At 39.8% G+C, this 72,089-nt stretch overlaps 1 long non-coding RNA gene across 3 annotated transcripts; it reads left to right on the top strand.

Annotated features, from left to right (window-relative positions):
• Positions 1–20,403: 20,403 nt before the first annotated feature.
• On the top strand, positions 20,404–52,834 carry LOC115029761 (uncharacterized). Of its 3 annotated transcripts, XR_015045945.1 has the most exons (4): positions 20,404–20,474; positions 26,673–26,759; positions 50,419–50,560; positions 52,673–52,834. It is a non-coding gene; the product is annotated as an uncharacterized LOC115029761 (long non-coding RNA). The 3 variants fall into 3 exon arrangements; XR_003835325.1 differs by lacking the exon at positions 50,419–50,560; XR_003835326.1 differs by lacking the exon at positions 50,419–50,560 and having other exon boundaries at positions 52,670–52,834.
• The last annotated feature ends 19,255 nt before the right edge of the window (positions 52,835–72,089 follow it).

Raw genomic sequence — 72,089 nt, 5'->3', positions numbered from 1 at the left:
ACACAAAAAGGTCTGGTGTTTAGGTTATATGTGCCTCTGGTAAGGAAGAAGGCTTCTTCTAGGATGCTTGGCTCTTTTTCATAGAGCATATATCTGGAGAAGGGAAATAGTAGGTGACACAGACTTTTTTGTTAGTCATTTCCCATTGACTGCTGGGCTCATAAAAGAAAACACACATCTTCACAGGGGAGGTAAGGGAATATTTGCCAGAGGATATTTGATGATGTGTAATTACATGTCTAGGAGGCTGTAATAGTTTGTGTGATAGCATTATTTACTTATCAGTGTCAAAAATGTGTTTCAATGACACAAAACACCAACATCTTTTAATAATAAATAAATTAGGTGCAATTAAGTTAGCTGCTATTGTTTCTTAAGTGTAGGACTAAAATCCACAAACTTAAGGTTCTTATTGTTTCCAGAAATAAAAAAGAACAAATGTGTTAGAAAAACAATTTCAAAACACTCATTAGTCCAGAGTTATCCCTAACCATTCACCTTCTAGACCTCTAATGGTCCATAAAATGTGAAGTAAATATAAAGTGACTTAAACGACAAGTGGGTGAACTAGATAGACTTCTGTTGTTTTACTTTCTCATTAAGGCATGTGTTTTTTGTGGAGTCATTGTGCAAATTCTACTTGTTTTACTAAAATTCAAGGAAACCTAAAATTGGAAATGGTATTTTACCTCCTTGGAAAAGCTGATATGAGTTGACCAATTGTCTTCTTTGTTTTTGTTTTTGTTTTTCTGTTCATCTTCTGTCCTGATCTTGCTACTCTTGAATTCTTCCTGGCTTCCTCATATCTCTTATACCTTATATACTGACTTACCACATGATATCCTCGAGTCTGAGTGCTTTCTAATCCATTGCCTTTGTTTTTCTAGGCCTGTTGGGAGTCCTGTTGCTACTTTTAAGGATAGCAAATTTCTGTGCATGCTTAGTCATTTAAGGTGGATGTTTGTAGGTGCTCTGATTCTACACATACAGCGCCACTGGACTGTGGTATGCATGTACACAGTGATGCAATTTTACAATAAATGCAGCAAAATCAGATGCATGCTTCCATTTACTATTGGATGTGTTCTCTTCCTGGGAGGTGTCCTGAGACATTCAGGTACCCCATTCAAATCTTCTCTTGGGAAGATTCAGTTTACCCTCTAAGGATAGGGCAACATGTCAGGAACTCTTACTTGGTCTTTGGCTGTTGTTCTGTTGGAAGACTGCTTCATTACTATGTACTGATCCTTAGGACTAATAAACCTGGACAAATCTTGCATGATGCTGCACACTTATAATCCTAGTATGAAGGAGATGTAGACTGAAAGATCAAAAGCTCAAGGTCATACTCAGTTACACAGTAATTTCAAGGCAAGTCTGGGATTCATGTGACCTTGTGTTAAAAAAGAAAATCCTTAACATTATACAGGAATATGAAGCATCTTTTGAGGACATAGTATTGTGACTTCTGTTGTTGTTGGTTTGGTTTGGTTTGGTTTCTGTACTACCTATTTCATATTGACCCAGCCTAAATTCTTAGAATCTTCTAGTAAGAGGGAGCCCCAACTGGAATTACCTTGAACAAATGGTCCTGTGGCCATGGCTGAGGGATGGCTTCATTGATGAATCATGTAATAAGACTGAGCCCACACTGGAAAGTACCATCTCCAGGCAGGTAAACCTGGTTGTATAATAAAACAGGCTGAGCATAAGCCAGTAAGCAGCATTCCTATGTGTTTATTTCAACTTCCTACAATACATAATTGTTTTATTACAGCAACAAAAAAGGCACTAATACACACCAATAGAGTTTTACACCTGAATGAGTTGTTTCATAGCCTTAAAGTGAACTGTGAATTCTAAACCTTAACAATGAAAGTCATAGGACATTTGTCCCTATGAGTGTACAGGTACAAACAAAATAGAGACATCATCATACTTGAGCAGATAGCTGATACTTTGCTGGAGTTTTTCTCAAGAATGAATAATTTTGTGTAATTTAATATAAGTGGGTTGGCTAAAGATAGTATCAAGTTCATCAGAGGCATAGATTGCCTGAAATATTTGTTCTTCTGTGTCCTGAAAGACTTCTGTGACTTGAAATCTTTTACAGATTTATCATATGCTAAAGCTTTTACTCGTGCATAAAGATACTGGGAAGTGCAAAATTTTACCATATTGCCTACATTTATAGGGCTGCCCCGCAGCATTGATTCAACTTCCTACCTTTAGTTTGGTGTCTTTCAATGATGGATTAACCTTTATGATGAAATAAACCTCTTCCTCTCATGAATTATTTTAATCAGATTATTTGAATCATAGTCACAGAAAATTAACTACTAGAGTTCGTATGGCTTAAATTTCAATGAAGACAAACAGTGGTTGACAGGGCTTTGCCTCTAGTGAAAGGATTGGAGTGGCTGATGGTAGTCACACCCAAGGCATACATGCCTATTGGAGCTGGGTACCAGCAGACTAGTTACTATGGAGAGATGAGCACTGGGCACAAAGTGAAGAGAACAGCTGGCAGGTCATGTTTCCTTCTCTGTGGCTCTGCAGGATCAGAATTTTGAGGCCTATAGTCATTTTCTTTTGATAGGGTGATTTCCCATTGGCACTTCTTCCCATTTGCATTGTTGTATCTTTTCTGTTCAGTGGTCTTCCCGGAGTTTGGGATATGCATTCAGAATTGGGCATCAAAGTCATGGAGAAGAAAAAAAAAAAAAAACTGTCCTGATATCTTTTAGCAGGGTAACATTTAGAAGATTCCTTAACATCTCTGAGCCCTTGTTCCCACATAAGGGAATAAGTAAATCTACCCCATTGATATTTTATAAATATTTCTTTAGTGGCAGCTAAAGAGAGCTCAGTTGGTAAAATGACTGCTGTGAAAGCTCGAGGACACGGGTTCTTTTTTAGTACTCATGGGAAAATCTTGGTATGGTAGCATGCAATTTTTATCTCAGAACAGGGGTACCAGAGACAGCCAAAATCCTGGTGTTTTCTGCCCATTCAGTCTAGCCTATTTGTCCAGCCCTAAACCAATGAGAGACCCTGTTTCAAAGTGGATGGTACCTGATAAGACATCTGTGGTTGTCCTCTGGCCTGCACATACACAACTCCATGTGTACCTACTTACATATGAACACAGAGGGGGTGGGCAGAGGGAGGAAGGGGGAGAGACAGAGAGAAAGACACACACAGATATATATATATATATATATATATATATATATATAATTTAATATTTTCTTTACTTACATTTCAAATATTATCCCCTTTCCCAGTCCCCCCACCCCGAGAAACCCCCTATCCCAGCCTCCCTTCCCTGCTTCTATGAGGGTGTTCCTCCACCCACCCACCCACCCACTCCAACCTCCCTGCCCTCAGTTCCCCTACACTGGGGCATCTATTGAGCCAGGGAATGCCAGGGCCAGGAAACTGGAGTGGGTAGGTTAGGGAGCAGAGGGAGGAGGGAGGGAATAGGGGATTTTAGTAGAGGAAACTACGAAAGGGCATAACATTTGAAATGTAAATAAAGAAAATATCTTTAAAAAACAAACAAACAAACAAAAAAGACACCACCAACACCAACAACAAAAACCTCCATAACCAAAAGCCAAGTTCATCATTACCTGGGGCTTTCTGATTTGGCTAAGCTGGATGGTTAGAGCCTCAGGAGTTCTCCATTTCAACCTTTGCAGGGATAAAATTACAAGCATGTGTTACCATGGCTTACTTTTAAAATGTAGGCTTTGGGGGCTTGAATTCATGTCCTCATGTTTGCATGCAAAGCACTGAGCAACCTCCCCACACATAAAAGTCATCTCCTTGTTCCCTGAAACTTCAAGTATTTTTTTCTTACAAATACAAACAAAAAAACAGAAAGTCTGGTAGGTAAAAATCCTTGAGAGGCAAATTATCCAGGTTCAAACTTGGGGTCTATTTTATAATTTGTTGTCTGTGTTCAGCCAGGAAAGTCACTCAATGTCTCTGAGTTTCAGTTTCTCTCTTTACAAAGTAGTGTGATATTTATGTATTAGCTTTTTGTCAAGGTAAAATGACACAATGAGTATAATGTGATACAAAATAGTCACTAGGATGAGCTGTGTTCATACTACTGTTGTATAAATACTTTAGAAGCAAATGGTATTCAATGAGTGTGAAAAAAGATGATTCAAGCTAAAAGATGATGAATTTGTTTAAGACCTGCATATGAAGCATTAGATGTTTGTCATTTGTCAAGAGCCTAACTCCTAAACGGCCTTAAAGAGATTACGAGGATGAGAAGAAGATAAGTCTAGACATCAGGAACTTCTGTTGTATTAAAGGGCATCCTACATGTATCAAAGTTTCATTCAGACAGAAGCCTGCCTTGTGGTGACATCACATTTCTACACTTCTCCTAGTTTGCTGTAATAAACACTATAACCAAACGAAACTTGGGTAGGAAAACATTTATATCAGATTACTGGTTTTATCCATTATTGAGGGAATCCAGGGAAGGAGCTCAAGGCATGAAGTCAAATGTAAACCAAAGAAGAATGCTACTGATTGTCTGGTTCCCTGAGCAGGAACTCTCATATCTTTCTTACATATTCCAGGCTCAGCTATCCAGCGTTTGCACTACCCACAGTGCACAGTGCCCTTCCACATCAATAATAATGAAAATTCATGACAGATATGTTCTTAGTTCAATCAGATTGAGCAATGTGCTGGTTAAGGTTCCCTCTGATAACTCTGGACTGTGTCAGGTTGATAATTATGATAGTACCTATACTAAATGACAATTTCCAGTTTCCACCAAGTGTGGAGATCTCTCTCACACACACACACACACACACACACACACACACACACACACACACACAAATGGAAAAAGGCATTCAACATCTCTCCAGTGACTAGTAGGGTCTAAGCAACATGTGGTGGTGGTCCTATGTGGTGCTGGCATCTCAGGGAAACAATGGATGGAGCTATTTATTTTGCACTGATTTAAAAAAAGTGAACAGTACTCATTATAGCAGCCGTGGCACTATATATGCAAGAGCCTTGATGGCCATATTAACTTAGAGATAGTACGTGGCAAGCGCCATATTGAACAACTCATTGGTTTTAAGCTATTTCATCCTTCTAGTCAGCCTGTGTCATTATCAGTCCCCCTTGGTCCTTAGAAATCAGGTCAGGGAGGACATGCAACCAGTACTGAACAAGGTAGATGCCACACCTTAAATTTGTCACTTTCTGATTCCTAAAGTCCTCCTTTAGGCTTTAGACTATTGAAACAATGGGCCCTAGTAACAGGAGTTTACCCGAGTCCAGTGTTATACGAAGGAAAGGCTGAGGTCCTAGGGACATCCAGAGAAGGAACTTGTCTCCTAGAGAAGATTTACAGCTTGTCAGACTATCACACAGGAGATCCTGGTACCTGGATAATGGTGAGTTATTTATTTATGGTGGTGTGACATTTTGACTGCTACTGCTTAAGTATATACACTTCTTGCCCTCTGTTTAAAAGCAGTACTGTTCCCTCTTGCTGGCAGCTGGGTAAGGTGCTGAGAGTCCTGGGCTTTAATTCACCAGGCTTCCATTCAGGGCTATTTAGGGCAGCATTTCCCATAGTCACCTTTTATCCTCTGATCTGGTAGTACCAGGGATTTGGCACTCATCAAGTGAGTGCTAAGCCAGAACACACAGTAGCTTCCTACAACTTCCCCAACAATCCCCATAATTCCCTGCCTGCAATGAGCCTGTTGTAATGCTAGAAAACTGAGAACTTTTGGAATATGGCATGATATATATATTTCAAGCGTTAGACATCTCAGTCAAGAACTTCTGCTGGTTGTTGTGTAAAATTTCCTGATCGGATGTGGGAAATGTCTAAGGGACAGGTTCCTGCATGGAGTCATTTGAGTGGCTCTTCTCCAAATTGCCTCTTCTCTGGTTGATTCTGGGGCTTTTCTGCTAGAACTCATAAGACCTCGAGTTTGGTGGTGGTGATGCTTCCCTCATTGCAACTATCTTCATCAAGCTCGGTGCTGGATACAGAGAAATTTCTCAATAAATGTGTAACCAATGAGTTAATACTACAGTCTGTCTACCATCAACTTTGGAAGAGTAAATGCATGCGTAGACTTTTCATATCGGTAGGCTCATAAGGGCAAGTCAAGTGGCCTGTATTTTCTATGGAGAAGGAAGACTGATGAAGATGTGACAGACAAGCGCTGTCATTAGTTATGAAGCAGTTTCACAATTGTCCTGTAATGCCCATGCCATTCTGGAAGCCAGACCCTTTCAGTACCCAGGGACCTCATATTTCATCCAGAAATTATCTCCATTCCTTGTCCTATTGTCCAAGCCTCTGTCTGAGTTGCCAACTTTTTGAGGAGTGTCTCTGAGAATGCCCTGACCTCCCATTTCTAACTCATTCCATTACCATTTCAATTATAAAACTCATTTGCCCCCTTGGACTGAAGTACTCAAATAAATTCTTGGTCTAGGTGCATTTTTTAAAGTGGCCATGGTGTTAGCTGATTTATTCTTTTCTTTAACATACAGATAGCCGCTAAAAGAAGGAGTTTAATTTTACAGCTCACTGGCCCATCCTGTGCATCAGGCATTTGGGTGGATGCAGCATGCTCTTTTCTGTCATTGTTGTCAGGACCAGGTCTGCCATTTGGCTTTCGGGAGCAGGATGGATGTGAATTGCAGACACTCCTCCATAGAAAGGAATATACTTAGATATGGTAGTTTATATAACAATTCATGATTATTGGCCCTGAATTTTGTTCTTAAAGGAATGATGGTTAAAATTAATTTCACATTAGAACTTTTTCTTTCAAGATAATTAGTGTAACTCAAAACCCAGGAAAAATGAGGCCATTTGCCATAGTTGGAACATTAGACTTTTTAAAAGTACCAGTTAAGAGCCCTTAGCAGAAGGGTGCTGAAGATTCTGCTGGCAACTCCAGTTTTTTTAGTGTCTTTTGAGAAATACAACTCCTGGCTATCAAGCTTGACAAAAAGACCATACTCACAAGGTTTTGGGGAAGAATCCATAACATTAGGGCTTCCTTCTCATATATAACTTATCTTACATTTATTTAAAAAACAATATATTTCATTTGAATTATGCTTATGTTTGTGATTGTCTGTGGTTATGTGCTAGAGATGGACTTACTACTGAGAACTCTGAACTTAGATTCTCTCAAAGAACAATATGTTGTCTTAACTACTAAGCCATGACTTGATTCTCTCTTACATTCAGATTTGATGAGAACTGGACAACAAAGACTTCCCCATGGTAGTTGCTAATGGAGATTTGGAGTATGGGCTTAGAAGTATCCTTGAGGATTAAAAAGTGCACTTGATCAACACTTTTCAGTGTCTTCTGTGATATCTGCCCTTAATAGATTACCCCACAAATTATAACCACTATTAGATCCTGCATTTTTTGGAGAAAGCCAGTGAACGATGGCAATTCAGAGAGCAAGAACTACAACCTCATTTTGACTCATAGTTTCTAAGTATCTTAAACTGTTCAAGTTCTTTCCTTTTGGTGTGCATTTTTTAATTCTGACAAGATTTTCTTTAGCTTGTCACAGAAGTCTGCATGTGACAGGACAACTGGCTATATTTCTAGACATTTTTACTTCCTGTCTGACGTAACTCAGATGATTTGGAGGTATCAGAAGCCTCCTGTGTTCACCATGGTCTTTCATATATTATAGTGGTTAATCTTGTTTGTCAGACTGATTAACTCTGGAATCTACTAAGGAACACAACTGTAAGGGCATTTCTAGTGAGGAATAACTGAGGGCAAACATCTTGCCTCCAAAGTGGGTGGAATAGTATAGAACATACCACATACAAAGTTCCCAGGGAAAGGAAATGCTGCTTGCTTGCCTGCCTTTACCCCTTGCTGGTCAATGCATCTACTCTGCTGTAACCATGCTGTCCCATCCTTCAGTGCCATCAGAATCCTGCTTCTTTAGCTATTCCATAAGGGCAACTCACTGGAAATCCTCCAGGGTTTTAATACAGAGTTGAATTACTGAGGCATGTAGATTCCTGTACTGAGCAGTTTCTGGTTTCTTGGACACTCCAGCACACAAATAGTCAATATTGGACTACCGAGCTTGTGTTGAGTAAAGCAATCTAATAAATCTCCCTTTGTAATATGCAACCATTCTATCTGTTCTGTTCCTCAAGAGAAACCTGATTAACACACGAAAGTTCAGAGAAAGGAAAAACAGACAAGGAACTGAGATTTCAAAAGCAGGAAAGGATTTTGTCTGATAACCCTACAGAAGTGAGTTTTCTAGGTTGAGAAACCAAAGTTAGATGTTGGCTCTCAGACAAGAGGTAGTTATAAGAAGGTGGGAAGGGCTAAAACCATCCTTTTATGGGACCAAGACTAGCTTTGTGTAGGTATTACCCAGGAATGATTGGCAGTGAGTAAAAGATCGTCAGGTGATTCAGAATCATGTCCGTATGGTGGGATCACATGGTAATAATCACAAAACAAATTGCTTTATTTCTAACTACTGGATCTTTGTGAAATTTTCACCACTTAATCAACATGGAAGTACTTTACAAAATAATGTAGCCTGATTAACAGTGAGCCTTAAATCAGACTAACTTCTCTGTATCTGGAATGTTTCCCATTCCTTTCTCAGTTTTCCTGTCAGAATTCAACCTGTCTTTTCTATCAGTCTTTGCTCATTATTTTGACAGCCTCCTTCCCCATTCCTTGCTTGGACAGAATCAGCTATGCCTGTCTCTCAATCAGACTATGAGGCCGGCCCTGTGGATCAAGAATCTTGCTCTGTTCCATATTTTTTTTTCTGTGTTAAGCACAGTATCTAGAGGACAGGATGTGTTTTACTGATATTTGAATAAAGGAAACTTCATGAGGTAAATTTTGGAAGAGTAGGACAAGAGTTAGCAATTGGTGACGTCATAAGTAAATGACTGTTTCTTGTTTCCATTTGGCTCATAACTTCTCTTGGATTTACTGTGTCTCTGTTTAGGTTCTGTTTAAATGACCTGTCCATTGGTGAGAGTGGGGTGCAATGTTATGACATGGGTCTGGCTTTCTCCTCACACTGAAAAGTGTTGTCATGAGCGACAGACTTATAATAATAGGTTGTAATGTATTCTTCTGAGTGGCACTGGCACTAAGAAATCTTATAGGCACTATCTATAGTTGTCTTTTTGAGATTTTAATCTTTGTGTCATGGTCAATTCATGCTATATCTACCTGTCTCTTCTTTATTGGCTTCTATCTGTTTATCTGTGTCTTCCTGTATTTCTTTAAGGTCATTATTTATGTCCTTCTTAAAGTCCTCTATCATCAGGACATGTAATTTTAAAATCAGAATCTTGTTTTTCCATTTTGTTGGAATATCCAGGGTTGGTTGTGGTAGAAGAACTAGGTTCTGATGATGACAAGTAGACTTTCTTTCTGTTAGTTATGTTCTTGCTCATGCCTGTCTCCATCTGGTTATCTCTGTTGTTAGCTGTTCTTGCTCTCTCTGGCTGGAGCTTTTCCCTCCTGTGAGCCTGTGATCTTAGGTATGTCAATACTCCTGGGAGACCAGCTCTCTCCGGGCAGTTTTTGGTTATGGAGAGCTCTGGCTCAGGTTCAACTCTGGGGTGAAGAAGGATCCTGTCCATGGTTCCTGTGTCTAGTGGGCTTTAGGCAATTCCCACTTGTTCCAGGTATTGGAGCAGTAGCAGTGGTCTCACCTGTGATCTTCAGTTTGTCAGCACTCCTTGGATACCAGCTCTCTCTAGGCAGAATTTGGGTGTGAAGAACTTGTTATAGGGTTAGCTCTGGGCACAGATGAGGGAGGAAATCTTAAAGACCCAATCTGGTACTGAAGGCCTGGGAGATTCCTGGAAATCCTCTGGCATTCATGTTATTAGATTAAAGAAGCTGAGTTTTGTTATCAATTAAAGATGGTGGTGGCAGCAGGAGAAGCAGCAGAAGCATCAACAGAATAGATACACTCACATCCAATAATTTAAGGCAAACACATATCTGTGCTTTTTCCTAGGAACTCTATCTATATGGATCTCTCTGTATTTCTAGATGGTTCCCACTCTGGGAAAGATATTCAATTTAGTTAGTCCTCAGAAATACATTCACAGATCTATCCTAAGGCATAAATGCTAGTTGATTCAATATGAAATCCAGTTGATAAAAGTTGTAGTTGAGTTCTTCTCTCAGTGAGGACACAGCATAACTAACTCTTTTAAAGGAAATCATCTAATTTTGGGCTGGTTTACAGTTTCAGAGGTTTAATCCATTACCATATGACAGGTCTCATGGTGGCATGCAGGCAGACATGATGCTGGACACAGAACTGTGAGTTCTATATCTGTATTTGCAGGCAACAGGAGAAGACAGTGAGAGTAACTTGAGCATAAATATGACCTCAAAACATGCCTCTACAGTGTCATACTTCCTTCAACATGGCCAAATCTATTCCAACAAGGCTACCCTTCCTAATGGTGTCACTTCCTGTGAGCAAGCATTCAAACACCTGAATCTATGGGGGGGGGGCATTTGTATTCAATTCATCACAATAATCTAGATGAATCATCATAATTTATAGCAGCTGTTTAATGAATTTAAAAAGGACAAACATTCCCCATGGACCAGCAATTGACTTGGTACTCACAGATCTACTTGGTGTTCTCATAAATATCAGAAACATCAGAAAACATCCACACATATGTAGCTTTCAAGACAAGAACAAGCACTCATCATCACCATATCTACATGCAGATACGGAGAGGATAAGAGCCAAATCACAGAGATGCAGCCATATATAAAAAGGAAAGGAAAGGAAAGGAAAGGAAAGGAAAGGAAAGGAAAGGAAAGGAAAGGAAAGGAAAGGAAAGGAAAGGAAAGGAAAGGAAAGGAAAGGAAAGGAAAGGAAAGGAAAGGAAAGGAAAGGAAAGGAAAGGAAAGATTATTTAGCTCAAGGAGCTGGAAATTCCATGAGACCAATAATGCTGGTCTCTACTCAGCTCTGCAGAGGACCTTATTATAGATGACACCCTAGTAGTGGAAGAGCAAGAACTTGCATTTCATGAAAGGAAGAGAGACTAGGCACCAGTCCTGCTCTTTCATAGATACTGATTTTAGTTGTATAAGAACTACTATATTAATCATGCAGTGGTCTAATCACCTCCACTAAGTTTCCCCTCTTAATGGAGCAACCATATCTCACAAAGACACAGTTGGGGACCAAGTTTCTGACATATAAATTTGGGGGGTTACAAACCAGATCCAGATATGGAACTGTGTAATGTAATACTGGGAGGCATGAACAGATATTTGAGGGAAGGAAAACTCTGGAAAAAGAAGGTCATAAATGACATGTGTAGGAGACTATCTCCGTCTCTGATATTTAAATTCATGAGCCACATTTTTGAGACACAATAAGAAACAAGGCACAGGGCATCTTGAAGATTGTGGAGGAAATAAAAACATTAAACTAATTTAATTGCTAAATGATTTCAAGTTATTATTTTTATATTAAACAGTTACAGATATATTAAGAACTGAACTGAGATGTGACAGAAGTCTGTATGAATTATTAAATGATAAAACAATAGGGCACAAAAGGAATTTTGTTCTATCCTCAGGTTGATTTATCCCAAATCTTTAAACATGCAAGGATTCACTCTCTTTTGGCTAATTTTTAATCAGTTATTATATTTTTAATCAGGAACAAAATTTATAAAGAAAAGAAAACCCTCTGGGACCATGAACTAGGGACCAATCTCCTACTTCGTTTTAGTTGTGAAAAGGCAATGGAAATAACCTGTGATAAATAATTAAAAGTAATAAATGTGCATATAAAATTCTAAAAGAGCCCTATTAGAGACACGGAATACTCTTTTTTTTTTAATCATTTTGAAGGGACAGAAAATCGACCTTCTCCAAAAAATTCAGTGTAGCTGCATCATGACAGCTGCATCTCAGCTTATCACTCACCAATCTACATGCAGCATCCATCTAATCACACTTCCTCCCTCCCTCTCTGATTTCCTCCCTCCCTCTCTTCCTCTCTTTCTCTTTCCTTCCCTCCACTTTTCCTTCCTTCTTTCCCTCTTTCCTTCCTTCCTTCCTTCCTTCCTTCCTTCCTTCCTTCCTTCCTTCCTTCCTTCTATTTCTTCATTCAAAAATGACATCAACTCTTCATGACATAGAAAAATCATTCTGGGCGCCATAACCAGAGAAGTACAGTGTTTTATTGTTCGGTTTTTATGTGAAATGTTCCATTAGGTTCATGAGTTTGAACACTTGGCCTCCAGCTGGTGATATTGTTTGGCAAAGATATGGAAGTTTAAAGAGGTAGGCTTGTGTTGGAAGAATTGGGTCAGTGAGGTGAATCTTGAGGTTTTATAGCCCAATCCAATTTCTGATCACTTTTGTCTTAGTACAGATGTGCTCTGACTAACTGGCTTCCTTCTTTGTCTTCTGTGTTTTCCCCCATCCCCAATATGGAATGGTCTTCTGGAAACATCAGCCAGAATAAACTCTTTCTACAATAAATTGATTATAAATTGATAATATCACAAAACAGAAAAATAACTAATACACAAATGCTTGCTGTCTACTGTTACTACTTACATTTAAAAGTAGCCAGATATATACTATATACATAAAAGAATAATAAATTCAGATCATCTACTAGCCTGATGAATGTTAGAGATGTCTATGTAGCTTTCAAGGTGGTAACCATGAAATGAACAAAGCCAATGCATTCTTGAGATTTGCTGCTCCAAGCAAACTGTGTGACACACAGAATCATGTTAGGCTAACTTAGACTGCTATGTAGTAACAGCACCTCCCTTATCTCAATACTAAGTTTATCACAGTAAATGTTTATTTACCCCATATCTTCCAGGAGCAATAGTTTGTCATGTATCTGGTCTGATCCAGGTTGCACTACTACAGACTGTGTCTGTGACACACAGTCCAATATATTATATAGGATACTGAAGTAGAGGAAGAGGATGATAGTGAATCTTTATTCTGTAGTTAAATACCTCAGATTGAAAACAATGCATAGCACATGATCTCCCAGCCTGTAGGCCTTCCAGGCCCTGGCTAACTTCAATGAACAAATTCTTCTTCGTGAATAGAAGAGGAGAAATGGATTTTGATGATTACTTTAAGATGTTTGTCAGATATGAGCTTGCATCTATTCAGCTAGCTTCTTCTTTATAGCTAGAAAGCCATTCCTTTTTGCTAAAAGATCTAAAAAAAAATCCTGTCTTTTGCACAGCAGATAGTTGTGAATAGAGAAATAAAGTATTTTATTTGAAGATTCTTCCAATTACATGTAAGGGAACTCAATTTAACAGCATCCTGTCTCACTTTCATACAAGGCACACCAAAGATACTTCTCTTGTTGCTTTCAGTACAGCATTTGGAGACCAATGTACAGAGTAGTGATTCTCAAACTTCCTAAATCTGTGACTCTTTAATACATTTCATAATGTTGTGGTGTCTCCAGCAATAAACATATTTCCATGACTACTTCATAACTGTAATTTTTCTACTGTTATGAATCATAATGTAAATATCTAATATATGACCCCAAGTGGGTTTCAACAAATAAGATGAGAAACATTGCTTTGGAGACATAGAAAAAGAACCTGTTTGGGTCATCCCATGAGTTCCTAGCCATAATATGGATGAATTTGATGTCTGACAATATTTGGATACATGTGATAATTAATATTGACTGTCAACTTGACATGGCCTAGAATCACCTAGGAGATGTTCTTCTGATCATGTCTTGAGGGATTTTATAAGTTAGGTCAACTGATGTGGGACGATTTATACTAACTGTGGTGGCACAGACCCGTGACTGTTCATCTTGGATTGAATGGCAAAGATAAAGTGAGGTGAGCATCAGTATTTGCTCCTCTCTGCTTCCTGACTGTGGTTGAAATGTGATAACTGCCTACAGACCCTGCAGCCTGGCTTTCCCCACCACAGTGGATGGAACCTTCAAACTGTGAGCCAAAACAATGTATTTCCTCTATTAAGTTTCATTTGTCAGGAATATTGTCACATTAGTAAGAAATTTAACAAACAGAAAGCAATGTAAATGTAGATAGCTGTGTAAGGAACCACCCAAAACCATTGACATTTGTCTCTGATAAATTAGCATAGTAAAGTTCATGCCAATCATGAAGGGTTTGAGAGATATGTGCTTGTTTGAAGTCTTCATTTAGTTGGTCCCTAAGGCGTGGTGTTCAGATGAAAGAAGGGTATTGCTCACTAGTGCTTGGCTCTGGAGTCACTATTTTTACAGTCTCAATTTTCTCACTGGTAAAACAGGGTGATTATAATCAGGATCTTGTAAGGTTGTCCCAAACAGAATTAAAATCAACTTTTAAAGGTGCACATGAGAACCTCGTAAATATGATCTAAACACTGGATACTATTTCACTTTTTCTAATTTCTCCCCACAGTTAGTTGGTGCTCTAGTTTTGGTTCTTTTTCCTCTCTTCCACCTGCTTGTTCATTCTGAGGTTATTCATGAAACAATTCTCTTCTCACTAAATTATGTCACTGGAACAGTAACACTCAGTTATCCCACCCGGTTCTTGTCAAGCACATACGTGTTCCTTTCAAGGGAAACTTGATAATGTCACTCTGTACTTGCTATCAGATCATATTAATCTATCTGCCTTTCACTTAGACTGTGAGTGACAGGGTTGGGCAGTTCTTTTTCCAAGGTGAGAGAGAATATTCCATAAATGACAACTGCTGTCCAAGATGTGGGTACAGAAACACAGAAGGGAGACACTAAAATAGAAGTCTTATCAGTAAGTCAAGTAAGTCAGCAAGTTCTCTCTCTCTCTCTCTCTCTCTCTCTCTCTCTCTCTCTCTCTCTCTCTCTCTGTGTGTGTGTGTATGTGTGTGTGTGTGTGTGTGTGTGTGGTGTGTGTGTGTGTGTGTGTGTGTGTGTGTGTGTGTGCCTATGTTGTATATGTATACACATGCATGTGGAGAAAATAGGTTGATATTGAATGCCTTTTTAATTTTCCAGCTAACATTTTTAGTTTTTATTTTGAGAAAGGGTCTCCCACTAAATCTTGAGCTGCTGATTCAGTTGTGCTAGCTTGGCAGTAAACCCCAGGTATCCACCTGCCCCTGACTTTCCAGAGTTCTGGGCTTATAGGAATGTCACTTTTCCTGGCTTGTTTACGTGGGATCTGGTAGACAGAACTTAAGTCCTCATGCTTGGGTGGCAAGCTCTTCACTGACTAAGCCATCTCTCCAGCCCCATAAGTATTATTTTGGATTGTGTTTGCAAATTTGAAAAACAGATTTCTGTCAAAAAATGTGCAAGGAAAGTAGCCCTTAGCTTGCCACAGAACCTGAGTAGAGATAACTTAGTTTGCTCTCTGGATTCCCCTTCCACATGCAAACAGGGCAACTCTCTTTGGCTTAGTAGGAAGGCAGTCTGACTTCCAACACTTCCCATATGCTATCAGTCTCTGCACAGGCAACTACTTGGCAGAGTTATATTTTCCAGTTTGGATGTGTTTGAGCAATTTCAGGCCTCAAATTAGAAAGTGATTGGGATGAAAAAGGCCTTGGCCATTCAGTTAGTCAGCTATTCAGAAGCTGGTGTTTGCCCACAAGCTGTCCCTTGCATCTGCACAGTATTTTCTATTGCATTCACCTATTCAATAGGAATATGCTGAATATGAGTGAAAATAAGTAACTAATCCTTATTAATTACTCATATAACAAATACTTTGCCTGGTGCTTTACTCTAATTACCTTATGGGATATTGTTCCCAAAAGGTCCTCATTGACTTCTGCTTAAAGTATTTGGTCCCCAGTAGATGAGGCTGTCTTAAGAGGCTATAGAACCTTAACCAGTACGGCACAACTTGTGGAAATAGGTCATCAGGAGTGGATGGGTCTTTAAAGGTTTTACTCAGCCTGCCCTGTTTCCTAATTTCTTTCACTTTTACTGGCAATGACATGAACAGTTTGTTTTACACATTCCTAGCAATATGAACTCAGTGGTTCTACCTTCCCCTTCCCATCATGATAGACTGATACTTTCTGATATCATGAACTGAAATCTTGAGTATTATATGGTCACAGCAATGGAAAGGTGACATAAGCCTGGCCAGAGAGGGACAACCACTATGAGCAGCATGATAGCTATAAAGAGGTGAAAGCTGGCTGACTTTCCACATCCAAGGAAAACAGGGGACCTGAGCAGAGGGAAACACTGAGACTTCTTGCAGATATGATCATGAAAGGTGGGACCACCCAAGTCATATACACAAGAGCAGTATGTAGATGAATTCTTGTCTGGAAAAATTACAGATAAATATGTCCCAGAGACATTAAGTGTCATAGTTATAGTCACGTAACTGGTAAGTGGCAATGGCAAGGTTTGTACCCAACCTCATCAAGGCCTATATTTCTTCCATGGTGTTGATCATCAAAATAGATGTCAGTACTGATCTCTACATGCTAGGATCTTACCCTGGTATTTAGTTTCCCATGGAAAGCACTGAGGTTTATAGCATAAGTAATTGTGGCCAAAAGCTGATGGCTCTGGCAGTTTAACTCTTTGCTATTCAGGGACCAAAAGCTGATGGCTTTTGGCAATAAAATCCCACAGCATCAGAAAAGAAACTTAGTAACTTGGGTTGTTTTATCTTCACTTAGGCCTTTCCCTGGACAGCTGAGAGGCTTTGATTCCTTTAACTCTTCTTGAGCCAGAGAGAAAAAGAAAACAAGCAGGCAAGCAAACAAGGAAGTCAGGCACATACAGAAAAAAATGCATACGGGATAAAGCAGAGAATGGCTAAATAATCACTTTATTGTCATTATTAATTTTTATACCCTCTCAAGATAATTGTTCACATGTTGTTCTAAGCACTCTTACATTCTAACACTCTTACACGTTTATAGGAAGTTTAATGCAATGGTTCATGTCATAGTATTTTTGTTTTGTTTTGTTTTGTTTTGTTTTGTTTTGTTATTAGATATTTTCTTCATTTACATTTCCAATGCTATCCCAAAAGTCCCCCATACCCTCCCCCTCCCCCCTACCCACCCACTCCCACTTCTTGGCCCTGGCATTCCCCTGTACTGAGGCATATAAAGTTTGCAAGACCAATGGGCCTCTCTTTCCAATGATGACCAACTAGGCCATCTTCTGATTCATATGCAGCTAGAGACACAAGCTCTGGGGAGTACTGGTTAGGTCATATTGTTGTCCCACCTATAGGGTTGCAGATCCCTTTAGCTCCTTGGGTACTTTCTCTAGATCCTCCATTGGGGGCCCTGTGATCCATCCAATAGCTGACTGTGAGCATCCACTTCCGTGTTTGCTAGGCCCCGGCATAGCCTCACAAGACACAGCTATATTTGGGTCCCTTCAGCAAAATCTTGCTAGTGTATGCATTGGTGTCAGCATTTGGAGGCTGATTATGGGATGGATCCCCAGGTATGGCAGTCTCTAGATGGTCCATCCTTTCATCTCAGCTCCAAACTTTGTCTTTGTAACTCCTTCCATGGGTGTTTTGCTCCCAATTCTAAGAAGGGGCAAAGTGTCCACACTTTGGTCTTCATTCTTCTTGAGTTTCATGTGTTTTGCAATTTGTATCTTGTATCTTGGGTATTCTAAGTTTCTGGGCTAATATCCACTTATCAGTGAATACATATCATGTGAGTTCTTTTGTGATTGGGTTACCTCACTCAGGATGATGCCCTCCAGGTCCATCCTTTTTAAGGCTTAAAAAGTTACAGCAGAATTGTTTCTAAGTGTTTACCTAAAGACTAGTACCTCACTAAACATTTGTTATCTCCATAAGTTCATTATAAGCTTAAAGCAATTAGTTTTGCATCATAAATTAGTATGGTTTTATCAAGAGTAAATTCATCTGCATAGTTTTTTATTATTTTGAAGTTTTGTACAGGTAGACTAGTCCAGCATTTATTTTCTGTCCTTCCACCTACAATAAACTGCCCATTCACAGTTTATTGCCTTTAGCTACCATATAGTGGCCTTATTCTTAACCTAGAAGAAATATTTTCCATTATTGTAAATTTGTTCCAAGCCTGCTATCTTTTCCTAGTGTTCTTAGCCCATAACACATGAAAGTTTACAGACCTCTACTTGCAGATTTTATTCAAAAGCTACCTTGAGATTACTTTTAAATTTTTGGGAATCGTATAAATCAAAATCAGGAGTTCCAAAATCATCAATTCATCCATACAGCATTACTTCGTGAAAATACATCTTTATATTGACTCTGCAGGAGGTCTTCCCAATAGGGTGGGCTGTTGTCCAGGAATCATTAGGCTATGTAATAATGGCAGGAAAGGCATGTCAGCAATAAGAAATAATCCTGGAATGAAGTCTCTGAGGACATTATATCTCAAAGCACACCCATAGTAGCCATGCCGAATGGTGCGTCATCTCCAGAAAACTCACTTGCTTGCCATAGCCTTTCCTAGATGACTTATGATATCTACACATGGTTTTGACAGCTTCAATCTTAGAGTGAGAGTGTGGATTCTCAGATAACCTCTTGGTGTAGAGAGTGTATGAAAAAAGAAATAACATTGAAAGGCAAGGACAGGGACACCACTGTTTCACAATATCAATTCTGGATTGCAACATGTATGTTGTATAAGAGAAAGGTTATATTTGTTTGACATAGGAACCACTACATTAAGAAATGCCTCCTGTCTCACTTCCAGATTTACATGAGTGTCCTTTCAAACTGTACTCCTGCCCTGTGTATGAGTTAGATATTCTGCCTAGCTCTGTTCTAAGATACAGTCTCTCATTTTCATTATCTGATTTTCTATACCTGCTGAACAGAGAGCTGGCAGAAAGCTACCTTGTGTTGTCACTCTCTACTACATATTTATACTTCCTCTCATATCCTTGGTTCATCTTCATGCTAAACTTGCTGAAATTTATAATCACTAAGAAAATACAACTCTCAATGCATCTATGATCATGTTTACAGAAAAGTTTAACCAAATAAGCAAACCTACCCTGAGAATAGCATCACCCTCTTATGGCCTGGCATGCCAGACTGAACCAATAGAGAGAAGTACACTGAGTGTCAACATTCACATTTTCTTGCTTCCTAATTGTAGTTATAATAGGAACCCCCTTGTCTCATGATCCTACAACCATGCCTTTCCCACTATAATTGACTATACCTTCAACCACTAGACACACAGTAGCCCTTCCTTCCTTAAGGGTCCAGTAGTAGAAATTGTGTTGTAGCAGCAAGAAAAGTTAGTTTCTTCCTTGATGGGCTCCTTGTGGAGCAACCTCTAGATGATCCCAATATCTCCCCTTGGGGTGGGGAGGCTTACATTTCCCTGAATGCAGACAGCACACACTTTGGGGAAGTATAGCTTCTGATTCTTTATTGTCCTACCTTCTAGCTCTTCACTCTTTCTGAGCTCCAGAAGTTTCATGTAAGCACAATTCATGCCTCATTTTTCTAAAAGTTAGATTAAACAAATGGAACCTCCTTGGCTGAATTTAATCAACTCTCAGTCAATTGGTGTGTGTGTGTGTGTGTGTGTGTGTGTGTGTGTGTGTTAAAGTAGAGGATAGAGGACAAAATGTGGTGTCTTCATTAGTCATTTTCTACCATATTTTTGAGAAAGGGTATCTCACTGAAACCTAGAGCTTGCTCGCTAGTCTCCACTGGCTGGCTAACAAGCCCACAAGATCCCTAGTGTCTGAATCTAGAGCAGAAGTGACTTTTCCATTACTTTATTTAATCTTTGCACCCAGAGTCCAGAGGCCCAGGTACCTCAATGTAGGCAAACTTACTTCTGCTATATATTTAAGTTCTAGTCTCGCTTGGAGGGCTCATGCAGCAGGGACACCTTTTAATCTGAGATAAAGTATTGCTAATAGAAACCTTTCTAGCATGACGAAGGGAAAATCCACTCATTAAGTGCTCCTCTTGGGTATACTTTAGAACTGAGCTGGTCATTGACATGCAAAGACCAAAGACAGAGCCTCTGTCTTTTAGGTGTTGTTTCAAGTTCTGGCATTCTCATCTATTCACCACAGTTTGTGCAATTTCTCCTAAAAGTTAAGTTAGCAACAACTTAGCTAGTGAGATGGTTGCCTATTTGGGTTCTGTATGAGAGTACAACCAGATGAAATTAGCTTGGCAGGCACTTGACTGTTGCTTTTTTAATTAGACTTATATTTAGCAGACACTTTGCATACCTGTTCTCATGCTTGTATATGGAAAATAATCAACTACTTTCGTGTCATGAATTCAAGAATGATAGGACAGGAGCATGATCCAAATATAGCTCTATACTAGCTCTTGTACTTAGCAACTTTTGCAGGCAAGCTTCCATTGTCCTAGCCAGTAAAATAGCCCAGAAGGCTGTACTTTAGAAAGAGGTAAGCATTTTATTTGTTCAACCTTTTAGTTGTCTTGTAATTCTTTCCAGATTGGAATAATTTTATAAGTCCATTACCCAGCTGTTGTGCTGACATTTGCAGTGGTCAGGGACTTCTTCCTTTCATAGTTAGTTGGCTCTGGTGACTGGAAAGCAGTTTTGGAGAGCCCTAGTAAGCTTCACTAGGCTTCTAAATATCTGGAGAAAAAAATACCATAAGGTGGATTCAGAGCTCTTCTTTCTTAAGATGCATTTAATTTTTTATTTTATTTATTTACACTGCAGTCATTAACCCCCCTCCCACAGTTCCTCATCCCGTTCTTCCTCACCATTACCTCCAAGCCTGCACTTGCTCCCTCCCTCTGCCTTCTGTGATTATTTTCTTCCCCCTTCTAAGTGGGGTTGAAGCCTCCTCACTTGGGCATTAATGCTTGTTATACTTCTTACAGTCTGTAGATTATATTTAGGTATTCTGTACATTTTAGCTAATATTCACTTATCACTGAGTGCCTACCTATATATGTACTTTCAGGTCTAAGTTAACTCACTAGTTTCACCTATTTGCCTAAAAAAATTCATGCTGTCCTCATTTTTTAATAGCTGAACAGTGTTGCATTGTGTAAATGAACCACATTTTCTGAATCCATTCTTTGGTTGAGGGACATCTGGGTTATTTCCAGCTTCTGGCTATTACAAATAAGGCTGATATGAACATGGTGAAGCACATGTCCTTGTGGTATGGTGTGGCATATTTTGGGTATGCCACATTTATTTCCAGAGCAGTTGTAGAAGTCTCACAGAATTTCACAGAGCAGTTTGAAATCTCACAAACAGTGGAGGAGATTTCTTTTTTCTTTTTTTCCCACATTCTCACCAGCATATGATGTCACTTGAGTTTTTGATCTTAGCCATTCTCATTGGTGTGAGGTTGAATCTCGGGTCCTTTTGATTTGAATTTCTTTGATGACTAAAGACTTTGAACATTTCTTTAATTGCTTCTCAGACATTCAGAATTCTGTAGTGAATTCACTGTTTAGCTCTATACCTGATTTTTTTTTTTAAATTGGAATAATTGGGGTTTTGGAGATTGGCTTCTTGAATTCCTTGTATGTTTTGAATATTAGTACTCTGTCAGATGTAGTTTCAGTGAAGATTTCTTTCCCAATCTGTAGGCTGCCGATTTGACATATTGACTGTGTCTTTTGGCTTACAGAAGCTTGTCAGTTTCATGTGGTCCCATTTATCAATAGTTGATCTTAGAGTCCAAGCTTTTGGTGTTTCTTCAGAAAAATTTCCCCTATGAGTATGAGTTTGAGGCTCTTTCCCACCTTTTCTTTTATTAGATTTAGTGTATCTGGTTTTATGCTGAGGTTCTTGATTCACCTGGAGTTGAGCATTGTGCAAGTTGATAAATATGGATCTAATTTCATTCTTCTACAAGCAGACTGCCAGTTAGATGAGCACCACTTATTGAAGATACTTTCTTTTTTCCACTGTATGTTTTTGGCTTCTTTGTCAAAGATTTAGTGTACATAGTGTGTGGATTTACTTCTGGGTCTTTGATTCTATTCCATTGATCAAGCTGTCTCTGTACCAATACCATGCAGTTTTTAGCACTATTATAATAAAGCTTGAGGTCAAGAATGGGCTGGTGCGATAGCTCAGTGGGTAAGAGCACCCGACTGCTCTTCCGAAGGTTCGAAGTTCAAATTCCAGCAACCACATGGTGGCTCACAACCATCTGTAACGAGATCTGACTCCCTCTTCTGGTGCGTCTGAAGACAGCTATAGTGTACTTACATATAATAAAAATAAATAAATCTTTTTAAAAAAAAAGAATGGTGATTCCCCCAGAATTTCTTTTAATGTTGAATTGTTTTGGCTATCCTGGGTTTTTTCATTTTACCACATGAAGTTGAGAATTGCTCTCCCCACGTCTGAAAAGAATTGTGTTGAAATTTTAATGGAGATTGCATTGAATCTACAGATTGCTTTTGGTAAAATGGTCATTTTCACTATGTTAATCCTACCAATCCAGGAGCATGGGAGATCTTTCCATCTTCTGAGGTCTTCCTTGATTTCTTTCTTTCTTTTTTTTTTTTCAGGGATTGAAGCTATAAATTGCTTCTTTATATTTCGGTATGTGCCACAAATTTCTGATCTTTCCAAGAAATTTGACATGAAGAGATGTTGTATTTTGTTGAAGGCATTTTCATCATCTAATGATATGATCATGTGGCGTTTTTTCTTTGAGTTTTTTGTATAGTGTATTATGTTGAGAGATTTTTTTTTATAAATTGAGCCATCCCTGCAACCCTGGGATGAAGCCTGCATGATTATGATGAATGAAGAGTTTGATGTGTTCTTGGTTTCAATTTTTGAGAATTCTACTGAGTACTTTTGCATTGATATTCATATGCATGATTGGTCAGAAGATCTCTTTCTTTGTTGGGTCTTTGTGTGGTTCAGGTATCAGAGAAGTTGTGGCTTCATAGAGCAAATTAGGTAGTGTTACTTCTGTTTCTAGTTTATGGAATATATTGGTATCAGGTCTTTTTTGAAGGCCTGATAGAATTCTGCACTAAAATCATCTAGCCCTGGGCTTTGTTACCTTGGGAGGTCTTTGGTGACAATTTCTATTTCCTTAGGGGTTATGGGATTGTTTAGACATTTTGCCTGCTCTTGATTTAACATGGGTACATGGGATCTGTCTAGAAAACCATCCATTTCATCTAGATTTTCCAATTTTGCATAGTACAGACTTTTGTAGTAGGTTCTGATAGTTTTTTGGGATTTCCTCAGGTTATATTCCTATGTTTCTTTGGTTTCTGTTGTTATGTCTCTCTCTTCATTTCTGATTTTGTTAATTTGGATGCTGTCTTGTGCCCTCTACTTAGTTTGGCTAATGTGTATTCACCTTGCTGATTTTCTCAAAGAACCAGCTGTTCATTTGTTGATTTTTTGTATCATTCTCTTTGTTTCTAACTGGTTGATTTCAGCCCTGTTTTTGACTAGTTTCAGCTATCTACTCCTCTTGGGTATATTTGCTTCTTTCTGTTCTAGAGCTTTCAGGTGTGTTTTAAGTTGTTTGTATGGGATCTCTCCAATGACTTTATGAAGGCACTTAGTGCTATGAATTTTCTTAACACTGCTTTCATTGTGTTCTATAAGTTTTGGTATGATGTGTCTCCATTTTCATTGAATTTCATGAAGTCTTTGGCTTCTTTATTTCTTCCCTGACCAAGTTATCATTGAGCAAAGAGTTGTTCAGTTTCTATGAGTATATGAGATTTCTGTTCGTTTTGTTGATATTGAAATCTATCCATTGTCCATGGTGATCTGATAGAAACCATGGAATTATTTCATTGCTCTTGTATTTTTGAGGCTTGTTTTATGAATGATTAAATGGTCAATTTTGGAGTAGGTTTTGTGAGGTGCTTAGAAGAAGGTATATTCTCTTGTTTTGGGGGTGAAATGTTCTGTAGATATCTGCTAAATTAATTTAGTTCATTACTTCTATTAGGTTCACTATGTCTGTGTTTAATTTCAGCCATAATGACCTGTCCAATGGTGAAAGTTCATTTTTAAAGTCGCTCACTATTGTCTGGGGTTCAATTTGTTAAGTTTTTTATGAACGTGAATGCCTTTCCATTTGGGGCATGGATATTCAGAATTGAAACTTCCTCTTGGTGGATTTTTCTTTTGATGAATATAAAGTGTCTTCTGAATCTAATTTGATAACTTTTTGTTGAAAGTCTATTCTATTGGATATTAGTATGGAAACCTCATCTTGTTTCTTGGGACCATTTCCTTAGAAAACTTTTTTCCAGCCTTTTAGTCTGAGGTAGTATCTGTCTTTGTCACTGAAATTTGTTTCTTGTGTGTAGCAAAATGCTGGATAGTGCTTGTGTATCCATTCTGTTAGTGTCTGCCTTTTTATTGTGAAATTGGGTTCATTGATGCTGAGAGATACTAAAGAGATATGATTGTTAGTTCCTGTTATTTTTGTTGATAGATGTGGTATGATGTGTGTATGAGTCTTTACTTTTTGGCTTTTTGTGATCTGTTTAGTTTCCCATATTTTCTTGGATGTAGTTAGTCTATTTGTGTTGGGGATTTCATTTTACTATCCTCTATAGGGCTGGATTAATAGAAAGATAATGTTTAATTTTTTTCATGGAATATCTTGGTTTTGCCATCTATGATGAATGTTTTTCTGAGTATAGTATAATAGGCTGGCAATTGTGTTCTCTTAGGGTCTAGATGACATCTTTCTTTCAGACTCCACATTTCTCCATCTATTCTCCACTTAAATTTATAGTCATAATCATCCTCTCTAGCAAATTAAAACTCTCATTCTCCCGGGAAATAGGGAAGGAGCTGTTTCCCTAATGATCTCTTGATTGTGTCAATAAAGTAGCCAGGAGCTAATTGCTGGGCAAAGGGTAAAGGTGAGACTTCCAGGTCCCAGGAGGAAGTCAAGAGAAAGGAAAAGAAAAGATTTCAGGCAAGGCTTTGCACTGAGAAGAACACAACAACCATGTATGGTCTTGGGGCCACCAGAACTGGGGGCCTCCACCATCAGCAGATGACTGATATAGGTTAGCTGATAAGGTTAGGGCAGGAGATTCTCTGTCCACGAATTATCTGGCCAGTTCTAAAACAATAAAGCTGTCTGAAGTGTTTTTCATCCTTGAGCCAAAGCGGTGCAGAAGCTGGCTGCTTAACAAAATTAAGTAGGAGTGGCTGGTTAAGATATGGCAGCTCCCAGGAGAGATGCCAGTTGGCTGTTCGTGGAGGTGGCTGTTGTCAGGAGGGAGACCAGAGGCAGCCAATCTTACAGCTAAAGTGGGAGCACAGACCAAACTCCTGGAAAGGCGGTAGTGTGCTTTTTAACATTACAGGAAGCATGAAGATACTTCATTTAATGTTTAATGTTCTTTTAATATTTGATGCCTTCTCATTTACCTTTAAAACAAAGTTCAAAACCACAATTTTATCCCCATTTCATTAAAAATTTTCTTTACATATCAAATTCCTTGAATATATAATATAGTCCTCGTTTCCTTATGTCTACCCATGTATCCATACATCAATTGTTTCATCTTTCATGTATCCATGTATCCATACATATATCCATGATGCATGCAAAAAATATCTATTCATCCTCTTTTTTCATGTATTTCTTTATTTATTCATTTATTAACAATGGTATTTTCTATGTTTTTAATAGAGATACAGAAATTTTATTGTATGATGGGTATCACTTTTAATGTGAATAAAAAACAATTATTTTCAAACACCTAAAGCCCATTTGCATGTTCCTATTGATATTTGCCTTCTAGTATCAATGGAGATCCTACTTTTGGCATATCTTCAAAAGAACCATATTTGAAAAGCATCTGAGAACATGTTTCTCAATCAAGCAGCCTCTGAGTGCAGGGTGGAGCTAAAAGTAACAGTGATGGTGCTGACCAGCAAATCATATCTAGCACCATCTAGGACAGATCACAATTTTGCCTTAACAGGATTAGTAAACAAATCTATGCATATATTTAAACATCCAGATTATAAATAACCACAGTATGCTTCTACCTTAGGACACTCCCACAACAAAGATCTTCTCATTCTGTCTGTGACATGAAAGTAACAGAATTATAAGAGGAATAGCACCTACCTCCAAATTAAATTCACAATCCTAGTTTATCAGTAATAATTCTTCTTTAGCATCTTGCTACTTCAAGACTAAACCATCACCAATTATAGTATATAAAATCAAAGTGAGTAAAATGCTTGAAAATTGGTAGATGTATAAATATAAAAACAATCAAGAGTTTAAATAGCTATCATACACTAGTTGACAGAAATAGTTAAAATATTTGGCATTTTAATTTATTATAATTTTTATTATTCATTCTAAATTCCCTTTGCATTCAACTAATTATTAACTTGATCAACATTCTTCAGCAAGTGGGATGACTTAAACATATACTTTTGAAAAATCTAACTACTAGCTCTTCAATACTCAGAAACTTTTGTCATGAAGCACAGAATAAAGACATCCTAAGGAATATTCTGGATTTTGGTTACATTTTGTCTTGCCTTGGTTATTTAAATCATTTTCCATTACTCTTTTATAGTCATAAAATAGCATTAAACTTGATACACTGTCCTCACCCAAGTGCTCATCTCCATATAGTTCAGTGGACCCACTGTTGTATCTCTCAGAAGAACCTTGCTGTCCCAGGAACAAAGGTCTCTAAACCATCTGAACACAGGGTTAAAGGTAAGAAGAAGAAGAACTTTCCAGTTCATTTGCTAGAATTAGAGTATGAGTGATTACTCTTACTTTCATTACTGGGAACTTCCTTCTTTCATTTTCACAGGCATTGTACAAATCACTTTTAAATTCTGTATAGTGATTTTTCCAAGGCTGTGCTAAGTCGAGTTTCTATTATGTAGGTGCAATATTCTAGAAAGCAATATTCTAGAGTTTTCTGTATAATTATGAAAGTTAGAATCATGGGTGGTACTATTACAGGATACTTGATCATATTGTGAACTCCAAAACTGTGAACTGGAAAAACTTTGTTGTGGTGTGTCTCAACCCTATCACACACCATTTATCCAAGGGCTTTCTGTTTATTGTAAACAGATTGTTTTCATGGGGCTCAGCCCTAGTATACACCTTTAATCCAAAAAGATTTCTGTAAACAAGATTAAATAACATTAAAGAAAAGTGAAGAGGTGAAGTAAACAACCAGTTGACAGGGAGAGAACAAGAATAGAAAGTTGGGTCTTTAAGCTGAAGAGTATTTAAGACAATTTGGAGAAAGAGCCTTTTCCTTCTGGGACTTCAGTGGAGTAGTAAGTCAGCTGGATGTTTCAACTTGTCTCTGAGCGAGCTGGCTTTCACCACGGCATCTGGCTTCTGAGACTTTATTTGGTAAATCAACCATTTGGGACTTTCTTTCTCTCTCTCTCTCTCTTTTTCCTTCTCTTCCTTCCTTCCTTCCTTCCTTCCTTCCTTCCTTCCTTCCTTCCTTCCTTCCTTCCTTCTTTCCTTCCTTTCTTCCTTCCTTTCTTTCTTCCTTTCTTTCTTTCTTTCTTTCTTTCTTTCTTTCTTTCTTTCTTTCTTTCTTTCTTTCTTTCTTCCTTCCTTCCTTCCTTCCTTCCTTCCTTCCTTCCTTCCTTCCTTCCTTTCTTTCTTTCTTTCTTTCTTTCTTTCTTTCTTTCTTTCTTTCTTTCTTTCTGTTTTAAAAGCAAGAATAGAAGGTTATTGTCTAACTTTCCCCCTCTCTGTGTCTGGGAAAAGTGCACACTTACTGTACATACATGCACATGTGCATGTATATGGAGGCCAAATGATAGCCTCAGTCATTCCTCAGATGCTGTCTACTTATTTTTTGAGGCAGGTATTCTCATTAGGATATAATTCATCAAGCAGGCTAGCTAGCTGTTCAACACACGTCAAAGATCTGTCTACCTCTCTGCCTCTTCAGAACTAAGATTACAAGCACATGCCCCCCACATTCATCTTTCTTAGGTGGTATCTGCTGATTGATCTTAGGTTCTCAATAAATTTATTGGTGAATATTGTTCCACTTTTCACCTTATTTTTTTCTGCTGAATAGACTTCATTTAAAAAATAATGTTTAATGAAAGTGGTAGTTTAGAAGTAGACACGTTGATTCTGGTTAGTTAAAAGTGCTAGAATCACAGAGGCCAAACCCAAATCCAGAACAACTTCATTCACGTGAAGGAAAATTGATAGCTCTTCATTGGAAGGGACTCAATACAAATATAATATATAATAAATATAAATACAAGATGTCTGGATGCTTCTCTGAAGAATGATGCCATATTACAATATGATTTTCTTTTCTGAAAGGCAGGGCAATTGACAACCATAAGAGCCAGTGGAAGTCCATGTTCATAAATTGATGTATAACTTCAATTTATGTACTGGTCATTTTAGTCAAGAGTCCATTGGATAGGCACTGGTCAGTTGGCCAAAAGGCTGACTTGTTTAAATGTAGTGTCTTTTTGTTGTTGTTGTTGTTTGTTTTTTGTTTATTGGGACAAATATTGAAACAACTCTTCTTTGAGAAGCAGCTACTCAGGACACAATTGCCTGCTTGCTCTGACCTCCTTTTGTGATGCCTCTTTGTTATAACTCCTGATACCAGTTTTATGACCAATACCTTTCTCACAAACCTTCAATCTCATAGCCTAGGCATTAGTTATCGCTCCAGTTTCTTTGGAGAGCTACAACACTGACATGTCTCCTGGCCCATCACCTTGTAGAATTACAACTCAAATTGACTTCCAGTCTGACTGCAAATTTTGTAGCAGCTAAAACACTATTGAGAAAGAACAGTATCTGAGAATGGAAGGAGGATGCTTCCCTTATTCTGATGAAGCTGGTGTTTCAATCTCCTATGTGCTGAGTTGTATTTGTGTGAAGTGGCTGGTCTTCTTGTAAGGAGACACTATAATGTCTTGACTGAGATGCTTTAATTATCAGGCACTGACAATGACCTCATTTTCCTTCTGACTGCCTTGTGGCAACTTCTGACTCACCACCCCAGGTTGAAATAAGTAGACCTCACTGACACATATAAGAAATAACTGCTGAGAGTCTTACATGTTCACCATCAAAGGGTGTTTTCTCATCAAAGGGTGTTTTCTCTTCTTCCTTGTTAGCTACTGGAAGCGAAATGGCTTCTGCCTCTTATCTCTTTTCCATCTCCATGGAAAGTTTAGAAAGATACCAGGCTAGTGAAAGAGTCTGTGGGAAGTAGTTTCTCTCCTCTTCCCATGTGCCACAGGAGCAGCTTAGGGCCGTAGAAAGAGTGACAACTGTGCAACAATTCTTCAGCACAGTATTATTAGTCATCTTGTTGATATGACAAAATAAATAATGAAAGCAACTTAAGAAATGAAAGATCAGAGCCGGGCAGTGGTGGCATATGCCTTTAATCCCAGCACTTGGGAGGCAGAGGCAGGCGGATTTTTGAGTTCGAGGCCAGCCTGGTCTGCAATGTGAGTTCCAGGATGGCCAGGGCTATACAGAGAAACCCTGTCTCAAAAACAAACAAACAATAAAATGAAATATCAATTTTGTGTCACAGTGTCAGTACACAGTCCTTAATTGTAGAGAATACATGGTGGCTGGAGCATGATGTAGCCAATCACATGGCATCCACAGAGAGATAGATGCTGGGGCTCAGTTAACTTTTCACTTCTAATTTAGTCCAGGATCCTAACCTATGGCATGTTGCTTCCACACATAGGGAATGTCTTTCTACCTCTATTCCAGTTCAGGAATTGGTTTTCTAGATGATTTTATAATCTGTTAAAATTGGCAATAAATACTAACCATAATACCACACAAGGGACTGTTAGTGCAAACTTGAATTCTGTGAACAGAAGAGGAGGTGGGGAGCATGGGGAAGTGGGAAAAAGGGAGATTTCTATGACTCAGCTCATTGGGAGTTTATGAATGTTTTAAATAAAATAACTTACACTATCTGGGCAGTGGTGGTGCATGCCTTTAATCCTAGCACTTGGGAGGTAGAGGCAGGCAGATTTCTGAATTTGAGGCCAGCCTGGTCTACAAAGTGAGTTCCAAGACAGCCAGGGATATACAGAGAAACCCTGTCATTAAAATATATATATATATATATATATATCTTACACTGAATAAAGTTTCATAATTTTTCTTACTTGAAAAGTCATTTCTCTCTAGCTCCTCCATTGGGGGGCCCTGCATTCATTCCAATGGTTGGCTGAAACATATGCCTCTGTATTTGTCAGACACTGGCATAGCCTCTCAGGAGACAGGTATATCAGGCTCCTGTCAGCAAGCACTTATTGGCATGCACAATAGTGTCTGGATTTGGTAACTCTATATGAGATGGATCCTCAGGTGCGACAGTCTCTTTTCTCTTGATGGCCTTTCCTTCAGTCTCTGCTCCACACTTTGTCTCTGTATCTCCTCCCATGGGTACAAACCAACTAGTATCCCCCCAGAATGCCCAGGGACTAAACCACCAACCAAAGAGTACACATGGAGAAACCCATGGCTCCAGCCACATATGTAGCAGAGGATAGCTTTGTTGGTCATCAGTGGGATAAGAGGCCCCTGGTCCTGTGAAGAATCGATGCCCCAGTGTATGAGAATACCAGGACAGGGAAGCTAGAGTGGCTGGTTGGTTAGCAGTGGGAGGGGGAGATGGGATAGCGGATTTTTCAGAGCTGAAATCCTGAAAGGGGATAACATTTGAAATGTAAGTAAAGTAAATATGTTAGAAAAAAAGAAAGAAAGAGAGAGAGAGAGAGAGAGAGAGAGAGAGAGAGAGAGAGAGAGAGAGAGGAAAGAAAGAGAGAGAAAGAAAGAAAAGAAAAGAGAGAGAGAAAGAAAGAAAGAAAGAAAGAAAGAAAGAAAGAAAGAAAGAAAGAAAGAAAGAAAGAAAGAAAGAAAGAAAGAAAACTAATTTCTCAATGTCAGAAAAATATAGTTGGGGTTCCTTACATGTGGCTTTTTTCTTGGTCAAAACAAGTTCCTAAAGTTTAGTAAATTTCTAAATATTTCTTGAATGCTGTTAAAAATTCAGCTCTCTTTTGCAAGGAGGTAACATTCTATGGAATTTGCTAGTGGTGGGTTTGTATATAGAAATGCTGATATCTCTCCAGCCTGAAGTATTTCTTTTCTCATCTGTTTTCTCCTGTGCATGGCATGTGTTCCTGCAGAAGCCAGAAGACTGGCGAGACCAAGCAGAGAGACACATATGCTTGCTGAGAGGTTCTGACAAGTGTCTGGATCAGTCATCTGTTATTAGCTGTGGGAGAGCAATTACACTCTTATTTCTCTTAGACCGTGAAGAGAAACAAGTTTGGGTGTGCTCACTGGTGTGACTGCTGAAACTCAAGATCTCTGGAAAAGAACAGAGGATTAGCACTGAAAGAATGTGAATGTTCACAGCATCTGGGCTCAGAATTTCTGAATTATGAATGATGTCAAAATGGTTATTTCAGATTAATATTTTCACCCTATATTTTGTACCAACACAGGGGATGATATAACTACAAGAACATGAGTTCTGATATAGCAATTATAAATCAACTTAGCAGTATTTTCAAGGATCACTTATACTAGAGGTTTTCAATCTGTGGGTTACAACCCCATTGGGAAACCTTTATCTCCAACAATATTTACATTATGACCCATAAAAGTAGTTAAATTAGTGATGAAGTAGCAACAAAAATAACTTCATGGTATGAGGACACGACAAATAAATGTAATGGGAATTTTTGGCTGCTCCATTGGCTTTTTTTTTCTTACCACTCTTTTCTACACCAACCTCTTTTAACTTCCAACACTAGGTCAGTGAGATGAACAGTTAGAGAGTCAAGGAGCTTACTTCTGTTTAGACCACTTCCTGTGGTTCAGGGCACCAAATTCCTAGGTGCAACTCCAATCATAGTTATTAGGATACTTCCCACATCAATCCAGCAATCCAGCAAGTGACAGACTAGAAATTCAGCAAAAGCAGCTGAAATGCAACAAAAATGACAGCAGTAACCACCAGTGGCAGAAATCAGCAACAGCTGAGATCAGCAACAGCAGAGACCAACAACAACAGGGATCAGCAATAGCAAGAACAGCAGCACAGGGAGCAGCAGCTACAGCAGCCTTTTTGTGTTCTGGCCCTTTTATATACCCTCTCAAGAGTCCTCAAAATTGCAAATAAAAGGTATCTTCAGCTGGCAGAATAACGGACCTACTAGGGCATGAGCCAAATCATAGTCAGCTGCTGTGAGCAATCTGAAGCAGCTCCATATGTCTAATTTGGCATTAAAACAAAAACATAAAGAAACCAAAGTCCTCACTATATATAATGAACTCCATTAAGGGTGACAGCATTAGGAATGTTGAGAACCACAGCCTTATACCAAGAAAAATCCACACATGTCTGTTTGTACAGAAATCATAAAAGAGTAGGCTAGGGTCTTGGCTCTATTGCTGTGAAGAGATATCATGAGCAAAGCAACTTATAAGAATAAAGCATTTAATTTGGTGCTAGCTCACAGTTTCAGAGGGGCCAAGAAAATCATGGTGGTGAGTATGGTAGCAGGTCGGTAGGCATGTTACTGGAGTCATTGATGAGAGCTTACCTCTGATCCCAACATGGAGGCATAGAGAGAGACCAGGCCAGGTATGGAATTTTGAAACCTTAAAGCCCACTCCCGGTGACACACTCCTTCTTCCTAAATAGATAGAGAGGTCACATCAATGTAGTGATAGGAAGGTATGGCCTCCTTACCCTCTCCAAACAGTTAATAACTGGGGACCAAGTATTCAAACATATGAGCCTATGGAAGCCACCCAACAGTCAGTGCCAATTGTTATGGAACTAAGGTAAGGTCATTGATGTGTATGTGCGGGGCACATATGTGTGGAGGCTACAGAATAACCTTGGATGTCTTCTTTAGTTGGGCTACCTCTTTTTCCCTTCTTGAGACAGTCTCTCATTGGCCTTGATTAGAGAATCTACTGAATAACCTAAACTGTCTGGCTAGGCAGCCCCAAGGATTTGCCTATGTCTGTCTGTCTGTCATCATCTAGAATTATAAGCACATGACACCATGCTCAGGCCTTGCACATGAGTCCTGGAGATTAAATTCAGGACCCAATGCATATATAGGAAGCACTATCCCCAGCCCACAAGTGGAGATTTTCATCTAAAAAGATGCTCCCATAGCTAAGCTACATTGTGGTTGTAGATCCGGATACAGAGTCTATCAACAATGAGGATTCATAACAGAGGGGAAGGTGTTTCTTAATGTTGAGGTGAGATAAAAAATGGAGGTACAAGTGTAAACAATTCCTGGAAATACATAAGTAGAATCATAGGTTGACCAGACACTATGTCGTAAGAAAGCCTTTCTTCCTTTGTGATTTTATTCCATGTTTTATTACAACTTTGCTCTAGTATTTATTTTTCCTGTCTCCCCTTGGTCTAGTTTGTAGAATTCTGTATAGGAACTCCTTAATCCATTTTTTTTTTTATCTCACAGGAGCTTATAATTAAGAATTTGTCTTGAGTTTCTGGGTGTAGGCCTGCGTACCAGAGGTTTTTCATGGAGATCTCTGGCCAGGACTGGTGCGAAGGTTCCGGCAAAAGGAAGTGAGTGTGGGCAAGGAGACAAAGTCTCTGCCATGCCACCCAGGTCACTCGGTAACTCCGAGCAGCTCTGCACTGAGTCAGGTTTAGCTGGGCCAACAAGAAGCAGACTATCCAGTGAGGAGTGTGCGGGAACCTCAGGTGGCACTTCGGGAGAGAAGATCTCTTCCCCGGTGTTACAGCTCTTGGAACAAAAGACTCAGATGATGGAGTAGTTCTCATTCACCTTTAACTCCCTGGATAGTATTTATACAGTTTGGGGGGTGATTCAGAGTTCGACAGCAGGTACCTTTCATTGGCTTGGACTGAGAGCTTAGGGAAAACCTTATTTGCATGTGGGAAGGTCCTGTGTGACTGATAGCCACACACCTCTCCCGCAGGGGCTGTGGGGTGGTAATTTCGACAGAAGCCACGGGTCCAGGGGACATGATCGAACACCTTCCGTCCCATGTAGGTGGAAATCACCACCCATCGGGTTCCTGGGGTTCCAGACTTTTGCTCGACTGGGGACCAGGCTGTCTGTGCGCAGCCCACTGCCCCACATCTGGGTACTTTGTATATTTGAGCACTACACTGGGACTATTAAAGACACTAGTGACTTTTAGCACTGGGCTAAATGTATTTAGTATTTTCAGAGGAAAAACAGGATCTTGGGGGACAGATGTAGAATGTTACTATTTAAAGTGACGATGATGGTTTGGGGTGTCAAGTTTACAAGTGGTAGACTTGCGATGATTAATCCTTGCTGTATCCTTGCCTAAGTTTTGATGCACCATATAAACACATATGTGGGTATGTATTTGAAGAAACGCCATCCCATGACATGGGCATGGATTTTCTAAACAGACAGAAGTTTTTGTTTCCCTACAATGATAGCTCACTGGATAATGCTTTTGCCTAACAAGCATGAGAAAGGTATTCAGGGAACAATACCCATGTAAGTGCCATCTGTAATCTTAGCATGTGTAAGCAGAGACAGGGATCTTTAGAGAATACTAGCAAGGTAGACTAGCCAAAATGTTTAACTCTGGGTTTGAATGAGAGATCCTACTTCAGTACATAAAGTGGAGTGTGATCAAGAAAGGCACTCAATGCTAGATTATGCTTTCTATGTGCATGCTCAAACATGTGAACCTACATCCATTTAAATATGTATACATATGCACACACTTAACACTTAAAGGTAGTGTATACCTTTATCACTGAGTGTCTTTTCTGTATGCAGCAAAATGCTGGGTCCTATTTACATATCCAGTCTGGCAGTAAAATGCTGGGTTCTGTTTACATATCTATTCTGTTAGTCTATGTTTTTTTGCTTTTGTTTTTTAATTGGGGAATTGAGTCCATTGATGTTAAGAGATATTAAGGAAAAGTGATTGTCGTTTCTTGTTATTTTTGTGGTTGGAGGTGGAATTATGTTTGTGGGGCTATCTTCTGTTGGATTTTTTGAAAGATTATGTTCTTGCTTTCTCAAGGTGTAGTTTCCCTCCGTGTGTTGGAGTTTTCCATTTATTATCCTTTATAGGGCTCAATTTCTGGAAAGATATTGTGTAAATCTGGTTTTGTTATGGAATATCTTTATTTCTCCATCTATGTTAATTGAGGGTTTTTCTGGGTATAGTAGCCTGGGCTGGCATTTATGTTCTCATAGGGTCTCTATAATATTTGCCCAGGATCTTCTAGCTTTTATAGTCTCTGGCTAGAAGTCTAGTGTAAGTCTTATAGGTCTGCCTTTATATGTTACTTGACCTTTTACACTTACTGCTTTTAATATTCTTTTTTTGTTTTGTTCATTTGCTGATTTGATTATTATGTAAAGGGGGGATTTCTTTTCTGTTCCAGTCTATTTGGAGTTCTGTAGGCTTCTTGTATGTTCATGGGCATCACTTTCTTTATGTTAGGGAAGTTTTCTATAATTTTGTTAAAGATATTTACTGGTCCTTCAAGTTGAGACTCTGCTCTCTTCTATACCTATTATCCATAGTTTTCATCTTCTCGTTGTGTCCTGGATTTCCTGGATGTTTTGAGTTAGGAGATATTTTGTATTTTGCATTTTCTTTGACTGTCGTTTCAATGTTTTCTATGGTTTCTTCTACACCTGAGAATCTCTCTTCTATCTCTTGTATTCTGTTTGTTATGTTTGCATCTATGGCTCAGTTAACAGAAACATTGGAGTGGAACATGAAGGTATGTAAGTGTTCAAGAGTTTCAAATTAATATTCTATATATTCCAGTTTCCTAGACAATTGTATTTGTATCTCTAAAATAATGTATCAATTCTTTTAGAATTTCATGTATTTTAATCGTATTATATCCACTCTCCCTACACACCTACCCCAGCTTTGCCCAGACCTTCAAGTCACTATGCGAATGTCATATCTTCTTTTTATTTCATTTGTAACAGAGCCCAGTAGTGCTGCCATGACCACATAAACTTATCATTTGTTACATCTTCAGCTTATAAGAAGCCACACCCCTAGTGAAACCAATCCCACCCCCAATTTCCTCCAGCATCTATTGATTTTCAATAGCTACTTACCTAAGTGTGGAACCCAGCCAGCTCCCTATGAATCCTGCTAGAAGGCTGACTGACTTATGCAGGACTTGTATAGGCAATCACATAGCTCCTCAGAGATTTATAAGTGTAGCAGCCATGCAAATACAGGAGACACTGGATATCATAGAAGGCCTCTCTGACCTCTGTCTCAGAGACTCTCTGCTTGTCTTGTGAGTTGTCAGCAGATATGACAGGATAGATGTATTTGCATGTTAGGCATGCTTGCAAGAGGATAGGAGTCTTTTCCTTAGATCAATGTATAGGGACCACATTTCTTGACACCAGACCTCATTGCGGACATCTAGCCCTTCAATTATCTTGGCCAATCACTTAATCCCTCTAGGCCTCAAAGTCTTCACATGTGTGTAGGAAATGGGAATTAGTGGTGTAGTTGGTAAATGTATTTATATAGAGCTAGAGAGCTAGCCCATGAAAATGTCTGATAGCTTGTCTTAGAGTATTATATGATGCTTATTATGCTGAATGCTATTTATCTGTTCTTGGATGTAAAATTGCGAAATTGACTACAAAAATATGTATCAGGATGTGAATTTAGCTGGATGGGTAAAGCATAATTTGGATCCTCAGATGCCAAATAATGTTGTGCACGGTAGTTCATATCTGTAAATCTAGGGTTCCCATGGTAAGCTGTGAGATGAGAGAAGAGAACATCTTGACTCTTATGGGCCATTCATCTTGGAATATGCAGTGGTGAACAAGACCCTATTTCAAACATGGTAGACATCAAGGACAGATGTCCAGACATGTGCTGTGCTATGGACATGCCTTGACTTTTGCACATGAACATGAACATAGAAACATCACACATACACATACTCACATACTCTCCCCCTGTCTCTGCCCCCCTCTCTCTTTCTCTGATATTTAAAAATCTATGAAATATGTCTGATTTATCACAAGTACCTAATAAATTCTATATTCCTTTTTTTCTTTCTTCTGAATACTGTTAAATATTTCAGCCAAGATCCTGTGGTCTAAATTATGGAGAAGTTGCTTGAGATTTTTTTTCCCCCTGAGCACAAATTGGTGTGATTTGTCTCTTCAACATGATGAATTGTGTGAGGCTCTGCATGGTCCCAGTGAAGCCTGCAGTTTTTCAAAGAAAGGTAGGCATAAGGACAAAAAAGACCATTTTAAAAAAGAGGATCACTTAGGTTAATGGAGATGTCAGTGTCTTCATCTTCAAATTGAGGGTCTGTTGTATGTATCTGTTATGAGGAGACCTCTGGACAGTTATAACTGGTGTATGTTACTGATGCAGCCTATGACTGCTCAGTTATCTAGTTTGATTGCTGCCTTGGAAAGATGACTGTGACTGATTACACTACACTACAGGCTGGTAGAAGAACATGTGCAAAAGTTCTTTAACCTTGCCTGTGTGTCTATGTATGTGTAAATAAAACTCACATATAAAACACATATTTAAAACTTTTGAGAAATTCATAGTTAGAGAATAGCTCCCTACCTTGTAAGAATGATTTCAAATAAAGCTTTTTAACTGCGTATCTTTCCCAGTGTCACAAACTTTCCTTTAGTCAGTGATAGCTTACAGTTGGAACCTTCAGAGGCAAGCTCCTCCATCCTTTAGCCTCTCAACTGATATGTGGCATTGAAAAGAAAACAAAAACAAGAAAAATATCAAGACCAACTGGTGACAGTCCTCTTTTCCAGAAAATTCCTGGAAATAGATCATTTGTGTACTCTGTAATCCCTATTTGTGCTGAGCGTTTGGTAAGAACCAGTGTCTCAAATTGTCATACACATAAAAAGTTGGTTGTCAGCATTAAATCAATAATGTGATTGTGTATCTTAAAAGAAAGGAATGTCCGGGAATGGGATATAGCAGGGTAGGTAAAGCACTTGTCAAACAAACCTGCTGAGCTAAATTCAGACTCCCAGAACCCACATAATAATCTGGATATTGTCATATACTTTTGCTGTGTTTAGTGGAGGGAGACCATTTTTTTCTGAAGATAAATGGAGAATCAGTAGTTCAGAGGAAGACAGAAGAGGTGGTAGGGAAATGGCAGGAATTGAGGGAGGAAAGGCTACTGTGATTGGGATGTATAGTATGAAAGAGAAAAAAAGAAAAGAAATAAAAGAACTTAAATGATATCCGTTCCTTTTTACTTGGAGTTTACAACAAGCTAACATCTAAATATTTCTCAAAAAAAGGTAATGATGTATTAAATATCTCTGCTTTGATTAAGATGGATTGTTTAAAGGATATTACATATACTAAATAAAATATAGACGTTCCACATATCTGGATGAAGTAGTGTATACATCTGTAATCCCAGAACCTTACATACACAGATAATGAGCAAAATGAGAATTCCCTGAAGCTCTCATGCCTTCTTAGCAGGACAACAAGGAAAAACCAACCTTCCTCAAAGAGGAAGGCAAGACCTGACAGACAGTGTGTTCCTCTAACACAAAGACAGACAGACACACACTCATGCACACTCACACATTCATTCATACATACATACAAACACACACACACACACAGCCCTGACAATGATGGCTGTTTCTTCCATGGAAAGCCAACTTTACTTCCAGCAGTGGCTCTTCAATTTGACCAAATTCTGTAAAATTCTATTCAAGTTGCAATGATCAAGACCTCAAATTAGGTCAGGGAGAAAAAAAAATTCCCTATGTAGATATGACTAATCAAATTGCTGCTTATACTCAGGATGTGACATACTGGGCTTCAAAGTCCCCAACAGTTTAGGATTTTGAATCCATACATTTGAATTCTGCTTCTCTGTATCTGTGCACATGCAGGCTTTTGTAGCATGCATCATGCTAGCTGTACTCTCTTTCCCTCTTCTGTCACCAAACAGTATATATTTACCTGGAGTCTTTAGAAAATCTGTATATAGAAGACTTTGTGCTTACTAGCTAAGCTCCATTTAGTGCACAGACTTGTGCAGGCAGGGATGTAATTCAGCAAAGAGTTTGCATGTAAGCCTGACAATCTTATTGTGAATCCTGAAATACATGTTGAATCAGATTTAGCAATACAGAATTCCAGAATCCTTAGGAGATATGAAGTAGTAATGGGAAAACCTCTGAAATCTCACAGGCCAACTAGATAGCACATGCAGTGATGAGGAACAAGAGATCCTGCCTCAAACAGGTAGGAGGTGAAGACCAAGACCAAGGTTGTCCTCTAACTGCCACACCTGTGCATTCTCTCTGTCTCTCTGTGTGTCTCTCTCTGTGTGTCTCTCTCTCTGTTCCTCTCTCTGTCTCTCTCTGTGTCTCTCTCTCTGTCTCTGTTTCTCTCTCTGTCTCTGCCTCTGTCTGTCTCTGTCTCTGTCTCTGTCTCTGTCTCTGTCTCTGTCTCTCTCTCTCTCTCTCTCTCTCTCTCTCTCTCTCACACACACACACACACACACACACACACACATACGGGGGGGGGGGAGATGAGCACACATATACATTTGTCCATTGCTGGACTATTGTTTCAGAGCCTGTAGACCTGGCAAAACATTACTTATGCAGCTCATTCTCTGGAACAAGTAAGTACCATACTTTTGGCTCCATTAGTTTAAAGCCACTTCTTTAATTTCATTCTAGCGTACCTGGAGTTCCTTTTTATTTCTGTCTTTGGCCTGAGAGCCGACTGCTGGGTACCACTGGATTTATTCTCAGTGAGTGAGGCAAAGCAGGCTTTCTTAGAGTTGTGATTGACAGTATGTTGGGGAATGGAAAAAGTATCTTTCCTTGTGATTTTCCAGGGGAATAGTGGATATCTAGGTCTTCAGAATAAACTCCCCTACAACCAACCCAAGAGGAGCTTATTCCTTTCTGATGGTGTTAGATTGGATATGTTGTTCATGGGATTGTTAAAGTCATAATCTGGGCTCTGATGGTTTTAACAAGATGGGTTCAGCCACCTGTCCTCAATAAGCTAATTTGACATGCCAATACTTGTGACAAAGAAAGGAGTTATATTCACTCTGATCACAGTGAGAAGAAAATGGAGGTCCAAGAACCTCCAAGTCCATCTTTTGGGTCTTACCAGGAGATTTATGTTTAAATAGAGGGTAAAAGATGTGCATACCTAAGTGTCCTAGTCAAGGAGTGGTCCCCTCCATTGTGGTGTCAGTCTTTCCTACAAGACAATCTATCAGCCTGTCAAAACAGAGCAAAATAAAGCAAGAGGTCTCAGAGACTGGCACCAGGCTTCATCCCTTTTCTTCTCCCAGCATAAGATTCCTGGGGGAAATTCCAATTTCTTGGGCTTCATTGTTCCAATAGTCTGGTAGCCAAATGAAGGGGCACAATGGTCATCTGAGAACGTATTTATTCCTGCCAAGATGATTACACTATGACTTGTTTTGGGCAGTAGGATGGAATGGAAGTTTTCCTGTTCCTGATGTAAGCTGGGACCCTAAAAGGTCCAAGTGTTTCTGCTTGTTCATAGGTCCCTGCTATCATACTGAGGGGCTGTGTCTCTAAAGGATGAGACACAAGTGAAACTGGGATTGACCACACCAAAATCCCCCTAAACATGTACTTGAAAAAAATAACACTTACTGTTATTCAAAGGAGATTTTATGTTGTGCTGCAGAAAAAACTCATGAGAACCTTCAAAGATGTGATAGTGGTAGAGTAAAACCATGTCTTAATGAATGAGAGGAGGAGAGGGCTGTCATGCTTGGCCTCTGTCTCCAGCATAGATGAGACTAGGTTGGTATTTGTGGGGCAAGATTGTTATTGCTTGGTAGCAGGATTCTGTTACAAGTCTCTCTGCTCTGCCTCTCCCTGCTGTAGTTAACTCAGGAAGACAAGCCCATCTCTTACACATTCCATTGTTTAATTCCCCTTACTCATTCCACTCAAGTAAGAATCTCCTTTGCAACCTCCAGCAGAGTCAATTATGAGCTTCTGGATGGATTGGAAACATCATAGTTATTCAGCAAGGATTACTGAATGCTGTTCATTTTAACATTAAACTTTATAATTATGTCAGAACATAAAAGACAATAGTTTGCCCTTTAGATATCATCATGCAAGGTCTGCAGTTCTTTAATGCTTTTCTTTTTAAAACATGGATAAACCACTAATGACTCCATTCATTGAATCAAAATTAGGAGCTGGCTGTGTTCAGAAAGGTGATGACACACAAAGCAAAATATCAGTAGAACAGCATAGAACGTCATGGTCAGGGGCTCCAAGAAAAGTGAAATCACTTCCATCCAGAGCCTGGACATGATGTAGTGAACATTTGCAGTCTGAAAAACTAAGGGGACATGTCTCAAGGTCACATAGCCTTTGAACTGGAGTGGGAACTGAAGCACACATTTATATGTTTGTGCATGTGTGTGCACATACATATGCATGTACCTACAGATAAATACATAGGGGAATATTAATGTTTTATATATGTGAAAGTTGGAAGACGGATTCCAGTGTTGTTTGTTGCGTTCTTTCTGGCTATCATCTCTTTGAGATAGCACTCCTCATTAGTCTGAAGGTTATCTAGCAGGAGTCTAGTCTAGCCCTATTTCTGCCTCTACAGTGAGGGGTTCACAAGCATATTCCACCATGTCCATTGTTTCTTTCACGGATTCTGGGGATTGAATTCATGTCTTTGCATTTTTAAACAAGCATTTTTGTTTGTTTGTTTGTTTGTTTGTTTGTTTTGTTTTGTTTGTTTTGTTTTGTTTTGTTTCTGAGAGGAATAAGTTCCCCCAGCTGGGTCTGAATATATCTTAATCTATAAGCACAAATCAATGGGTATTATTTTTCTCCTTGTTTTGTAGTTGGTTGTTTTTCAATAACTGAGGCTCATAGAACATAGAAATCATTTTTTCTCCTACTCCACAAACAAGAGTATCCTTTCTCTAGTAATGGCATACAGAATATCCCTTCCAGATAATGACTATGCTCAAGGTTTTTAATATGTATGAAGGAACAAGAAAAGATGTCAATGAAGTCAGTAAATAGCTTATCTTTCAAGTGTCATCTGAATTGGATCCCTAGAAACCAAGTAGAAAAGCTGACTGGCTGGCGTGGTTTGCATTTGTTATCTTAGCACTAAGAATATAGAGACAGGATGACCCCTGGTGGCTAGGGATTAGTAGAATTGGTAAATTGTAGGGCAGCTGAAAAGTCTGTGTGAACAATTAAACAAATACCAAGGAGGCGGTGGTTATACGGACTGGCTTCCCTTTCAGAACACCCAGGATTAATTCCCAGCACCCACGTGGTGGCTCTCATTTATCTTTAAATCCTGTTCCAGGGGATTTACACACCCTTTTCTGGCTTCCAGAGGCATCGGACACACTCACGCTTCACAGACATACATGCATGCAAAATACCCAGACACATAAAAATGAATGAGTTAATTAAGACCCTTGCAGTGGACAGTGTCTTAGGAAGGACAGCCCAGCTTGATTTCAAGAAAAAAGTTGTGAAGATTATAAACTGGGCTACTTCACACACATCTTATTTTCCTAATCTGGTGAAAGAATCTAAGAGTGGGCCATACCAACTGCAACCTAGGTATGAATAATCAGTGCTACAGTGGCAGTGGTCCCTGGGGCTTGCCTACTCAAATGGGTGAGTTTTAGGACAGTAAGAGATTGTGTTTTAAAATGTATGTGAACAGGTTTCCTGATGAAGGACATCTGAGATTGCTTTCTGGCCTCCACACATTTATAGGCCCATGAAGGCACATCTGAACCCACACACCTATTCATCTGGTCAAACACACACACACACATAGAAAAGGAGAGGGGGGAAAGGGAAAGAGGGAGGACAGACAGAGAGAGAGACAAAGAGACAGAAAGAGAGAGAAGGCATGCTTCCAAGATGTCTTTATGTTTTCAGGATTCTAGATGCCTATAGTAATAAAGAGATGATATATTTTTTTTTCTACAGCCCTCCTCTCTCATAGCTTTTTATTATTATTATTAAATGGCCTAATTCTTATCACAGATGATGAAATAGGTAACAGAAGGACATTTGTGTTTATAGGAGAATAACTTCACAGATGCATATGGCAAATCTTGGTTTGTGCATCTCTCTCTCTGTGTGTGTGTGTGTGTGTGTGTGTGTGTGTGTGTGTGTGTGAGAGAGAGAGAGAGAGAGAGAGAGAGAGAGAGAGAGAGAGAGAGAGAGAGAGAGAGAGAGGTGCATGCACAGAGAGTTAGGAGTAAGCAAATTCACTGCAGATAGATCAAATATATATTGTTTTCTACCAGCTGATCAAGTTCCTTAATATGTCCAGGAAGCTAAGAAGATGTGGATGTTCCAATGGAATGTCAAATGAGCTTGATCTTCAGAACACTTCATCCCAGAGCAAGTCTCTGAAAAATAAAAGCAAATTACTTTCATCTTTGGAAGTCATAGGACTGCTTACTGAACACATAAGCAGTTTGTAGAAGGCTTGCATCAGAGCTGCCTGGGGTACTGTCTCCTCTGATCCACTGAGTCAGAAAATGACCACATTTGACCAGGAACAGTAATGTCACCAGGGGATTCCTACACATGTTGCATTTGTGTCAGTGACAAATGTCAATTCTCATGGCCCTAGATGACAGAACATTTTAAGAATGTTTTTACATACTTTTTGTCACATAGCTGTCATTGTGTGAGGAATTGTGAATTAGTTTGATTTCACCAACCAGGATAACATGGATAAGACATCATTATATACCATAATTTCACACTACTTGTCATTTATTAATCAACGCATTTAAATGAGAAGAAACAGAGAATTGATCTAGACAGAGCATTCTAGATGGCTTAACATCAATTACAAAGGTTCTGAGGTGTAAATTAGAGTTCTGTTTACTGAGTATAAAGTTTTGTGAGATAGGTTTGACTGGAATTGGGCAGATAAATATCAGTGAGAACTGGAGCATGACCGAGCAGGAAAGAAGAGGGCAGCCCTAGGCAACTGTAAGTGAGTCTGCTGAATTTGTCCTGTATTGTAAAAAATAAGCAGATAAGCAAATCTGAGCTCAGGGACCGCAGCACCTGAAACATGCTCAGATATGATCCCTTGGGCTGCTCTGGAGAAATGATGTGGAAAGGGACAAGAACTTAGTCAACTATTGTAATAAAATGAGAAAATCAGTTAGTGCTGTCTATTTTTGACTCCCATCTCTGTCTCTTTACATTCCATTCTACATTTACTGATACTTATGCAAAAGTTCTTAGTAAATTACAGGTACTTCATAAAAATATGTACTACTAAATGGACATAAGAATGGCAGGGGTTGTGAAGACAAGACAGTTGGTAAAGTATGTGGAAGGTCCCTGCAGGCTTTACCACAAGCAGGAAAATGATCTGGAAAAAGATAAGAATAAAACTCAGTTCAACCTAATTTTGGTATTCGTTCTTGGCCAGCTCTTTGAGAGTCTGACACTAGATTATTTTAGCCAATTTTAAGCACAGAACTATTTTGGGAATTTTTCTGGTAAGAATTAACTCAGTCCCCAAGTAGATAAACAAAAGATGTGTTTAAATTGAAATTCTTTTTTTAAGATTTATTTATTTATTTTAAGTAAATGAGTACAGTGCAGTTCTCTTCAGAAACACCAGAAGAGGGCATCAGATCCCATTACAGATGGTTGTAGGAACTGAACACAGGATCTCTGGAAGAGAAGTCAGTGCTCCTAACCACTGAGCCATCCTTCCATACCTACATTAAAATTGAAATTTTTTTACAAGAACATCTGGATTCTTTCACAAAGAAGGGTAATATTGGCTCACAGATAGTGCCTAGGATTTGGGAGCTAGGGAAAATGACTAATGTAAACATAAATCCTGCATGTGTACGTTTTGGCCTGTCCCTAAGATAGCAAAAAAGTCCCTTAGGCTGTTGTAAATCACCATGACATTGTTTATATGTGGTTGTTTTATGGTCAAGGAGCAATGCTCAAGATTAATGGTGAAAGGGTATGGGATAAGTAAAGAATAAATTCTGGAAAATACAGGTAAGAGCCTGGCTCATCAAGCATCAAAGCATCACCAGGTGCTAAACTACATCTGTCCATTCCCAGCATTCCAGGAGGAACAAGTTTAACATCCCCTTCCTATGAAGGATGCCTATGTATTTAACTTTCCTGGCGGCGTCTCCAGTGCTTTATCAGTGTGGGCAAAGACTTTTTGTTTTTCTTTTTTTCCCTTTATAAAAGTGTTTGATATGAAATCACAAATATCTGTGTCTGATCACTAGAGCCAGATTAAAAAGAGGAAGGAAGTGGTAAACACTTGTAATCTTCCTGCGAGTGAAGCAGGCCCAGAAAGTTCCCCCGGCCTTCTGGCTAACCAGCCTAGCCAGAGTGGTGAGTTACATGAAAGGATGAGCCCTTGTCTCAAACAATTAGGGAAATGGCTCCTGAGAAATAATACTCAAGTGTGGCCTCTGGTCTATACACATGTGAGAATGCATTAACACACACACACGAGCACACACACACACACACAAAATCACACAGAGAGAGAGAGAGAGAGAGAGAGAGAGAGAGAGACTCACAAACACACAGATACACAATGCAAGTAGCATAGAGGATGTGAGAACAATTTGGGCTTCAAATCTTTACTGATCACTGCTGAGCTAGTTGTATGTCTGTGCATAGGACATTACCACTTTGAAAACAAGACAGGAGTCCTCTTTTTTATATTTAAACAATGCACTATTGAGAATTTCGTACATTTGTTCAGTGAAATAGGATAATACACATCCTTCCATTTTATCTATCCAACTTCTTCCAGATCTCCCTAAACACCCCCTCCCAACTTCTTGTCCTCTTCATCTCCTCTAGCCTCCCTATTTATCTGCTCCTCCTTTTATTTTTATTTATTTATTTATTTATTTATTTATTTATTTATTTATTTATTTTGCCCACAACTCATTAAGTCCAATTAGTGCTTCCCTTATGTGCTTGGGTGGGGACATCCAACTGGATCATGGGGAAACTACCAATAGTTCCATTCCCAAAGAAAAGTGGTTTTCCTTCCCTGAGCAGCTATCTACTGCCTATTACTCCACAGTTACTATCTGGGTCTCTTGAGCCCTTTCTCCCATCATGCTGATATTTTTTCTGGCTTGCACTTGTGTGGGCATTATCAACTGTGGTGAGTTCAAGAGAAAAACCACTATGTCATGTCCAGAAGACAGCACTTCACAAGTCTCCTTCTCATCCTCCAGTGTGTTCATTCATTCTTTCTTTCTCTGTTGCATGGTGTTCTTTGAGCCTTGGAGTGGTGTGTGATATGGATGTTGGATTTAGAGTTGAGCACTCATAGTCATTCATTCTCAAAACTATGGGAAGCTATGGCCCTCTACATCAATGGCTACTCACGGCAAAAGTAAGCTTCTAAGGCCAAGGTCTAGAGCAGTACTGTTCTATGGATAGAAGCATAAACATAAATATTTAGAAGGTAATTTGACAATGTGACCACTGAGAAAAATAATGGAAGGTCCCACTGTAGGACCAATGACCGTCTCAGGATTTGACTAAGTGTACTGTATTAGGCATGATTTCCAAGAAGGATAATGTTGAAAGGAAAAAATAGAATCTTGGAGAATTATTTAGAGATATTGGAGCTGTATGGAAAATATTGGGTCATATTCTCTTTGGTGTGTTTCCATTAAAGTAACACCAGTTTTACATATATTATTTTTCCTTCCTGATAGAAAACCAGACTTTTCTTGGTGTTTTATGTGTCAGTGTGCTAGTGGTCACATGCAGTCATAGCTGGAAATCAAACTCCAGCACTCCTTCTACCATACAGAAGCCATGCATCCTTTGCCTTCCTTCAAGCTTAATGGCAGTCATGGTTTTTTATTGCTAAAGTTATTAGTTTCTAATCAGAGATGACTGTGATGATCACCTAATAGCCATTGCTTTGCTCTTCTGTCCAGATGTCAGATATACTGAGTCAATAAAAGTGCTATTAATTTAGACCCACTGACAATTTTATGCCTTCTGAGCTGAAGATTAGGGGATCTCATAATACCAGGGTGCCAAATGACTATTCAAAAAGTAATGACAAAAATAATGGAAACACAAGTGAAGAGATGTTTCTGACTTCGAATGGTAATATAACTTTTTCTGTGTTTAGCTGAGATGGCTGGGACACTCCAGAGGGATCAAGACTTTCCAGGATTTGAACAGAATGGCTAGAAATGTTGACTCTTTAGCCAAGACAGTCTGTCTTAGATGTGTTTGTCAGAGGCTCTGGAGAGATACAGCAACAGTGATGAGAAGAGAGGTGCCTCTCTCAGTATCATTTAGAGCTCAGTAAATGATGCTTTCATTCCTCTGCCAAGCTCATGAGCTTCCTTATAGCTACAAACTGAACAGTGGCTATATTCATATATTTCATATTCCTGATGATATTGCCTAAAGGAAAAGGAGCTAGCCAGCCTTGGACCATATGAGCTGAAATTGAGTCAAACCCAATCATTTCTCTTTTGATGGACTCGTGTTTGGCCTCAGTGATGGGAATTTGTCTAATGTGTTAACTTTTTGTGTAAGTTTTCTGTTAATTCCATATTATTTATTTATATTTTCTAGCATATACTGATATATAACAGTGGTTTTTATTATGATATTTTAATACAGTTCTACACTATATTTTGATTATTCCCACCCTGTTTCCTTCTTTGTTCTTCCCACCCCTGCTGATCCCACTTTCTGTTTCCATCTAGCTCTCTCCTAATTTTGTGCTTTTCTTATTGTTATTACTGACCCAACACACTACTGGCAAGACCACTGAAGAAAATGTCTCAACTATCTAGCAATCTTTAACTGCTTACAGATCTCAAGGAGAGATGTTCTGATAGAAAGATGGCTTGCTAATTGAGTTGTCTGCTTGGCCTGATGGTTTTTGCTGATGTCAAAAAAGAAATCAATCTTAGTATTTGGTCACTGTTAACCAACATTTCGTCTCTTCCTCTCTCTATGATTTTGTTACTTGTGCATATTAATTGTGCCTGAAATTTACAGATTTGTGTCTGTGTGTGTGTATGTGTGTGTGTGAAGAACACATACTTTGTAATGATCCTGCATTCCACATTTCATCTGGAATCAGCATTTGTGTTAGATTATCCTGTTCAGCACACAAAGAACTTTTTAAAATATTATCTAATTAGATAATTATCTGAAAAGAGAAGATTCTTTTGTGACTTTTTCATGGAGATTAATCCTTTTATGGTTTTCTTGCATCTTTTTCCTGTGTGGGAGTAAACACCCACTGTGGATGATGGGTGAACTTATCAGTCACTGCAGCATCCTTTGGCTATCACAGATCTCTAAAAGAGATTTCTGTGGATTCTGGGGGTTTCTCCCTGGGCCAGGTTAGAGGTGGCTACCCTTGCTTGCCAGGATGTTCCCTGAACATGTGTACTACTGTGTCTCACCACTTTGGCCACAGTGGGTAAAGTACCTTCTGAATTGTGGGTAGACAGTTGCTGTTTCTGCTGTCAGGGCCTCTTACTGTCCTCCTTGATCAGCATTTAGTTTTACTAAGTGTTTTTAAAAAGTATTTTTTTAGTTTGTGTGTGTGTGTGTGTGTGTGTGTGTGTACTTGTATGTACAGATGTAGGTATACAGTTAGGATTACTAGGGGAAGGCCAGACATAAACCTTCACTGCAAATACTTTACTGCCTCAGCCTCATCTCCCAAAACCTACTACTCTTCTAGGAGTGTATGATCTCAATTCGTTAGCATCACTTTTGTAGCCCACCATGATCTATCTAGGTCTTATCTCCTTTTACTTACTTCCTGGCTCCTATGCCAAAACTCTGATGTATTATTCTGCAGAGATCCCTTGAACTTTCTGAAAATACCCATCAAAGATTTCATTGTCTGCTGCTCTTTTTCCTGCATTTCCTGCCAGCCTCCATTCTAGGCCAAGTGCTAGGTATCCCTCTGTGTTTCCTAGAGTGTTGTATTGTCTGCCTTCCAGGTCTGTGTTGTCTACCTTTGTCATTTCCTCTACTAGGCTCTGGGCACACTGACTGAAGCATTGGCTTACCTGCTGCAATTGCTGTCATCCAGCAGGCAGCCTGCTGTATAGACATCATCATCGGTGGCTCACTGAGCACTCTCTTTCCATGTGTCCTCTGAAAATTCCCTTCAATTGTCTGACTTTTCATGGAACAAATGTCACCTCAATAGGGTATCGATGGCAGACCAAAGAAATTATTCTATTTAAGTCTAGCTAAGTGAAACAGTGAGCTTATTCGGTATTATTTACAGGAGTATAGTTGACTAAAGGCAACTGTTGCACTGCAAGCCCACCTCAGCATAACTTACAAGAGCTGCACCCTGGGTCTCTGTGAAATCTGTATGCAGCTTGGCTGGTAAGAAAGTCATACCTTCCTTCTCCTTCTCCTTCTCCTTCTCCTTCTCCTTCTCCTTCTCCTTCTCCTTCTCCTTCTCCTTCTCCTTCTCCTTCTCCTTCTCCTTCTCCTTCTCCTTCTCCTTCTCCTTCTCCTTCTCCTCCTCCTCCTCCTCCTCCTCCTCCTCCTCCTCCTCCTCCTCCTCCTCCTCCTCCTCCTCCTCCTCCTCCTCTTCTTCTTCTTCTTCTTCTTCTTCTTCTTCTTCTTCTTCTTCTTCTTCTTCTTCTTCTTCTTCTTGATACAACTCAGTAATTTTTATTGAAACTAGAAGACAATATATCACAGAACCTTTATGGTAGGTCTGGGGAAATGTTATTTACAATAAATGATGAAGTAGTTTGTCTTTGGCAGTATGATTACACGTGAAGAATGCAAAATGCTGTATGGATCCCTCCCAAGCAACACCAAGTCCCTGGAGCTCAGCCAATGAAGTCATCTCCACATGGCTGCTTTAGGCTAAAGCAAACATCATTTTCTGTCTCTTTTATGATTCTCCTCTTCTGTTCATGATATTGACAGTTTTGTACAGAAATACAGAAAAAAATTGGCTTCTGAAGAAATTATTACTCTTATAAATTAATTTGGCCATGTAGACTTGTTGGCCAAGAAAGGTTGGGTGACCCTAAGATTCAGCTACAAACCTTGTAGTCTTCTGCTTTATCATTATGGGCTTGTTTTCTGTACAATTAGAATAAAACTCAGAAGTGTTACAGAATCAAAGTAGAAAAAAAAGTCTATGTAGCTGTTTCCCAGACATAAACAGAGATTCTTTTTCTTCCCCATGTTTACCATGGAAGGACAGGCAGTAAGAACAATGGAGTGAGTCTGGATGAGCCAGATGACCTTGGATGGCTTTACCACACATTCTCTAGAAGTGTCAACTGTGTCTGTAACGGAAAGTGTGCTGTCTCCTCTAAAACGGAAAAAATGGGAAATCAGGTATGAAAAGATAATACAGTTTCTAGGTTTGAGAGGATCACCATATTGAAATCTTCTGAGAATGCAATATGGAGTATCAATTATTTGCAAAAGGGTAGAGAAGGCATGTTCATTACTTTTACAAATGAAACACATTGGAGAAACACTGCTGCATAGATTCCAATTAAAGAGTCTTGATTCCAATACTAACGAGAGAGGAAGGGTACTTGTGAGCATCCCACAGCAAGTCAGAAATGGTTATTTCACACTGGACTCATTCCAGAGGCTCAACAACAAGAGGCAGCACAGTGCCCTAAGATTAATCTCAACCATGAAAAGGTGGATCATTTCCAAAATTGGTGTTTTTCTTCCTTAATATTTTGGTCAGTGAAGCTAGCACTTGTTTGCTGAAGGGTAGAAGAGTGACCAAGTCACACCCATTTTTCATGATAAAGCAACCAAGTTGAAGAGTCTGTGCTTAATTCAAGAATAGCCCACAGGAGGGAGGACACTGGGAGTCAGTCACCATGGCTGGCATGTGCTCAAAGGAGGTGTTTAAAGATGAATTCACAAATGTGGACAGTTCTATTCAGAATACTGAATGTTGTATGTAATTCCTCATGACATCACAAGAAACAGGAACACCACATACTGTATATACTTTGATTTACACATTCTGTTATTAAAAAAAAAGAAGGAAAGAAAGAAACAGAACAACAAAAAACCAAAAATAAATAAATAAACCCAAGACACCATTACAATTCTGTAAGGTAACTGCAAAAAATCCAAAGTCTAGAGTCTGACAGGTAACAGAAGAAGAAGAAAAAGAAGAAGAAGAAGAAGAAGAAGAAGAAGAAGAAGAAGAAGAAGAAGAAGAAGAAGGAGGAGGAGGAGGAGGAGGAGGAGGAGGAGGAGGAGGAGGAGGAGGAGGAGGAGGAGGAGGAGGAGGAGGAGGAGGAGGAGAAGGTTTATCACTTACATACCTTCCTTCTAATTATTACCATATAAACTGGGGTTAGAGCCTCATAGATCTTTTAATTTTCAGGAATCCCTAGCACTTGTGAGTGTTCTTTATGTCCTGCAATTGTTTGAATGAGAATGCTCCTGTATCGCCTTCTGTATTTGAATACTTAGCCCCTAATTGTTGGTCCAGTTTGTGAAGGTTATGGGGCTTTTAGGAAGTGGAGCCATATTGAAAGAATCATGCCATTTGAGAGTCTGGCTTTGAGATACTACGGCCTGGCTTGCAACATCTCTGTTCTTTCTGCTTGCTTTGTGATCAGCCAGCTTCTTGCTCCTACTGCCATGCATTTCCCACCATGGTGAACTCTATCCCCCTGAAACCAAAAGCTTAAATAATCCCCCTTTTGTTGAATTGTTTTATTATAGTGGTTTAGAATAACACACAAAAGTAACTAATATAATTTGAGGGTCTTAATATTTTAGCTAGGAGGAAATAACTATAGAGCATCTTTATATGCATGGCTTTACTTCTGTAATGACATCATGTATGGAACAGAGAAACTGTGGATTGTCTATGATGGATCAGCTTTTACATAGAAGGGAGGAGAATAAAAATTAAGCCATTGTGCTTTTAAACTTCTTTTCTTTAGGATTTTGGTCCATTTTTTTCTCTCTCTCTTCTTTGGTTCTGCTCTTACATGGCAAGAATTCCTTGTCTCCTGTGCTGGCTTTTCTGAGTCTGTCTTGCTGCTGTAAAAGAACATGAGATCTGCTCAGTCTGAAGTTGACCTGAGTATGTACTGTAAATTGGCTATCTCTGCTTTCCTTGTGAAGACTCTGTCTGTCTCTGCACTCTGGACTCAGGAGCTAAGTTTTGTGTGCTTCTCCCTCACTCTCTCACTTGAGCTTAACTCTTGAGAGGTCTTGAGAGGAGGAATAAAGGGAAGAGGGTGTTCAGATTGTGCTTCTTAGAACAGAACCCTGAAATAATCCAGCAAATGTTGCTCCAGAGATGAATGAAGGATCTGATTTGCATCCATACTGTTCCCAACTTAATAGGGTTCGACTTACAAATCCTAACCCATGTTGTGGTGCAAAAATGGTATGTGCCCTTTAGTCATTGTACTTTCAATTGTGAATTTTTGTTCATTTGTCCTTTATTGCCAGCAGAATCCAGTTTCTTCAGCCTTCCAACATAAACAGAAGACCAGCAGATCACCATGGATTTTCCTGGCTTTTGTAATCTGTTTGGAGTCTACTCTCATGAACTGAGCACCTACAGACAAGTTCTCCTGCATTCAAATCTCCATTGTTGGGAAACTTTGTATCACATAAGCCATTCTAATAAATATATCTTTATAATGTGCACTTGTTCTATTTTTCTGTCCCTCTAGAGAGCCCTGGGTAATAAATTGTCCTTTTTATTTAAATAATGCTAGCAAACCACTTCCCTAGGATCCTTATCCAGACTCTCTTCTGCAGGACCTTTGAAGATCCACTTCTTTTTTCCTTTGAATCTTACTAAGACTACAAATTTTCATGTTCTAGATATATTAAGCAATATATGCCCACATTTTCATTGCTGTCCCCTCAAGGAAAAGCATTCATTCAGTCATGTACTGATTGGACAAACATTCACCAAAATGTCCCAATGTAGCCGAGGAAATATCTGTCAGTAAAGTGCTTTCCCTTTGAACTTGAAAGCCCAAGTTTGATGTCCAGAACTTAACCTGAAAAATGACAAGTTTCCCAGGTTGGCCTTGAACTCATGATCCTTCCTGTCTCTGCCTCATCCATAGATCTTACCAGCATGCAAAGAGGGAAAGGGAAGGGGCTGTGTGAAGGGGGAATAGGATAAGTGGGTGGACTGCAGTTGGGATGGAAGGTAAATAAATAAATAAATAAATAAATAAATAAATGGGAGAGACAGAGAGACAGAGCGGGTGGGATTCAGATACAATGACACGTTTGCTGTGGATGCAGAGAAAACCAGATTCCTGAGGCTAACTTGGCAGCTATTCTAGCCAAATCTGTCCAGTTCATGCTAAGCAAGAGAATGTCTCAAAAATCAATGTGGGCAATTCCTGAAGAACCACATCATAGGCTGACCTATTCATGTGTACAGGAGACCACTCCATGTATATCTGCACACATATGAGTCTCTCCATGAATACCTACATACTTTAACAATACACACATATACATAGTCACATCTGTGCATGCACACGCATGCATGTACAACTTCTCAGATGATGTAGAGGGAAACAACGGCATCATGGATGAGTACTTAGAGATTCCTCCAACAGCACAGCATGACTAGATAAATGCAGAGATGAGAAAGGCTCTGGTGTGGCTTAAGAAAAGTGTGTTTGTGGTATCAGAGGTAATGAAACAGTGTGTGGAATGATAGATATTTATTGTGGAGTAAGCAAAGGCAGGTCACAAGATATTGTTGGGTGTCCTAAGAAATCTGTGGGCATTAGAGATTTTAATCGTGAAACACGTGTGGCACCATTTCTAAGTAGACAGATCACTTCAAGCAGGTCATGATGTTACAACCTTGTGATTCTAACACTTGGAAGGTGTAAGATGGACATCAGGAATTCAGGTGAGTTGAAGTCCATCCTGAGCTTCAGGATCCTGCCTCAAAACCAAACCAAACCAAATCAAAACAACACAACTGTTCCCCTCCCCCCCAAAAAAATCCAAATTAAAAACAAACAAACAAACAAAAAACAACCAAACAGGGAGTGTCTATCCTGGATGTCACTATACTGAACTGGACTGAGTCAAGGTAGAATTCTGTGGGAATGACAAGTATAAAGCTTTATAATCTCACTCCAGCCCAGACATGGCTTGTGTGTTCCTTGGTGAGTGTATGAGATGCAGATCCCTTAGAGGCACTGTCCTTGATCTGAAACAAGATGATTTCTATTTCTCAGGCTTATAGTTCCATTCACAAACTGAAAATATGGAAGAGGACAAACAATTACCAGATATGTAGCATCTGTTTTATTTCTCAAGCCAACACTGGAGCATTTAGCCAGCAAGTTGGAAACTGCCTGTCAACAGAGCTACCTTTAAGGAAAGGTCAGCCTCCTCAAAGGTTAATTGCTACCCTTAAGAGAAACACAAAATAAACTGCATGGCTACATGGTCAATAAGCATCTGCTACAGAATCTCCCAGAGGACAATCCTGGGAGATCCGGTTATAACCAAGAATGGTCCAGAAAGAAAATGTTCTTCCCCATTTCTGATTTGGTGAAGTATAATACACCGTGGTTTAGGGAAGACTTTTCTTCTGAGATGTTTTCTCCACTATTTATCTCAAAACAAACAAACAGACAAACAAAACAAAACAAAAACAAACCCAAGTCAGACAGTATCTGTGGCTGAATTCTTGGTCTCTGCTCTGTGATACCGAATAAATCTTCAGAATCTCATTCTTCAAGAGTTTTATTCATCTGTTCCTTCTTCTTCAACAATGTCTTCATCTGATGGGATTTGACAGTCATGTATAAGTACAAAGTTTCCCTCTGATTCTGCCCTGTCTTCCCCATGGAGCCTCAACAGCAACCCTGGAGGTCGGGAAAGTATCTCCATGCAAATTGCTTCAGCATTATTGATGTCTATTTATGCTATAGTTCTATCCTGATTGCTCCCTTCTCCAGAGCAATTTCCTTCTCTCTGTGCTGGCCTTGACTTGTAGCTTAAACTCTCTGTTCATTGTCTATCTAGAATCCTGTCTACTGGCATATCAGTTCCCATTGATTTTTTTTTTCTCACAGTCCATCTTAGGATTCTCTCTTTTCAATGCGGAACCAAATGTCTTATTCAGCACCTGTCTTAGAACATTATAGCAATGTCTCTAGGGTTTTTTTTTTTTTTTTTTTTGTAGCTCATCCATTAACCAGGGAAATAAGATAAATTTTTAAAAGATTCTATAACATCTTTGGTCAAAAGTTTTGCTGGTTTCTTGTTGATGAAAAGAGTTGACCCTTACATGACTTGTCTTCCAAAAGTCATGTGGACAGATATTCCTCAGTGAAGCCTTGCTGAGAGATGTTTAGGCCAAAAAAGGCTCCACCCCCATGTTTTTAGAGAGAACTTAATAGAAGGCTTTTGTTCTCACTGCCCTCCCACTATTTACCATTTAAGGGTGCAATAAGAAGGCCCTTTGTATGGTGGGGAAGATGGCTCAGTCACTGAAGTGCTTGTTATACAAGCATGAGGGACTGAGATTTGTTTCCTGAATCCACATTAAACAAACAAACAGCAACAATGACAACAGACCATGGGGACAGTAATTCCACTAGGAAGGTAGAGTGGATTGATGGAGTACTCCAGAACAGTAAGAGACCCTGTTTCAAAAAAAAGGTGGATAGAATCTTGAAAAACACCTAAGGTTGTCCTCTGAACTTCACTATAAGCTCACAAAGGTTTATATGTACCCCATCACTCACACACACACATACATACTGATTAACCCATTTGCCATTTATCAGTACATTGATTTTAGATTTCCTACCTAGAAGAACCATAAGGAAATAAATTTATTTTTAATAAATTGCCACATATCAGTTTTCTAGTATGACAAAATTGAGGAAGATAGACTAAGATTTGGCTGTAATATCTATAAATATACATATCTACAAATATACAGGTGACCTTAGAATAATTAATACATAGAGGCTAGAAACATCTGAAGTGCAGGCTAGGAATGGAACATTAAGAATAATTTTGATATAGATACAAAAAAAGGGCTTCCTCTGGCCACTTATAACAGGTTATAACATGCCTCTAGCCTTGGCTCTTTAGATGGTGTGGATCCTGCAAATCAACACAGTGGTTAAATCCTGGAGACATGGATTCTTTTGCCTAGATTTAAATGTTGCTGCAGAGAGCTGATGTGGAAATAGATCTGAGTAGACATTCCCTACTTTGGCAATGCCCAGGGAACCTAAGGAAAACTGGTCTTGGAACTTACTCCAATTTGGACCCACCCCCAAAAAATGAAGAGTCATATTCATGAAATAAAAGCACAGAGAATCATTTCTAAGTCATAAGACTAGCATAAGTATCATCCAGAAAGTTGTGAGTGTACAGCAGCCACAAGACATGGAGTCAATGATAATCATTTTTATTCCTTAGGATGTATGAGTGCTTGCTTTGCTAGAATTTGCTTGTACTTGAGAACTATTACCCTTCTCTCCAGCCCTTCTCTCCCCTTTACAATAGGAATGACTATCTCTTGCCTATCCCAGCATTGTACTTTGGAAACTTGTATCTCATATGATTTTACCCTAGGAAAACAGAAAGAGTTAATTTCCCTAATGATGAATGGTGCTTTGATCTCACTTATATCTGATGTATATTAGATTTTGGACTTTATGAATCCATATGTGTGTGTTCAAGGTCACCTATGTGTGTAAACATATGTGCAAATGGATACAGAGACCAGATACAGCCTTGGTGACTTCCTTAGTTACAAGACAACATCCCTTATTGAACATAGAGCTTACTTACTCTTCTATGCTATCTGGCCAGTGAGGCCAAATGCTGCATCTGTCTCCACATAACCAGTGTTGAGATAACATGAGTATACTGCCAGGGAATAATTTTATTCCCCAGTAAATCTGTGTGCATTAGTGGGAAAGGGGGAAGGGAGAGAGATGGATCAATGGTTGAGAAGAAGTACTGTTTTGCAGAGTAACAGAGTTCAGTTCCCAGAATCCATGAAAGCCTACAACTGAAGCACCAGGGTATCTAATAACATCATCCTCTGGTCTCTGTGAGTACCCAGCACACACACACACACACACACACACACACGAGAGAGAGAGAGAGAGAGAGAGAGAGAGAGAGAGAGAGAGAGAGAGAGAGAAACATTTTAAAACTCCTGTGCTTGGAGGTGGGTGTTGGGATATGTCTTGGCCCAATTTCTGTGATATTTCAAGAAGTATAATGGAGAGAGCTCTCTTTCTTCATCCTTCCACTATTCTGTCAGGATATAGTGCAAGAAGGCCATTGCCAGCTGTTTGTGCCTTGACCTAGCCTCTGGAAAGTAAATTTCTATTCTCTATAAATTATCCAGCTTATCTTTTCTATTATAGCTGCAGAACATGAAATATGAGAAGAGAAACCTAGGTTTCAGGTTCAGAGTCTTAGATTCAATCTCATAGACTTTTCTGTTTTAACAACCCAAATCACATCAATTTCTCCAACTGAAGTTCATTTCACTACTTCTGTGGCTTTGCCCTTAGCCCTTTGTTGAAGTCATCCCTCTTTTGTGGGTGTGATGGGCAGTCTAGTGTGTATTGATACTGAAAGATGAAAGTTGTTGGCTTCAGACACTATTTTAGAAAACTCTTAGTTTGAAATCAAGTAAACTAACAGGCCAGAACCTAGCATCAATCTCCAAACTACCCCCTGAGCCTAGGTAAAGTTTCTAGGCTATGGCCCACAAGACCTGCATCTCCAGGTTATTCTCCCCCAGTAAATCCAGGATTTAGCACCAGGTTCTAGGTTAATTCCAAACAAGTCTGTACCTTCAAGTAACAAGCCCACCTCCTGCCTAACAACTATCAATTAGGAGAAAATAAGAAGTTAAGTTTATGGTTTGGTTCCTAGCACCAGTCAGTTATGCTAATGACCACAGTAGCACCCTATTTAGATGCTCACCAGGCTAGAAACAACCCCATGCTTGCTGCTTTCTAGAAAACTTTGTCCCAATGAGAATTCAGCACTTTTTCTCCACTGGAACCATCCTTTAGATTAAGCCACAGCTAGCTTGAATAAAGCCCCTGGTGTGATTGCATCAGATTCAGCTTCTAACTGGACTTTTGGAGTTGATGAGTGTTTCAGCATATTTTGCATTGGCTTCAAAGTTCAAGGCCTCTAGGACCTGACCAGGAGGGTTCCAATACCAGTTATGTCTGTCTGCGACTGTCTATCTGTCTGGACACCCCATATGTGTGTTTGTAGCATTACAATAAACTTCCTGTATCTGTCTGCCCATACACTAAATCTGTCCATGGTAAGACCTTTCTGTCTGTCTGTACAACGTAGTCTGTGTCTGGAACAGCAGTTTGTTTCTGCATATCAGAGGTTTGTGTACCAAGCATCTGTGTGGCACCACAGTCTATGCTATTCTTTGATAGTAAATTCTCAGTGGTGCAACATTTATAACTGTGTTCTGGAAAAAAAGCCTTGACTCTATATCCCTGGCCTGGAAGAGATTAAGACAGACATATCAGGTCTCTGTGACTATGAGGGGGCCAGAAGACACCCTGCACCTCAATCTAGGATGGGTGTATGCTTATAGAGCCAAAGAAACCTTACCAAGAAAGGGATGAGTTTCTTTTCTTGTGTGTGATCGCCACCTACTAATTGTTTCTTGATTCTGCTGGTAGAGAGGAAAGGTCTGACTAGAGTGTTTATGTGTTACCAGACAGAAAGGGAGGGATACACTTCTTTTTTGTTTGTTTGTTTGTTTATGAGTGCCATTCTATTGTTGTTTTTCAGTTCTGCCTGATAGAAAGGAGTGGCCAATATGTTTTTGTGTGTTGTGTTTGTGGTTAGGAGGTGACTCTGATGGGTGTATTAACATGGGACAGACACCATCCACCACACATTAGAATTGCTCTTTAGCCATTTTAAGGATGTTAAAATTAGGAGTGAGAATCTCCTGGTCAGTGTCTTGTCAGGGTGTCTATTCCTGCACAACATCATGACCAAGAAGCAGTTGGGGAGGAAAGGGTTTATTCAGCTTACACTTCCATACTGTTGTTCATCACCAAAGGAACTTAGGACTGGAACTTAAACAGATCAGAAAGCAGGAGCTGATGAAGAAGCCATGGAGGGATGTTCTTTACTGGCTTGCTTCCCCTGGCTTGCTCAGCCTGCTCTCTTATAGAACCCAAGACTACGAGGCCAGACATGGTCCCACCCACAAGGGCCCTTTCCTCCTTGATCACTAATTGAGAAAATGTCTTACAGTTGGATCTCATGGAGGCATTTCCTCAACTGAAGCTCCTTTCTCTGTGTGCTGTGTTCTCCAGCTGTGTCAAGTTGACACAAAACTAGCCAGTACAGTCAGTATGAAGAAATATGAATTGACCATACTCTGTAGGTCAGAATGGTCCACTTTCAACACCAATGGACCCCCAGAAGAATCCTTTGACTTGAAAATTGGTCCAAGGGATTGAAAAAGTCATTTTCAAACCCAAATTTGGCCACTTGGACCAAATACCGTATGTGGTGGTTTGGTGAGACCTTCTAGAGAACCCATTCACTTTACTTAAACCTTTTCTCCCCAGGAACAACAATATGAACTAACCAGTACCTCCGAGAGCTGTGTCTAGTTGCATATGTAGCAGAGGATGGCCTAGTCGGCCATCAATGGGGGTAGAGCCCCTTGGCATTACAAAGATCATATGCCCCAGTACAGGGGAATGCCAGGGCCAGGAAGCAGAAGTGGGTGGGTTGGGAAGCAGGGCAGGGGGAGTGTATAGGGGACTTTGGGGATAGCATTTGAAGTGTAAATGAAGAAAATATCTAATAAAAAAAAGATATAGAAATTCTTGCTTTGGCTACAAAAAAGCCAAAGGTTACAAAGGAAGGGATAGCAGACCATCCATCTCCCTCTGCACCATCTCTCTACCCGGTCCTTCAAGGAGGAATTGAGGAACATATTATCTTTCCACCTACACTTTATTCAACCCATTAGGTGGGACATCAGCCTCTGCAGGCCACGGAGGGACACTAAGACGACATCAGCTGCCTTTCAATCCAGAGTCTATTTTTCTGCCCTTGAGTGCAGCTGAGCCAGTTGATGACCAAGGAAACCAACCATATCACTACTGGCCATTTGTCACTAGTGATCTTTATCATCAACAATTTTATAGATTACCTTTACTACAGAAGGCAGGAAGAAAATCCAGGCAGAGGATAGAAAGCTAGTTCCTGGCTCCACAGGGAAGCGCCCCCCCCCCCCCACCCAATAACCAAGCTGCCATTGATGCTTGCTTTTCCCTGACTCACCCAGATTGGGACTTCAACACCACTAAAGGTAAGAGGAGGCTCTTGGCTTAGCATCAGGCACTGCTCTCAGGTCTCAAAGTGGCTGAAAGACAGCCCACCAGAGAGGTTAGGAGAAAAGAGTTTGAGAGATGTCGTGGTAGTGTTAGAAGCAGAAGAGAAGCAGAGGAGAGCAGAGAGGCAACATCCTTGTGAGCTAGAAAAGATCCAGTTGGCAGCCACAGCCGAACCAGAAGACAGCAGCAGACATGTAAACTAGATGGTTTTCAAAGAAAGAAGTAAGGTGGCCCCTAAGGATCAAGAACACACTTAAGAAAGAAGCAATATGCTTGGACCAGGAAATGTCCCAAGAAGAAGAAGCCTATCAAAACCTTGGCCTTAGAAGGTAAAGAATAGGTGGTGATGGATTTCTGATCCCCTCTTCAAGCCCAGGATAACCCTAAAAGTGGAAGGGAAACCCACCAGCTTCCTTGTAAATAATTAATAGTGCTCATCATGCTGTCTTGCTGAAATGAGAAGATAACATCTCTTCAATAGTTTATTAATGACCTCCTAGTGGCAACAGAAACAAAACAAAATTGTCTAAAAGAGGCTCTGGAAAATTTGGACTTTCAAGCTTCTGCTAATAAGGCCTTACTCTGCCAACCATAGGTGACCTCCCTAGATCCAGGGGACTCATATTCATACTCTGGATAGTGGTACCAGTCAATTGTCTACCTGTCAAAGAAATTAGATCCAGTAGCCAGAAGATGCCGGTCCCCAACCCCCACCCCTGTTTACCTATCATCACAGAAATGCCCTCCTGGTTAAGGATGATGCCAGAATGATTAATTACCAATCTCTTTTCTTTAATGGCCCCCAGGGTTTCTTTTCGGGCCTAAGCTGCCCTGTGCCCAGCTACCCTCCTGCCTGATCCAGTCCTTGGTGGGCCTCTGCATAACTGCTCAGATATTTTGGCCCACATCCATGGGATCAGATCAGATCTTCAGGATACCCCCGTAATGGATGCAGAAGTAATGTGGTTCACCAATGACAACAGCCCCACTGAGGAATGACAGAGGTATGTTGGAGTAGCTGTGGTCTCAGACACTGAGATTATATGGGCAGAGCCATTCCTGGCAGGAAAGTCAGCCCAGAAAGCCAAACTGGTACCTCTGACCGGTGTTAGAGCTGAGAAAAGACAAGAGTCAGAAATTGCCAGTGTGCCTTTGCTACAATTCACCTCCATGGGGCTATATATAGTGACAGAGACTTCTGATAGAAGAAGGAAAGGCTATCAAATAAAGAAATCCTCTTCCTACTAAGGGCTTTATGTAGGCCTAAAAAGTTGTCTGTAATTTGCTGCCTGGGACACTAGAAAGGAAAGGACCTATTCTTAGAGGGCAACAACAAGGCAGAAGAAACAGCCCAGTAGGTAGCCCTAGAAATTGGGCCCCTCATGCTCTTGTTTGTGCTATGCCCCAGAGACTCCACACTCCTTGGCCAGCCTACAAAAGATATGATCTAGGCCAGAAACATTCCGTCTCTCAGCATCATAAGGGATGGTGGAGAAGAGCAAACTGCAAACTAATTGTACTAGAGAAAGTGAACTGAAAAATATCCATCATTCTTCACACAAGAGTTCCCAGAGAACGCAACACTTACTTGTCAGTCTTATGTCAGAACTAGAGATATCAATTCAAAAATAGCTGAAATTGTCAAGAAATGTCAGGCCCATCAATTGACCAATGTGGTTGCCAGTGAGAAGAACCCTGGTACTTGATTTGGGACACCAAGTAAGGAGTCTACTAGAAAACAACCTTCATGGAGGTAATACCAGGACAACTCTTATACACACATTTGCTTGTGTTCATGGATACCTTTTAGGATGCACCGAAGCTTTCCCTACTAACAGTGAGATGGCTAAGATAGTACCAAAGAAAGTACTCAAAGAAATTCTTTCAAGTTCTGGTTTTCCTAGGCTTATGGGGTCAGACAATGGACTTGTATTTGTGTCTGAGGTAAGTCAGGGATTAGTTAATATTCTGGGGATGAACTGGAAACTTTATTGTATATATAGACCCCAAGTTCAGGACAGGTAGAGAAAATGAATAAAACCCTAAAATATACCTTAACTAAATTGACCTTGGAGCTTGACGGTGACTAAGTGACTCTTCTCCCCTTCATCCTTTATAAAGTACTGATGTTTGCTTCACTCCTGTCCCCCAATTGCCTCCAACCTACAGGCAGAGGTTATTGCAGAAGCAGACGATCTCCAGTTACTGGACAATCTTAAGAGTGTCCAATGGGTACACAAACATATCTGGTCTAAACTTCATGCTCTCTATGAAACATGAGGTCCACCTCAGGAGCCCCATCAATCCCATCCTGGAGATAAGGTCCTAGTCAAGAGACACTGCCATGGGTCACTAGAGCTTTAATGAAAGGACCCTTATTTCATCCAATTGATTATGTCTACCACCTTGACAGGTGAAGGAATTACAGCATGGAGTATTACAGATCTATTTGCAGTTGAGGACAAACTGGAGACAAAAAGAAATGGAAGGCTATCAAACACCCTTCTAACCCTCACAAACTCAAGTTACAGTGATCCTGACAAACCTCCTCACTGCATGTACTGCAGAACCCATCCCCTAGCAGCCCTGTATTTTTACCTGGGACCTCATCAATATGGACACAGAAAGTCCATGTTGTCAATTCCACTTCCTAGGTTAAGGCCCCAGCTACATGGTCCCCCAATCACCATGTTGACCTCTGTGATCTGGTGGGTAAAGACTGAGACACCCCTCCTAGAGCAATGTTACAAGAGTACCCACCAGTTTATGGCTGCAACATTCATTTGGTGTGTTGGTAAACTAAACACTAAGCTTTTTATGCTTGCCCAGGACATTCGATGTATCATAACCAGTGCAACAAATGTTGAGGCCCTGAGGTGTTCTTCTTTGCAGCCTGGGGATGTGAATCAACTGGATGGATACACTGGAAGCCCCTTAATAAGGAACTTATGACTAGGCTCAATACCTGAGGTTGTGGGGAGAAATGCAGTCCTCTTATTATTAGAGTTACAGATGATGGTAGGAAGGCTGAATGGGCTGCCAGTAAAACTTGGGGACTGAGACTTTATGTTACTGGTATGGATCCTAGAGTCCTGTTCATGACCTAACTCTGTTCAGACAACCCCAATTGTTCTTGGTCCCAATGTCCTGGTGGCTAAATTCCCACCTACACCATCTCTGTAGGTCCAGATATGTATCCTAACCTGAGACCCATGCTCATCTTCTGTTACTAAGGCTCCAACCCAAATCTTCAGTGCAACACAAAGACTGAGTAATGAGCACCCTGAACCCCTCTGGAATATGAAGGTCCAGTCTTTTCAGGTCACCAGTGCCTCCAGACCTGAGTTGACTGAATTATGCTGGTTGTGCTATGAGATAAGACCACCCTACTTTGAAGGCATAGCCTTGATTCAAAACATTGCTGAAACTGAGAACCTCAATGAGTTCAAATGGCAACAACATGAGGCTAGGTTTACCTTACAGGCCATAGAAGGTCAGAACATGTGTATAGGGACAGTCCCTGGGGCCCATAGCCACCTTTGTAACTGAACCTATAAGATAAATCCAGATAATAATAAATACAGATTGTGACCCACCAATGCCTGGTAGGTATGTTGGAATTAGCTTAGAAACTGGTGTTAAATGCTGAATTTGTTAGGGTAGAATGACCTGGAGATGCAGCTTTTTGGGGGGTATTCTAGAAACTAGAGTTAGACTCAGGTTATTTGGGGGGGGTAGCTTGGAAATGTAAGGTAGATACTGGCCTATAGTTTACTTGAATTTTAACTTTTTTTCAAGTTTTCTAAAATGGAGTCTGAACAAAAAAAAATTGCTCTGTAACTCCCCACTTTGTGTGGTAATAAGAAGGCCCAACCCTGAGACTCCCTGAACCTCATAGTCACTTAGACCATCATAATGTTTGTTTTGTATCACTAAGAAAGCTAACCCAGTTCCTGTGGCAGCCACATCCAATTCCATGAGAACCTCCAGAATTACAGCCAAAATTGCTTCTCCATTGGCTCTTGTGGGGACTAAACCTGAAGTTCTATCTAGGAAATCTAGGACTTGGTTGTCTGTGATACATAATCCTGGTAATAACTGAACAAGTATATACAATTTTTTGTCCCAATGTAGTATAATTCAGTATATACATGGGGTGAGCCCTGCAGAACTTAAAAAAAAAAAACCCTGCATTTACACAATGGAGTACTACTCAGCAATTAAAAACAATGAATTCATGAAATTCTTAGACAAATGGATGGATATGGAGGATATCATTCTGAGTAAGGTAACCGAATCACAAAAGAACATACATGATATGCACTCACTGATAAGTGAATATTAGCCCAGAAGCTCAGAATACCCAAGATACAATTTGCAAAATACATGAAATTCAAGAAGAAGGAAAACCAAATGTGGACACTTTGATCCTTCTTAGAAGAGAGAACAAAATACCCATGGAAGGAGTCACAGAGACAAAGTTCAGAGCACAGACTGAAGGCATGACCATCCAGAAACTGTCCCACCTGGGGATCCATCCATAAACATCACCAAACCCAGACACCATTGTAGATGCCAACAGGAGCTTGCTGACAAGAGCCTGATATAGCTGTCTCCTGAGAGGCCCTGCCAGTGCCTGATTAATACAGAAGTGGATGCTCACAGTCATCCATTATAGGGAGCACAGGGTCCCCAATGAAGAAGCTAGAGAAAGTACCCAAGGAGCTGAAGGGGTTTGCAGCCCCATAAGAGTAACAACAATATGAACTAACCAGTACCCCCAGAGCAACCTGGGACTAAACCACCAATCAAGGAAAACACATGGTGGGACTCTAGCTGCATATGTAGCAGAGGACGGCCATCAATGGGAGGAGAGGCCCTTGATCCTGTGAAGGTTCTATGCCCCAGTATAGGGGAATGCCAGGGCCAGGAAGTAGGAGTGAGTGGGTTGGGGAGCAGGGGGAGAGGGGGAGAGGATAGGGGATTTTGGAGGGGGGGACTAGGAAAGGGCATAACATTTGAAATGTAAAGAAAATATCTAATAAAAAAATTCCTGGATTTCCTAAAAAAAAATTCTAAAGGTGCTGTATTTACTCTTCAAGGAGCTCTCTGTGGAAAGCTGCTCAGAAAAAAATCTAAAATCTTCATGCAGGGATCCATCCCATAATCAGCCTCCAAACACTGACACCATTGCATACACTAGCAAGATTTTGCTGAAAGGACCCTGATATAGCTGTCTCTTGTGAGACTAGGCCAGGGCCTAGCAAACACATAAGTGGATGCTCACAGTCAGCTATTGGATGGATCACAGGGCCCCCAAAGGAGGAGCTAGAGAAAGTATCCAATGAGCTAAAGGGATCTGCAATCCTATAGTTGGAACAACATTATGAACTAACCAGTACCCCAGAGCTCTTGACTGTAGCTGCATATGTATCAAAAGATGGCCTAGTCGGCCATCACTGGAAAGAGAGGCCCATTGGACATGCAAACGTTATATGCCCCAGTACAGGGGAACGCCAAGGCCAAAAAGTGGGAGTGGGTGGGTAGAGGATTGGGGGGGGAGGGTATGGGGGACTCTTGGGATAGCATTGGAAATTTAAATGAGGAAAATACCTAATAATAAAAAAAAATAATAATAAAGACAAGAAAAAAGAAAAAAAAATCTAAAAGAGCTGTTTGTTCCCCAAGCAGTTCTCTCTGGGTAACTGCTAAAAAAAAAAAAACAAAAACAAAAACAAAAAAAAAAAACAAAGAGGAAGAAAGGAAGAAAGGAAGGAAGGAAGAAAGAAAGAAAGAAAGAAAGAAAGAAAGAAAGAAAGAAAGAAAGAAAGAAAGAAAGAAAGGAAGGAAGGAAGGAAGGAAGGAAGGAAGGAAGGAAGGAAGGAAGGAAGAAAGAAAGAGGGAGAGAGAAAAACCTAATCATTCAGTTTAGCTCACTAAGACTAGGCTTACCAAAACCCAGGCTTTTATTTACATATCAATTAAGTCATTTATCCCAGGTTCCCTTTTGATCATCATTTGAATCAGCATTTCATGAACTTAGTCCCTTGATTCTTAGAAGACAACAGGATCATTTAAAAAACAAAACAAAAACAAAAACAAAAAACAACCAAACAAAAAAAAAACTTGGCTAATGAATTCAAAGATCTGCCTGCCTTTGTAAGCACAAACAATACATTTAGCTGGGTGGGATCCCATCCAGAGATTGCCATTATGACCACTTGTGAACCTAAATTCCTTCTGTCCCAGGCTGACCTTGAACTCAGGAATCTTCCTGCCTTTTGATCTGTCTGCCATTGTACCTTTCTCACAAGCTGGCTCATAATGCAACTGCCTTTGTTCTTTTAGGTCCATGAAGCTCCTGTTACTATTCATATTGCATCTTTATATTTTGCATAGTTGAGAAATTCTATATTCTTGAACTTATGTACTCAAAGTTCTTTTCTACATCTTTAATGGCTGTCCTAAAGGCCTCAGCATTTACCATTTTGCTTAGACATTAGGCTCACCCTTGCCTTCCAGTCTTGTATTATCTCTGATTACCATGGATTGATTAACCTTGGCAAGGGATACAAACCCCTGAAGAAAGAACATAAAATACACAAACAACTATTATTCCTAGCAATCTTCAACACTTGTGGTGCCCCAAACTGTTGGGAGCTATTAAGACAACACAATTGTCCTGATCTCTGAATTGAGCCTCTCCCCCAGAGAAGAAAAGGGGGCCAAAAGTGGGTCACTGACGCACCATTTCAAGAACAACCACAGAATGATCCAGCCCTAAGTCCTCGTGGATGTCCTGACCACACCCTGATAACCACCAAGTTCCTGCTGGGACTGGGACTGAAATCCCAGCCCTTGTGTTGTCTCAACAGAATGCGCACAATTACCATCTACTCAATGAGGCTATTAGCCAAGATATAGAGAATATAAAAAGGGGCCTAGATGATCTTACTGATTCCTTGGTTTCTCTTTCAGAAGTTGCACTACAAAATAGAAGGGGATTAGATTTGCTCTTTCTACAACAAGGAGGCTTATGTGCTGCACTTAAGGAAGAATGCTGCATATATGTTGATAAAACTGGATTAGTTAAAGATAGCATTGCCAAGGTTACTGCCAGCTTAGAAAAAAGAAAAAAGAGAGAACAAGAGTCATGGAACCAAAATTGGTTTTCAGCCTCCCCCTGGCTTTCGACCTTGTTGCCCTCCCTTTTGGGGCCCCTATTGGGACTCCTATTATTGATTTCCTTCGGTCCTTGGACATTTCAGAAATTGACCTGATTTGTTAAATCTCAAATTGATTCATCTCTTTCAAGCGCATCTGTTTCAGTTCATTACCATCGGCTGGACGTTGGCGATAACAAGCAGGTTACTGGAGAAGAGTCAGACGTGGATACCACTTCATCACCCTCATCTCGGGGAGAGAGACTCAATTTCCATAAAATGCTTAAGTAAGATCATTCCCCTCCCCCTAAATTCGGCCATCAGTCTCATGCCAGGAATCATTTATAGATTGCCGTAGTCTGTGCTTCCGACATGGTAATATACATTCTCACCACATTGGAAACTAAACAGTCATCCCAGGCTAGACACATCAAAAAATTGGAACTTGAAGCTGTGGCCTGTGAGAGTTGTAAGGCTAAAGCACTGCACAGAGATTAGTCTGGAAGCTGTTAGACAGTCTCTGAGAGGCATGTCTGATTGCATGAAGTGCCCTAGGGTCCTTCCCCCAGGAAAAACAGTACGAGAGCAGGTCAGGGTTACTCTGGGTAAAAATCTGTGGGCCTGAGAGTCAATCCTGTACATGGCCCCTAACATTGCACACTGGGGATCAGACCTCTACCTCTACCCACGGAGCTTGCTTCATTCCTAAATCCCTTGGCTAGCCCAGGTTATACCCAACAGACTGGAACCTTAATTCAAGCCTCATAGATGACTTGTCCTTGTGTCCTTTGTGGTTTTAGAGAATCACCTGGTGAGCAAACAGACATTTAGGCGGTCGTTAAAAACATGGCTACAAATTTATTATACAATATGCCTTTATAAAAATATTAAAACGGGGGAGATGTTGGGAGCTATTAAGACAACACAATTGTCCTGATCTCTGAATTGGACCTCTCCCCCAGAGAAGAAAAGGGGGCCAAAAGCAGGCCACTGACGCACCGTTCCGAGAACAACCACAGAATGAGCCAGCCCTAAGTCAGTGCCAGATGTCCTGACCACACCCTGATACCACCAAGTTCCTGCTTCCCCCTGTAGCTGCCAAAAGAAAATTTTCCACTGCCCACCCCTCCTGCTGAAAAGTACTTCCCCTTTGCTTGTGCATTTAAGCTTTGAGCCTTTCTGAATACAGCGACACCTTGATACTTCTCAGACTGTTTACGTGTCGTTTCTCCCACTTGTCCGTCCTTCTCTTCCCCCCATTTGGTTCTTAGGAGAAGGTCCCCTCGAGACCCTTGAATAACTGGACCTGCTGGACGGGTCACCAAACCCTTCTGGCTCTGCTCCAGGATTGTGAGCCCTGCCATACTATCCCTTGTGGTTGACCATGCAGAACTTGGTAATACATACCACAAAATCCTAGAACTTGGGGAGGTAGAGAGACCTGAGGATTGGGAATTCAAAGCTGGCTTGGGCTACATGAGTTTCTATACAAAACCAATAACAACCATAATAAACTGTAATAATTTTAAAGAACTGTATGTGGTAGTGCACAATTGTAATGTTAGTGTTCAGACAACTATGGAAGGAAGATCACACATTTGAGGGCTATTTTGGATATAAAGCATCTTGGAACACTAAATTCATCTCAAAATATGTCATTAAAGTCCTGTACATAAATTATTTTCATCATAATAGTACCATGTTACAGAGCACACTTGTTTTCTGTATCATATCATGTAAGATGGTATCAATAAGTAATGCTGTATTTCCCTGAGCTTTTTACATTATCATCCATACTCTCCCTTTCACTCATTTTGTCCTGATAAGCAATAATGTAATAAAGAATTCCTAGAGGGTCAAAAGGAAGAAGGAGATAGAAATCTACCTAAAGAATGAACTGAGGAGTCTTGCACAGAAAGCACTGATGGTAGGTAATCATTAGTGATGCAGCAGGACAGGTAGCCATTAATTATGTACATCTCTGTAGTGTATGTTTGCAGATATTTTGGGCCATAATTTATTACATGTGAGTTCTCTTTTACATCTGGCCCAGTACTCATGCAATTAATCTAAAGAAATAATCAAGAAACAAGTCATAGGTTTACTATACTTCAGCAATAGACTACTTTATTATACTTTTATGTAATTTGAAAACTGATTTTATGACTTACTAACACATTGATACTATAGAAAAATACAGATTCACAACCTAACAACAACAATAACAACAAAACATTGAGGATATGTGGCTGACAACTTGACAAGAATGAAAAAGTAAACTCATGGGCAATGAGATGCAAAGAAATTGAAGAATGTTAGGAACATTGACCAAGGGTTTCTAAATAACCAAATACTGTGGTAGGGGTAGTGAAGGAGAGAAAAACAGTGATCAGGAGTCAGAATCTGGAGCCAGTTTGGGGAAAAAAGGACCAGAAGGAGAGCAGGTAACTATGGTGGAGAGATGCTGTGTTTTACACCTGATAGGAGATGTATTTCATCAGAATTGGAAATCCACGTAGGTTGTTTTTCTCATTGCTATGACAAAATAACAGAGAGAAGATCCTTAAGGAAGGAGGGGTTTATTTTTATTCACTGTTTGAAAGAACAGTCCATAATGCCAGGGAAATAATTTTTGTGGCAAGATCTTGAAACAGATGGTCATATTGCCCTTGAAGTCAGGAGTCATAAAGAGATAATGCTAATACTCAGGTCTCTTTCCCCTTTTTATTCATCCTGGGAAACCAGACATGGAATGAGACTCACTGTATTTAGAAAGGGTCTTCACATCTTATGTAACCTGGTTTAGATACTCCTTATAGATAAGCTAAAAGGTATGTCCTAGGTGATTCTAGATCTTGTCAAGTTGACAATTGATATTAAGCATCATAAGATCTTTGGACAGCACAAACATTGTGTATGAGAAACTATGAGGAACAAGAAAAAAATCTGTCATCTATTGTGGGAGAAATAGAGTTCACACGTGAGATTGGTATGGGGGATACAGGTGCCAGGAAGTGAAAACTTACATAAGTATAAAGTGCATCAAATGTGTAGAGTGAAGGGATAGGACAGAGGACATGTTGCACTTTTATCATTTTAGGATCCATAAAAGTAAGAGTTAGAATCAGTATAAGAGATGTGCCATCCCAGAGATTAGTCCTAAGCTCCTCAATATGACTGGCCTGAAAGTACAATATGGACTGTAGGTGTGCCACATAGAGCTCTTCTGGAGGAGAATTAGTATCCTCTGTAAGTCTACGGAACAATATGCATCATTGAGCCAAGGAGCACTAAGGAGGTGCTTGACTGTTTATAGCAAGAAGAGATGAGAGAGTATAGTAGTAAAGTAAGTGGAAAGAAGTTAAGAGCCAGATGATGAAGAGGACGGTTGTGAAATGCTGTCTTTTAGAAATGACTCATGAATTTATAACATGCACAGGATTTGCACAACATCAAGCGTTCAGAAAAAAAAAATTAGCATGGTTTAGAAAGAGCTTACAAACCTCACCCATAATAAAGGAGCTCTACGCAGTCACTTGCTGCTTGAAGGGTGAGAATCAGTCTTCTGTAGTGTAGCTGCTAGCAAGTTGCACACTCCAGTAGATGGTCCCATGCCTGTGCACCTATGGGTCCCATTAACTGGTCTTTGTGGATTAATTTTTAAAATAATAAGACATGACATTAGAAACATCCAGAGGAATTTGAAATGGGGGTTGAGAAGTGGACAATATCACATTTCCTTGTATAACTGTATGAAATTCTCAAAGCATATGCTTTTTTTATTAATACAGGTGAGGGAAAGGATGAGATAACACCTTTATCCTTCCTATAAATGCTTGCTTAGATGGCTGGTCCACTGACAACCAACAAAAAAAATCATTCACTAAAAGAGACACTTTGGATTTCTAATTTCTTGGATGAATGTACATCACCACAGAGGATCCCAAATTTCATTAGACCACTTGCAGCTGAGAAAGGGCAGAAGGTAGAACAATGGCTATATTCCTTGCTTAGCTAGAGTGTATTACCAGCTTCTTTACCATTACCATGGATCTAGCTATCAGCGTGTTGTTCATATAGTTTCATGGGGGGTGGGGGGTTGAATATATTTGGCCTAGGGAGTGGCACTATTAGGAGGTGTGGCCTTGTTGGCTGAAGTATGTCACTGTATGATGAGCTTTGAGACCCTCCTCCTAGGCCCATTGTAACTAAGGAAAAACTGAAGGCAAAATTTCCTGCTTGCCTGCAGAACAAGATGTAGAAGTCTCAGCTCTTCCAGTTCCATGCCTGACTAGATGCTTCCATGCTTCCTGACATCATGATGATAAT

Source organism: Mus caroli, unplaced genomic scaffold, assembly GCF_978045245.1.
Source record: "Mus caroli unplaced genomic scaffold, Mus_caroli_1 scaffold_18, whole genome shotgun sequence".
In the NCBI taxonomy this organism is placed as follows: domain Eukaryota; kingdom Metazoa; phylum Chordata; class Mammalia; order Rodentia; family Muridae; genus Mus; species Mus caroli.
The sequence above is the reverse complement of the archived record's forward strand: the minus strand, read 5'-3'. Positions and strand labels throughout refer to the sequence as shown.